This window comes from Mixophyes fleayi, chromosome 5 (assembly GCF_038048845.1).
Source record: "Mixophyes fleayi isolate aMixFle1 chromosome 5, aMixFle1.hap1, whole genome shotgun sequence".
Classification (NCBI taxonomy): Eukaryota; Metazoa; Chordata; class Amphibia; order Anura; family Limnodynastidae; genus Mixophyes; species Mixophyes fleayi.
In genome coordinates, this window is record NC_134406.1 from 161,961,403 (window position 1) to 162,033,491 (window position 72,089).

Here is a 72,089-nt window from a genome sequence, read left to right on the forward strand (position 1 = left end):
GAAAGTGAAGATACAAAATGCCAGGGGCACCGTTCTTTGGACTTCTCCAATATATTTGCTTCAGGTAAAAAGTTGGCTAAATATTATTTTTGTATATCTAAAGATTTGAGAATAAAAATCTGGTAAGACTTGTTCAGAGTTCTATTAAATAAATTAATAACAATCCTTAGGATATTACTGGTTTCAAAATGTCTTTATGATGTCTTCAAAATTCTTTTTAATAAACGTCTTTAATAATTTACACTTGGGAAGAGAAAACAAATTGCCCCTTATTATAAGCAAATGGGTACTGCACATATTCTGGCTTATTTTAATGGAGCACATAATTTTATTTATTCTGCTGACATCCTTTTACGTAGTACTTTCATGTTACATTATGTACATTAGCGCTACAATATGCATGAATTGCCCTACATAATATAAACAAGAAATATACTCTATTGAAGCGTCTTGAAATAAAAAGTTACCTGAAATTGGTAATAGCCTTAGAAAGTAGATAATCTGACAATATTAATGTAATCGAGAAAAATCCCTGAGCAACACTGCTGTGAACCAGTAAAAGAGCTACTATTCTACTTGTACATAGAAATGCAGTATTCTCAGTTGCATACACTTGCAAATGTATGATAAGTCACCCACTCAGTCAAGGCACTTCTGCTAATAGGGTGGTCCTAACTCTAGACAATGAGTCTTTACATTGGGTCATACATTCTTGCTTTTTTTAAATCGAGAGCTAACTTACCAAGAGGTACCACAGGAGCCTCCAAATGACAAGGACCAGCACTCCCCATCATCTACTCATCTCACCCATGCATCTCAAACTGCAGTACAGAAATGGAAGTTGATAAATCAATCTATAGGTTCACAGCAGGGTTTTCCAGAAAGGATAAAATGCAAAGAAAATTCCCTCAACAACAATGCTATGCTTTTTTTTTCTTTTAATTGTTTTCTCCTTTCCGGGTAACCCCACGCTTTCATGTACCTGTTTGAACCTATAAATTGATTTGAAACGTCTATTTCTGTACTGTTAATGTTATATAAACTTGCCTTTACACAGAATAAACTTGGCTTTTATAACATGTTAGAAAATAGTTTCTTTATGTTCTAGAAAACCTTGTAAATGGTTTCATAATTTTCTAACCAGGTATAGAATTGAGAATTTTACAGAAGAAAAATGCAATACCTCTGAAGTGAATGTGGAATGCATGAATAAAATGTATAAACAAAAAGCCAACACATAGGAATTTTGAAGTCCATGTTTCAATAACCTTGACACTTTTGAAACATGTATAATGTACATGCATCTTCAATATGTATAGCTATAAACCTATTTTGAAGTAGGTTTTTATCTTTTAGTATGAAATGAAATAAAATATTAACTCTTTTTCAAAATATTTATTAACAAAACCATGGGTGCTTTTCATTTTCTAATGTCTTTCTCTTAACAGATTTGTTCCCTGCAAGAAACGGGGAAGAATATACTGAAGGCTTTTTACTAGAAGTTTTTGATATTCTCTTTAATTACATAAAGAGAACATTTGATGGAAAAAGTAAAGTCCTAGACTTCCATCACCCTCATCAGCTATTGGAGGGTTTGGAAGGATTTAACTTGGAATTATCTGATCAGCCAGAGCCTTTGGAACAGATCCTTGGAGACTGTAGGGATACTCTAAAATATGGTGTTAAAACAGGTATTTATATTTAATCAATTTGTGAATACAATTACATAGCCACCTACTGTATGTTTGTTGTGAGAAACCTTTTTTTCTATTTAGCGTAATATGCAGTATAGTTTTCAAAATCTGTGTACATATACATGCATTGTGCAGCAGACACCATTTTGATTTATCGGAGTAAGAAAAGCATCCTTGTAAAATCTCTTGGTATTAACCTAACTGTCAATGTGTTATTGCCAACACTGATCACTTGCCAAACTGACATTTGCTGGAATATGAATAATTATATGCTACAGAATTTTCTCTAGTTCTACTGTGTTATAAGTGACTCTAGTTATGACTAGAGATATTTGCTGACCCATGTGTTTTGGTTTTAAAATCCTTTGTTTCTGGTTTTGCCTGAAATACTCATACGTCTGATTTTGGATCTGAATTTAACAAAAAATTCTGAAAAATGGGTAAAATGTGTTTTTGAGCTATTTGGTTCCTACATTACTATTTATATAATTAACATTTATTTACAATCTATTTTCTATTGATCTCTTTATAACTGTCCAAATTTTCAGAAATGTTGTCCAAAGACAAGCTAAAATTAGTGAGAGCAGCGGCCTAAATACATGGCAGTTTTAATAAACATACAATCCCTATGAAACATAGTGGCAGAACACTGGCTGATATGATGGTCATTTTAGACAACTATATAGACGAAGGTGGGTTATACCCAGAAGAAAAATGGTGACAGACCATGCACACTATATTTTTTAACGTTAGATAGCGTGCCTCATGGAAAGTGAAGAGGCAGTAATTAGAACTCATTACACTGATCTGGCAGGCAAAATCAGACTATTACTGTCTACCTTGTTCATGTTGGCCAAAGTCATTATTGCAATGTCATTTTCTTGATCGAATATTAGCATGGCTCATTGCAATGTATAACCTTGCTTGCCCTCTGTATTCTACATTGTTTTCCCTTTTTGACCTCATGCTGTACATGTGCTTTGTTTTTGAACGGACGGATTCTTTGTGAGCAGTGATTTCTTTAAAGTGTTGGATTATGACACATATTAAATGCCTCTGAACCTTAGTTTTGTTTTTTGTTTGTGTTTATGAAAAAAACAAACAATAAAAACCAATAAAAATGTTTGATTTAAAAAAAAAAAAATCCATGCAAATAGTTTAACAAACCAACAGTGACTACCACGTTCGTGGCTGAAGTGTTTGACATTTGGACAAATACAGACAAATGTGTGCTGCACCCAGAATACAAATAGTGAAAGAAAGACCTTGCACACTATATTATTAATAGACAGCATGCATCATAGAAAATAGAGGCAGTAAGAATAAGAGGGCATTAGACTGACAGTGACATCAGTAGACAATTAACAGTTAATAATAGATCAAGGCCATAATGTTAAATACTGCAAAATGGTATTGTCCTTGGGCCAAACCGGGAAACAGTTTAACTCCGATTGCACTGCTGCAACCTAAACCTCCCAACATGAACAGCCATTAATGACCAGCCCATATCCCCAGGCTCTTCTAAATCTTGGCACTATTCATTATACTAATGGTATAAAAAAAATGGCAGTATATACACATCAACATAGTTGCAAAATCTGCCTTCATAATCAACACAGTAGTTTATCCTGTTAGAAATCAAATTACATATATTTAGCACTGGGGGTGCACTCCCCCGTAAAGTATCTCACTGTCCCTAGAAAAAAGAACTTGTATCTATAAAATGTTTCTAATGGAACAAACCCATGAGTAGTGTTCAAATTTTGAATCGGGTTGTATCGTGTAAAGAAAGATCCTTTACCACTTGTAAAACAGTTAGAATGGGGCTTTTATCTCCCGTTCCATCTACTGATGAAATTCACATCAAGGGTATGATTACATGGAACCTTCTTTAATGTAACAGTCTATATTGACAGCCGAGAGCTGGAATTCTCATTCAAAACCTTTTGATCACGCTGTTCCAGAAACTTTCTCACTCAAACCGCCGACACCCCTGTGACAGCTTACCTATGCGACAGGCAGCAGCTGATTCTACTTGCAGCTCCCTGTGGTGCTGAAGTTCTCACAAAAGGTCTTTCAGCTTGTCACCACTTATAGGGTTTGCTACTGTAAGAACTCAGGATCGTAATTACAATTTGGGATTATTCCTTAGCAGTGTATGAGCCTGGTAATTGTCAATCCGTCAGGAGAAGAATTTCATCTTGTTGAAATCAAATATATCACAAACCCGACTGTCAATATAGACTGTTATATTTAAGAAGGTTTAATTTAAGAAGGTTCTGTGTAATCGTGCCCTTGGTGTGAATTTCAGCAGTAGATCGAACAGGAGCTAACTGCCCCATACTAACTATTTTACAAGTGGCAAAGGATCTTTCACGATACAACCTGATTTCACAAAATTTGAAAACTCTACTATGGGTTTGTTCCATTAGAAACTTTTGATAGATACAAGTTCTTTTTTCCAGGAACAGTGTTTGCAATACTTTACTGGGGCGGGGGTGCATCCCCAAGTGCTAAATATATGTAATTTGATTTCTAACTGGATAAACTTCTGTGTTTATTATTAAGGCGGGTCTTGTAACTAGGGTGATGTGTATTTATTTTAAAAAATTGTGATATAGTATGATAATATCAAATAAAAATATGTTTTTAATTGCAAATTGGTTGGTGTTTTGTAAGAAAAGTCAGAGAATAGCTCCTGTCTTTTCTTCTATGTTTATATTTCCACAAGTAGATAGATGAAGTTGGGCTGCACTCAGCAGAAAAATGGCGAGGAAAAGACCATGCACACTATATTTTTAATGTTGGACAGCATGCATTGTGGAAAATGGAGGCAGTAATCAGAGCTCATTAGATGGACAGTTTTGGCATTAGTAGAGGGTTTTACACAAGATGATAGACCAAGGCCATTATGGTAAATGGTGGAAGATTGTCTCTGGAACCTCCTACCCAGGTGTGATACATATGTTTGACAATAACATGAGTGACATTTATATGTTGGGCACCCTAATATAAACTGGGTCGGACAACAATAATGACAGTATTAGGTCAACAATATTGCTTCTAACCCTAACCGTATAATACTATTGACATTTGAATTGTTGTCCTAATTTCGAATTTCTAAATGTCGACCAAATGCATAGCATTTTACACAAGATGATAAATCAAGGTCATAATGTTAAATAGTGCAAGATGTCCTTGGGCCCACCCATATGTTAAAAAGAACATGCACATAATTTAACAAACCAAGCACTGAAGTGCTTTAGTTGTTTGGGCCCTCAAGAGAAAAAAAAAACATTTTGGCTGTTGGATGAACTGGAGAATAGATTTTTAGAATTTTATCAAATTACAAAAGAGCATTTCTTTAACAGTGGTCATCTTACTCAATGTAATCTCCCTCCTCATCATCCTCATCACTGATGTCAAGATCAACATCAGATAATATTAGTTCATCTGCACCGGAATCTAGCGGTACAAATTTTGTTTGTAATTGGCAACAAGAGCACTATTCCTCATACAATTTGTAGTTCATTTTGATGAGCACAAGATCTTCTACATTTTTGGGAAGTAGTTTCCTCTGATAATCACTCACAATGTATCCAACTGTGCTAAATTCTTAACAAGTACACAATGGATGGTAGGCAGCTTGAGTACTGCATAGCTAGTTTGTACAAGGAGCTCCAAATATTTTTTCCTCCCAGAAATCAAAGGTACTGTCTGAGATGATAAGTTCTACTTATCATTAAAGTAATCCTCCACCATTCTACTAATACATGGTGTATCAGACTGAGACATGGTAGAGGTGTCAATATATTGGGGCATTTCTTTTAAGCCTGATATGTCATAACCTTTCACATTGGTGTGCTGTGTTGATTCACCATCAGTGTGACTCTTAGAAAAGGAAAGGTTTTTTTTGGGGGGGTTTTTTCTGGCAGTAGCAATTTTAGGAGAAACTGAAGCAGACGATCTGTCATGAGTGACTTGAGCCAACAGCTTGCTTACAAAGAGCTCTTTGCTTCTGTGAAGATTTGTGTCAGTTAGAAAGAGACATTACATATGACTTGAACCTTGGATCAAACATGGTTGTCAAAATTTAGTTCCAAGATCCAATTTCAAGATGCTGTAAATCCTTGGGTCCTGGTAAACAGAATAAGGAACTTGATCTATAGGCTGACATGCTTTGCTGAATAGCTAAGTTTCATCTCGTCCTTCTGCTTCTCCAGACACTTTTCCAGTAGTTTGGTAAGGGGTATGACTGGAATCAGGCTGGCAATGTTTGAACTTGCATGATTTGTTACAATTTCAAATGGGCTCAGTATCTTGCATAAAACAGTAAGGAGTAAGGTAATCTGTCCCCCCTTTCCCTGTCGCATGGCTTGATGTGTAGATCTTGATGGCTCATTACTATTTATCTAGTTGCTGAAGCATATAAAGTGTGGAATTCCACCTTGTTACTACTTCTTGCTTCAGTTGGTGGCATGGCAGATGATATTTATTTTGCAGTCACTGAAATGTTTTAATTGCAGTCACTAAATGTTGATAATGCCCAGGAATTTTATTGCCCACAAACAGCATCTTCTCCACTGACCTTTTTAAGAAATTCTGCACCATCAAGTTTATTGTGTATGCAAAACATGTTACATGTTGAAATTCACTCAGTCATAATATAATTACAATGTTGGCTCCGACAATGAGGACTCCTGAAGAAAGTTTAAGTCAGGTGCGCCATTTTGCTATGACATTTCTGAATGTTTCCCTACAGATTGACAATTATATGTTTCTTTGTGAAACTATACAATGATACAAAGAGTAGCTTCCCTGTGAATGACTTGGTATTGCTGAAAGGAGAATGATGGTGAAGCTACTGGTGCTGCTACCCAGAGGGGTGTCATGGTCATACAGTCTTTTGTTTGATAAGTATCACTTGTCCACATATATCTAAGTAAGTGGACAGTTGGTACAATTCCATTGTTAAGTAGGGACTTAACTACTTTTTGTTTAACTTCCTGGTACAGCTGAAGAATTGCTGTTTGGGAGAAATGGAATTGAAATGAAAATTCAGTAGCGTGAATCTCAACTAATTGGCTAAAACCCTGCTTGCTATGTAAATTGCCTTTCACCCTGTCTAATCTAACCATTTGTAAGCTATTTTCTGAGCACAGAACAGCAGCCACCCTCCTCCTTACATGCTCTTTCTTCTGAAATGGCAGATGATAGCAGGAGGAAGGGCAATATATAGAAGATATTGATTAAACTTTTAGGAGTTCTGACATTTTGATGGAAATTAGTGTTTTTTTCTTTTTTAGATCCGAGCTTGGTGCAAGAAACAGTCATGTTTTGGTTCAAATGGGAACTCCAAAATTTGGATCTGTTGGATATCACATAATTCGAAACGCTCATCTCTAGCGGTTCGAATTTGGAGAAATTCAACAGATCTGAGATTTGTGGATCAAAGAATAAACCTCATCATTTATTTATATAGCGGCAGCAAATTTGGGGACAAACATAGTAATAGACAATATTGAGTCATACAGACAGTAGTAAGAAGGCCCTGCTCAAAAGCTTAAAATCTATGGCTCATTGGGAGTTGGACATATAAGGTTAAGTCTACATATTGCATACTTAAAGTACACTATATATATATATATATATTTTATTTCTGAACTAGTATTTCTTTCTAATTCTATTTAGGGGAGAAAAACAGGGTGCTGTTGCTGTAAGATTCTAAGCGGCACACCCCAAAAACACTTAGATTTATTTCATTTAAAAATCCAAAGTTTTACAAATGAAAGAAGCAATTTTGTGAGGGTCAGTTTAAGTGACATCTTTATGAAACGGGCAAAAAAACAGGTTTTGACTATGAGCAGAATCCACCACAAGCAAATTTATTTATTTTGACTAAAAAATGAGAATGTTTGTGACGTCTTTATTAAGCATGCAAAAAAATGGGTATTGTGTTATGACCAGCATAACCCCCCAAAAATCAATATATTTCTTTCTTCTAAAATCTAAAGGTCAGTGCCATCTTTATTAAGCAGGCAAAAAACAGGGTTTTATTTTCTTTGACTCTTAACAGCATAACGTCCCCTCACCCACAAAAAAATATATAAAATTAGTTTGTTAAGAAATAATTTAACAATAATAATAACACATTTTCTAAATTAGAAGTATATTGTGGAAAAGGGTCATAAGAATTGTAAGATAACATTTCCTACTTTCCCTATCTCATTGAGCATTCTCCTGGTGTGGAGGCAAGCAACTGCAAGTAGCTTCACTACAAGTAGCTTCAAATTGATCAAGTAGCAGTACTTTTCTTGGCAACCATGGATCACAGATCCAGAGCATCCCAGTACGGGCTGTGGAAGTAATTTTACCATTACATCCTTTACTAGTAAAGAAAGGTCATGTGAGAAGAAAGTGGAAGAAAAAGTCCTCAAAATCCAAACACTATTTGTCAAATTCAATCTCAAAGAACAAACAGCTCTTGATGTAAGGAGGAGGATTAAGAAAGAAGTTTCTGATGAATGTGGTGATTTGTCCAAAAACAGGAAAATAGCTAACATTCTATAGGCCACCTGCAGTGGCAAGACAAGGGTCAAATTATACTTACTTTTTACTAGCAGGGGTACTAGTACTGCTGGTACTGGTATACGTACTAGAATGGCCATTGCAAAAGAGCGTGCCCAAAACGGTCATGCATCTTCCTTAACTTCCCATGCACCACCTTCTCAGTCAGAGTGTAGGTCTGTCACTGTTGCCTCCACAAATTAGTGCCTGGAAATTACACTGAGGCAAAGAACAACTTGGGCACTCACAGAATCCTGAGGAGAGTCTAGGGGTATTCAAGAGTACTATATGTGAGTCTGACATTTTAGATTTTGACACTGTCATTATAGACCAGCTTCCTTCTAGAACTCCTTAACCATTTGGAAATTTGATGATGAGCAGTACTACTAGTAATATTGATGATGATTTACACGTAGACATTGAGGAGGCAACTTTGGAGTTTGCAAATGTGCAAGGCAATGATGGGAATAATTGTGGTTCTGAAAATTAATGTGTTGCATTTGAATGCGATAATGAGGAGGAAGATGATGATTGTATTGGACTAAGGCAGCCACCAGTGCTACCACTACCTCATGTCAATGAATTGCGCATTACTATGCCAAGGCATAAGACGAAATAAAGCACCTCTTCTGATTAGAAATCTTTTTATCCCAACCCAGACAGCATTTTTAAAGCATTTGTAGACTTTTTCAGGCCAAAATAAGTAGAGGTAGGGATGTTTATCATCTAGACACAGCCTCCTGATTATTAGTATGTAGAACAGCATCCAAATTTCCTATTCCGATTGAGATCCTTAATGCAATCCATGATTCCCAAGAGACATCTTTGCAAACTATCGCTCTTGCTGCTGGAGGTAATACATCTATACAGGAAGGGAGGAAGAACCATAAACTTAGTTTTACAGAATTGTCTATGAAGCTAGCATTTGCAAGAGGAAACAAGTATCAGATCACCAAAGCCATGACAGCATTGGATGTGTGTAAAATTTCAATCAATGTATGAGGTTTTAGCTGATTTGTTGAGTTCATGTGTCCACGCTGCCAAATTCCATCTCAATACCATTTCTCCCTAACAGCAATTCCTCAACTGTATCGGTAGGTTAAACAAAAAGTAATTCAGGCTCTAGAAAATATCATTGTACTGACTGTCCACTTAACTACAGATATGTGGACAAGACATACTGGTCAAACCAAAGACTACATGGCCATGACAGCCCATTGTATAGGTGTATTACATTAGCAGAATCAGCGTCACAATCATTCCCCCTCATCCTTTCAGCATAGTCGAGCTAGCACTCAATGTCGAGTCATTCACAGGAAAGCTATTTTTTGTATTGCTAGTTTCACAAAAAAAAAACCAGTGTCAATCTGTCAGAAAAAGTCAGTAATGTTGTAGAAAAATTGCTTACCCCACTAAGACTCTACTCTTCATTACCAATAACTAGGCGAGCATTGTGTGTACACACACAATAATATTAGTGGTTCAGAATTTCTTAAAAAATGAGAGGTCAATGGAGGAGATGCTGTTTGTGGCCCAAAAAATTTCTGGGCATTTTCAACATTCAGCGGCCGCATGTAGAACATTGCAGCGGCTGCAAAAAAAGTCATCTGCCATGTCACCAACTGAAGAAATAGGTAGTAACAAGGTGGAATTACACACTTTATATACTTCAGTGACTACAGGAACATCAATGAGCTATCCATACCTACTCATCAAATAATGAGATGTTAGCTTACTCCAGCACATTGGAGAATAATTACTGTTTTATGCAAGCTACTGAAACCATTTGCATTTGTTACAAATAAAGTGAGTTCCCACACTGCCAGCCTGAGTTAAGTCAGACACCTAATCAAACTATTGGAAAGTAGTTGGATAAGCTGAAGATGGGGATGAAATTTAATGATTCTGCTAAGTATGTCGACCTTTTAGATCAAGTTCTTTATTCACTTCACCGGGACTCAAGGGTTTGCAGCATCTTGAAATTGGATCAATACCTTTGACAACCATGCTTTACCCTATGTTTAAAAAGTCATATGTAATGTCTTTCCTTCCAACTGACACAAATCTTTACACATGTAAACAGCTCCTTCTGATCAAGATTTCGGATCAATTTACAAATAACATGTCCCCTGTTGTTTTTTCCCTTAAAAATGGTAGTGCCAGAAAAAAATCTTCCCTTTTCGAAGAGTCACACTGATGTTGAGTCAACAACACAACAGCACACCAATGTGAAAGTTATGACACCTGGTGACGCTTAAAAGAAAGGCCCAAATATACTGACACCTCTACCACGTCGGATACACCTTGTCTTAGTAGAATGGTGGAGGCATACTTTAATGATAAAGTAGAACTTAGCATTTCAGACAGTCCCTTTGAATTCTAGGAGGGAATAAATGTAATTTTCAGCCCCATATACAAACTAACTATGGTGTACTTAAGCTACCTACCCTCCAGTGTGTACTCGGAAGGAATGTTTAGCACAGACAGGAACATTGTGAGTGATCGTCAGAGGAAAATACTTTACAAAAATGCAATCAATATGAACTACAAATTGTTTGAGAAATATCATTTTTGGTGCCAATTAGAAGCAGAATCTGCAGATTACAGTGCAGATGAATGATCATGACATTAGGGATTAGAATGATGATGGGGGTGATGATAACATTGTCAACATATGGGATGGTGACCACTGTTAGCCAAATACCCATTATCAATTTGTTAAAATCCTTTTCTATTCTGTTCAGGCAATCAAACAACAACCAAATTGTTCTTTTTTGTGGGGGCCCAAACAAATCAAGCACTTCAACCATATAAGTGGCAGTCCCTGTCACTGACATGCTTGGTTTGTTAAATTATGTGCATGTCCTTTTCAAAATATATGTGGGTGGGTTAGCACAAGGACAATTTCATCTTGCACTATTTGACATTTTAGCATTGGTCTATCATCTTCTGTAACTGGAAAATACTATGTGTTCAACAGCTAGACATTCATTTGGTCGACATTCATAAAAAAACATTAGTTCGACAATATTATCAGGTTGCCAATTCACATGGTGCACAGTATAATTAGGTGGACAGTTCAAATGTCGACAGTATTATAGGGTTAGGGACAAGGGATAGTAATAGGGTTTTTTATTAGGGTTTTATTGATTAGGGTTTCACGCTATGATCAAGCGCCGGGTCCATGCACTGCTACTTTACAGACAGAAATGCCACCTACCCCGGCTGGTATGCCTAGTGCTGGTTTTCCTGAAATCGGGGGGACCCCACGCCTTTCCCTCCCCCCCCCCCCCCTGATTTTAAGTAAACCAGCAGTATCCTCGCAGCACTAGGGTTAATGGTGTTTATAGAGGGGATCCAATGCTTTGATTTTTAATTGTTCTTTTTTTAACAGTATACAGCCAATTGCATTGCCCTTTTAATGTCGACAGTGTGATTGTCGGCATTTTACTGCCACAGATTTCTCCCATGAACACACTAAATAACTTGTCAGTTCTAGAATTTGGGATATAAAAATTGAAAGAATAGCCTAACACAAGGATAGACAACTGTTTAATTGAAGTGTCACTAGTGATGCTAATTAATGAGCTGATATCCACTATTCTTTTTATCTCGTATACATTCTAGGACATCCTCTGTATTTCAACCAACTTTCCAGTGGACTTGACATGGTTGGATTAGCTGGTGAATGGTTGACTGCAACAGCAAATACAAATATGTATGTAATACACAGTCTTTTATATTACATTATGTTAACATTTGTATAATACTACGCTTTTTAGTTATGCTTGAATATATTGGCTAGTGTATTGCAAGGGCTCTATAGATAATGTCTAGTGTGTGTGTGTGTGTGTGTGTGTGTGTGTGTATGTATATATATATATGTGTGTGTGTGTGTGTGTGTGTGTATATATATATATATATATATATATATATATATATATATATATATATATATATATATATATATATATATATATATATATATATATAAATAAATTTTCCCCCTAGCCGTGACATCATATAACTATGCATTTGCAAAGCATAAGTATGGCGCTGATTAGTGCTTTTGAAATATTCTGTTTGATTCTTCATTGCATAATTCTAAAACCTTATTTAACCATGGATCAGTCTATACAATATCCTCAAAATAATTGTTGAATGTATTTCTTGAAAATGTGTTAAGTTAAATTTATATATCAAGAAGTCTCCTATTTTTTAAGGTTTACTTATGAAATTGCCCCAGTATTCATTATTATGGAAGGGTTATTGATCAAGAAAATGCATGAGCTGATTGGTTGGAGAGAAAATGAAGCTGATGGAATATTTTCTCCTGGTAAGTATAGGCTTTCTGTAAGGCAGATAGATCTCTAGCAATGATAACAATCTTACAGGGAGCAGCAAGTGAGCTTCCCAAACTTAGTAGATGTATTCCTTTTTACAGGCTAAGACTGTAATGGACTTGTATATGAAGTTGTATGTTTTTTTACTGTTTATGTGCTGAATTTAACAACCAAGATGTGCACTCATGCACAAAGTGTACAGTTATAAAATATTTATTAAAACATAATAAAAACCATAATAGGTGATAACAAATTAAACCACATTTGTGTTTAATATAGGTGCCAAATTCAACCTGTAACGAAGTAGGTGCACCTACACGCTATAAAGATGGTATATTAAACCAGTCCAACAACTGTGCAAAAATCGCTCCTCTTTATAGATGTAAAGAGTAAGATGTATTTCTCAGGGAGATATCATTCCCTTGTAATTATAGATGGTGGTGTGGAGCTTTATAGGTATATTGAGAGAGGTTGAGCTCCGTGAAGACTGATGGAAATCCAATTAAAGATATCAAAGGTAACAGAGGGCTAGATTTACTAAGCTGTGGGTTGGCAAAAGTGGGGATGTTGCCAATAGCAACCAATCAGATTCTAGCTATCATTTTGTAGAAGGTACTTAATAAATTAAGCTAGAATCTGATTGGTTGCTATAGGCAATATCCCCACTTTTTCAAACCCGCAGCTTAGTAAATCTGGCCCAAAGTCTCTTACCAACTCCTGGCGATGTAACATAAGACCAGTACCTTGATGTATGTACTCTATTCAGAGATAAGCCTTCCCTCATGGAAATAAAGATGTTTAAATGGAGCTCTGTGTAGCGCTTCTGTTCTCTCCACACAAACTCCAAACACCAGCGCACATTCCCGCTTGTAGCTGACGTCACAAAGATGCGCCCCCGCCTCATACGGGACTCTTAAGGTGGTATAGAAAAATGAGCGGTCACTAAAGGTGATACACTGGCAATAGCAGCACTCAAATATTAGCACACAAAAGTAATGTGGGGTTCTGCTGCTCACCCGACGCGTTTCATCCCCATATAGGTGATTTCCTCAGAGATAATCAGGTTGAATTTGGCACCTATATTAAACACAAATGTGGTTTAATTTGTTACCACCTATTATGGTTTTTATTATGTTTTAATAAATATTTTATAACTGTACACTTTGTGCATGAGTGTTTTTGTGGCAGACTCGGCTATACCATCGCACATCTTGGTTGTTATATTTATCTATTTTTGGGGTGCAGATCCCCAGCATTGGTACCGTGTCTGAGCAGTCATTTTCAGTGCTGGAACAAGATACATTTTGCTGAATTTAACAGACTGAAATTTAAGTAAAATGGTGACTGCAACCTTTGGGGGAAAACTTGTCAATGAGTAGCTCCCCCCCTTTGGCAGAAATGAAACTTCCAAATATTTTTTGTAAGCAGTTTAATCTTTTCATTGTTGCTTTGAGTTTTCTTTTCCCACTCATCCTTGCAGATCTTCTCAAACTCTTGCATACACTGTATATTTGAGATCTCCCAATATATTTTCAATAATATTCGTGTCTGGGGACACTAAATTTAATTTCAAAACCTTAATACTTGATCTTTAGGTATGTATTGCTTGCTGCCTTGCTGAAATATCTACTCTCTTTTCAGCTTAAATTTCTGTAGAGCACCAGTCATTATCTTTGATTTTTGGATATTTAATTGAATCCATTATTCCTTCCACCTGGACAATATTTTCTGTACCCATGGCTACCACACAACCCCAAGTCATAACAGTTCTCATGCTTATTGGATGACAGTGTGTTCTTTTCTTCAAATGTATCGTCTGTAGTTGTGACCAAAAGAGTTGTTTTGTTTTTCTTTTTTTTGTGTGAACCACTGATCCGGTGTCATGTTATCCATGGAAAGGATCAGCCAAAGGTTTGAACAGTCAGCTGTGTAGCTTATTGAAAGTAGGCACTTCATTCTAAGAAATTAAAAGGGTCAGAGTGTTCAACTCTAATATTGTCTTCAATGAGCTTAATTACAAATGATCAAAGGGTTTCAATATTTGCACCCCCCCCTCCACTCCACCATTTAAGTTCAGCAAATGATCAGTAATTATGCAGAAATGTCATGTTTGTTCTCATTTAGCACTTATGTATTTGTAGATAATAATGTTTTTTTCCCCATAAAATCTATAAAATATACTGTAGTAGTTTTCATATAGTAAATACAATTTCCCCTCCATGGTAGCATAGACTATGGGGTAAATTCCCCCTTGCACATGAGTCAGGACAGGACATAAGGCACACCTATAGAATCACACCTCCCATCTCTCTGTGTCTTCCTTCCTGTTCTTGTAGTAGAGTCAGGCAGTTCAGGTTTTTAATTTTTTGCACTTACCTACTCCTATTTTTGCCATAAGGAGATGGAGAATAGGGGATATCTCCTCCTGAAGGTCTGGAACTTGCACTCCTCTGAATGAGCATAAGTGGTGGGACCGGCCTACTCACAGGGCAAAACACTCCCCCATAGGGGCTTGCATCCTTAGGCAGCTAGGATAGTTCCATAATATAAGACACCTTGTATACTCTGGTGATACCTTTTGCCGTAGGTGCATCCTCCCACAGCAATGGTGGCTGTTTTCCTGCCTATGTGTCTTTAAGATAAGGTGTTGTGGGCATTGACGTTGTAATGTCACGCATGGAGGAAGCAGAAATCCAGCAAATATATTGCCAAAAATGGGTAGTGAAGCTTTTTATGTGACAGGAAATCATCAAACTGTGTACCAAACGGAACTAAGCAAATATGGAGAAAAACAGTCCCAAGGATGCAGGTCAGGGTAAGCACCAGTGATATATTTAGAGTACATAATATTTTAGCTAGTTTAGTGCATACTTGCCAACTCTCCCGTAATGTCCGGGAGACTCCCGCATTTTGCGAGAGTCTCCCGGACTCCCGGGCGAGTGTGGCAATCTCCCGAATTCTGCCCACTTCACTAGGAAGTGCCCACTTCCTAGTGAAGTGGGCAGAATTAGATCCCAAACGCCGCGATTCCCGATGAATCGCGGCGTTTAGCCCCGCCCCCCGCTGTCAAATGACGCAATTTGCGTCATGACGTCACAGGGGGCGGGGCCGAAATGACGCGATTTTGGCCGCCCCGCCCCCTCACGCCCCCCTCCACTGGCTGGCTCCCGGAAGAGAGCTGAAGAAAGTAGGTAAGTATGGTTTAGTGTACAGGCTGATATTCGTCTACACTATTGTCTCTAGGTCAAAAACCCAGACTGGAAGTGAAAAGGTTGTAGAGAACTGCAAACAAAAACTCAGAAAATTCTTTTTTTGTATGATTTGTGACAAAATGTTTCCAGAAGGCTTTTCTGAAAATATGTATAGAGAATGTAACTAGTGAACAGCAACAGTCTCCCCCCTCATATGGTTCAAATGTTAAAATGGATGAAAATTGCATTAGCTAAAACTTTTGTTACTAAGATTATGAGTCTGGGTGCAGCTGGAACCAGACATGTCAGATTCCATCTGCAGACTCAGCTGGGTGTGAAGGGGAAATTAATTTCAGTACAGATGTGCTGGAAAAATCTGTTAAAAGCTACTCTGAAACATACTAAATTTCCATCACTTTCTGAGTGGCAGTCTTTTCAGGAAGCATTGTTTAAGGGGCCTAAAGAGCGGTATTCTTTTTCCATTGAATAAGGTTACAAGCAGTCTTCAATCAGAAGAATGGAAGTTCCCTGATAATCATTTTCCTAACATGAATAGATTTTATAGAATGTACCCTTTTTATTCTGAGGACACTATGGTTTGGAATACACTCCACAGTGTAAAGAGGGGTTAGATTGAAAAACAGAACATTCAACCATATTGTCATCAGACACCTCTATTATTGCAGGAGCTAAAGGAAAGGGGGTTAGAGAGACTGATTCAGGGTCAGTGTTACCTTCTGGCATGCCCCTTCCCTCCCCTCAGGGGTTAATTCTGAAGACTTGGCCTACACTGCTCGCTGGCAAGCGAACACTGACACTTCAGACAGTTTACACATTTCAGCTACAATGGAACCTACATTTTCACAGTCATATCCTTACTTACACATGTTTCACTCAAAAGGTGCAGCAACAGCTGGTTTGGTGGACGGGTAACTCAAGGGTGATCCTCCATTTTGCCTCTCTTTCCACGTAGTTTGCCCTGGCGCTCCCCAACTCTTCTTTATTACAGGAGCCCTGGTAACTGTGTACTTGTCAGCCAGGCTATCAGCTGCTTGCGCTGTCTTAAGGTCATGATCCACAACCCATTCCCTCACCTCAGCTGAGCACAGTATGAGGGACTGCTCCTGGAGAATAGGATCCTTTAGCTTATCATACTCCAGTACCTGCAATCCATTGATGCACCATGGATGATAATTGCACTAACAGTCTGGCATATGTATCAGAGGCTCTCTTAATTGAGACATAATCGCCGTCCAGTTCCTGGATTAGGTCTGCATACGCTTCCAAAGCTAACCCTCTCAGTCCAGGGGTTAAATAGCTGGCCCTTTCTCTGGGGTTCAGCTCAAACTGTCGGCAAAGTGCTTTCAAATCCCCTCAGGAACGTATCAAGATTGCCATCTTGTTCCACCATAGGAAATTGGGTGTGTCTGGGTTTTTTCCTACTGTGTCCGCTGACGGGCTGCTGAGCCTGGCAAGCTCCAGCTGGTGTTCGCGTTCAGCTTGTCGTCCTGCCGCCTCCCAGTCTGCTCGACGTTGTGTAACCTCTTGGAGCTGCTGGATCAGCCACAGTGAAGTTGCAGGATCAGCATCCTTCAGCCATTTGAGAGCAGTGTGAAGGTAACTGTCCAGGATAGTCACCTTACTTTGTTCAACAGAGGTATTTGTGGTAATGTCCAGTGCTCTCCTGAAGCAGAGAGGTTTTCACCGCTGTCTCCACGGCTCTTAGTTTCTGATCAGCCTCCACAAGCTCTCGGTTCCTGCCGGGGTCGACAGCAATTCCTCTTTCGACAAACAAGGCCAAAAGCTCATCCTTTTTCATCTGCTTATAGTCAAGGGCCATCTGGACCTCACACTTCCACCAAATAAAAAATAGAAAGAAAACAAGGAGGTGGGGGCAGAAACTATTTGCGCAGTATGTCTTAAAATTTTGTAAGCCTTGAGCATAATCTCCGGTCAATTAGGATGCTGACTCTACAATCACACCCCACTAATTCACTTAAGTTCTTATGATAAAAAGAAAAATATTATCCATCCCAGCAAGCTGCCAACCAGTTTGTCACTAACGCCCAGCCTGTCCCAGATACAGCAATCTAAACAGCTGGCCATGACTGGCATCACCTTAGTCACTTAGCAATGAATACATCTTTTCTGCCACCGAGAATACACTAGATTAAATTTAAATTCAACAGATATTGACACTTGCATTGGTTTCAGACTCATGTCATTTAGCAAAGTACACGTTGAGATTGCATTACAAGATTACATAAAATATTCACATTGTCATACATGAATTCAACAGAAAATAACAATCAGTTATTAGATAGACTACATAATCATCTCACCTTTCCTACATCATAATAGCAGCATCTTCAGCAGGAAATTCAAAAAGAACCACCAGTCATATGCTGCAAGTCCTGAAATGCCACAACTGGATAATAAATTAAAAAAAGGGTAACTTATATTCAACACAGAAGATAGAATTTCTTGGAATGTGTATAGCACAAGGAAAAGCTTTAACGACATCAAAAAGACAACAAAGATTACAATAGGAGGTGTTGTGTTTCAGAAGAACACCTTAGACCAGTGTTTCCCAAAACCAGTCCTAAGGAACCACTAACAGTGCTTGTTTTCCATATCTCTTTGCTGGAGCACAGGTGTATTCATTGCTGACTGACACATTTTGAAAGATCCACAGGTTGTACTAATTATTTCACTTGTGACCTGGAAAATCTGCACTGTTAGGGGTCCCTAAGGACTGGGTTTGTGAAACACTGTCTTAGACCATGGCAGAAGACTGCCTCAGAGTATTAGGTCTTATGGCATCAGCCATAGAGGTGGTGCCATGGACTAGGCTACATATGAGAAGTTTTCAACTAAATTTTCTATCCAAATGGAACAGAAAAACACAGAATCAAGGTCAGCTGATTTCTCTAACAATGGAGGTGAGATGGGACCTGGAGTGGTGATCCACTAACACTCTGGATGGCGGCAGTTCCTTTACAGAACACGAGCATATAGTCATTTCAATAAATGCAAATCTATTTGACTTGTGCACCACATATATACATTGGTGCATGGCCAATGGCGGGAAAAGATAACCACTATACCCTCAAAGGACCACAGTACAGGACAGCATGTCAGAATAAACTCAGACAACCAGACAATAGTGTCTTATATAACATATTGGCAAACCTGATTGTAGCTCATTTAGCAGGTACTACCAACACCAGAGCAGATTTTCAAAACATCCTTCACACAGGAGCATGGACATTGAACAAGGATATATTTTGCAATCTAGTAAAAAGGTGGGACTGTCTGCAAGTGGATGTCATGGTGACAACATAAAATGTCAAGACAAGAAGGTTTTTTTTCACCAGGCATATGGACAAAGAAGCAGAGGCCAATGATGCCGTCTTGGTAAAATGACAACTCAGCCTGGGCTATGTGTTTCCACCAATTCCCATGATCCCTCAAGTACTAAATAATATAAGGAGGGATATAATGTAAGAGTAATGGCAATTATACCCTTTTGGCCCTGCAGATCTTGGTATCCTCAAGTGTTACAACTAGCGGTGGAGAAAGAGGAAAAGGTCAACATCCAAGACATAATAGAATCTGGGACATTGTTTGTAAATGGTGCTCTGATAAACAGTTTTAACCATAATTAGAGATGCTCAGGCTCGGTTCCTCAGAAAACCAACACACCCAAACTTAGGGGATCCGAGTACTTAGCCAAGTCGGCTCAGTATTTTCGCGCTTTTTCAGATTCTAAAATGAGTCAAAACGTCATTGTGACGTCGTCGAATCTCGGATCTCGTGAGTTTTGGAATCTATAAATACCACCCTCCACGGCGATCTAGTGCCATTTGAGAGAGGGATACAGAAGGGATAGCATAGAGTGTAAAGCAGTTGGGCATGCAAACTTACAGAATTGAAAGAGGAGGGTGGTAGCAGTGTTAAAGAAAGCTCCATTGCTAATTGTCATTGCTGAAATAGAAATATACTAGTCCTTGCAGGCTTTTTTTCTGAATTTGCACCAAAAAGTATAGGGTGTTATCCAAATGGATTCACAGCAGTACACAGAAGAGCAGGATCAGCAAGCAGCTGCTGCCACCAGTCCTGATGATGGTAATCCCTGTATGTTATCTGGTAAAGCCTATGTAAAAGTACATAGTCTTTTTAAGTCAAGGAAAAAAACATTAAAAAAACACCTTTTACTGTGGTGAAGAAAAAATGAGTGGTAACTTTTCATGGATTATCTGCCAGAATTTTTATTTTTTTTGCCATTCTACACGCAGTGGCAAAGAAAGAATGAGGCCTTCGCCTTTTTCTATGAGTGCGAGATCTAAAATTGTTACTGAGGCATCTTCTTGTAAGGTCACTCGTGGCCAAGCAAGACCAAGTAATTTGAACTCCAAAAGTGGTGCACAAAAACTGTTACATGTAAATGCCGAGCTGGAAGAAAACAGTAAGGCATTAGAGGAAAATGTATGCTCAGATTCAGAAATGACACCAATCCCTGAGGAAAGTCCATGCACGAGTGCTATGTGTAATCATGACAATTCTGATAGTATACACATAAAGAAGGTCCCTTTCAACCTTTCTGCAGATGTGTGCCTGAACAGCCCGAGTGTAGCGTTGATACACCAATTGAGGATGCCACTTTGGAATTGGATCAGGATGATGGGGATATTCGTGTAGCAGATGAGGGCGCTAATGAGGATGTTGATGAGGATGATGTTGTTTGTGTAAGTCCTTCACCAGTGGAAGCAGTTCTGGCACGCAATAAGAAGGCCATTATCATGCCTGGACATAAGACCAAAAAAGCCACTTCTTATGTGTGGGATTATTTCTACCCAAATCCTGCCAACAGTTGTCTAGCCATTTGTAGTCTATGTAAAGCCACAGTCAGTCGAGGGAGGGACCTTAACCATCTAGGAGCCTCATCCATGTTAGGCCATTTGACGAGAGTTCATGGGAAGGTGTTGGGAAAATCAGAATGTTATGGTAAAAAATAACAACAAGCAGTCCATCAGCTAGGACCCTTCTCTCACCTACATCCCAACGCCTACAATCTACACCCACAACACTGTCCTCATCAATATCCTCAGTAGCGATCTGAGTTAGTCCTGCATCCAAGTTGCTAAGGCTAGATGACTCCTGCACTATCCTTGATTCCTCTGAAGAATTCTTGAGCATTAGTCCCACTGCTGTTGCTGCTGCTGGGGGTGAATCTTCATCCCAGAAGCAGACCAAGAAGAAGACTACTAGTAGTTTACAACAATTGACTGTTAAATAATCCTTTGCAAGATGAAGCAAGCAAGTGGTTCACAGACGCCATGGCGACTAGGCTCGTATTAGATCTGCGACCAATATCCACTATTAATGCAGCTGGTTTTAGACAATTACTTGAGGTCTTGTGTGCCCGTTACCAAAGTCCATCACGACACCATTTCAGTAGAAAAGCTATTCCCCATCTCTAACAGAAGGTTCATAAAAATGTTGTTATTGGGCTGCAAAATGCTATTCTACCCACTGTACACTTAATCACAGATATCTGGACAAGCAGAACTGGTTAAACTAAAGATTATGACTGTAACAGCCCACTGGGTTGGTGATTCGCCTTCACCAGCAGGAACAGCAGCAACATGTACCCAAGTACATCATATTTGTCAGAAGCAGGCTACTCTGTGTAATAAACAAATAGAGAGAGAATTATCTGCACTAGTGCCCAGTGTAAATAGGAGGTGGCTGCCAAAAACGGGGACACTGTAGGTGGGGGGACCCCTCCCCCTGGTTGGATATCAAAGGACCACAAGAAAAAACTTGGAGTAGTCCCCAGGCGCCTGTTGTGGTGTAATAATTGAGCATGAAAAAGGTATATATTGATACCATCAGTATTTAATAGGCCCATGCAAGGCCGCAGGGGTGAAATGGAGATATATGCTCCATCTTCCAGAACTGCGGTAACAATTAAAATATACGTTGATTGGAACACTAGACACGCAGCAGTCTTGCTGCCATAAAAGGTTCTGTAAACTAACACAATCTGCTCGCTAAATCGTGATAGTGCAAGGTGTCATGAAGTTCAGTCCGATGGTATAAACACCATGTGTATAAGGTCCCAAACAATAGTGAGTAATTTCAGTAGCACAAACTGTTGTTAATCCTTCCCGGACTGGTTGCACAATAGAAAGTCAATATAAATGGATATGAGTCAATAAACACTTCAAGGATTGCGATAGCTCCGGTACACCACAGGAGGGGAAAGAAGGTCAACTTACCCCACTCCTGGAGAGCCCGCTCTACAGATGTCCATTCGGGGAGGCCGCTGTGTGAGTCTCCGTCCGCGCTGCTTCGCATCCAGCTGTCAAGTGAAAGTTCCTGATCCGCGCATGCGATAGTATGTGTCCGGTCTGTGTACACAGGTCTGTGTACACAGACCAGACACATACTTTCGCATGCGCATGCGCATCCTAAACCCCTTCACGGGGGTCAGTGAGCATCTTTAACCAAAATGTCCATCCATAGGTACTGTACTTGAATTTCTGCAAGATGGGCTTGACAAAGGACTAACTAACAACAAAGCAATTATTTGTTTTGATCAGTAGCAATAAAAATTGGGTGAACTAGCCTCAACGGCATCAGAGGCAAGATGGATAAAATCTTGCATTAAAGAGGCATACATAGTAAAGAATGTGGACGTGCCTCAAAGCATAAGTGCACAATCAACAAGAGCCATGGCAACTTTATAGGTACAGTAGGAATCGGCCTCTATGGAAGAATTATGTAAGTCCACAGTCTGGTCTTCCAAACATACTTACAACACTATTGTATTAATGTCCAAGCTTCAGCAGATGCCAAGTTTGTAAGGAATGTGTTAAAAAGTGTCAAGATGACTCTGAAAGAAAAAAAGGAAATATATATATATAAAAAAGATATTATTCTTTCAAGTGGAACACATTAAGCTTCAGTTAAATTAGATGATGGGGCCTGTCCTAGGTGAAATGCAGCTTTGGCATCTCCCCATAGTGTATGCTGCCATGGAGGAGGAGGATGAAATATTATCTGTTAAATTGGTTTCCTCTACTCCACCATGGCGGCATGCTGCCCGCCCTAAGTTTTTGCTGTTGTTTCTAATATGGTATTAAGATTTTTTTCATCTTCTGGAAAACCAGAAGACACACAGAGGAGGGAGGCATAGCTCTGTATACCCTCCAAGTGACTTCTTTCCTGTCCTGACTCATATGCTAGGGGGGATTAACCCCATAGTATATGCTGCCTTGGAGGAGTAAACAAAACCAGTTTAACAGGTAAAATAACCTGCCGTATGTGAACTATTGCCGGGAATGTGAGGATTGTCAGCTGTACCTGTATCTGCAGTTGCACTTGAGCACTTAGAAACATAGAATTTGACGGCAGATAAGAACCGCTTAGCCCATCTAGTCTGCCCATTGTTTTATTAACCTATGGCAGTGTTGGCTAATCTTTGCCACTCCAGGTGTTGTGAAACTACAAGTTCCAGCATACCCTTCCAGCAATAAGCCACAATATATTGGCAAAGCATGCTGGGACTTGTAGTTTCACAACACCTGGAGTGTCACAGGTTAGCCAACACTGACCTATGGTAACCTTAAACCTTATTTGATCCCTTATTCTTTATAACATTATTCTGATTGTCTATCCCAAGCATGTTTAAACTGCTCTACTGTATTAACCTCTACCACCTCTGATGGGAGGCTATTCCACTGATCCACTACCCTTTCTGTGAAGTAGTTTTTCCTCAAATTTCCTCTAAACCTACTTCCCTCCAGTTTCAGTGCATGTCCGTGTGTTCTAGTACTTCTCTTCCTTTGATGAATGTTTCTCTTATGTACCTTGTTCAAACCCTTGATATATTTGAAAGCGTTTGAACAAGAACTTGTTTCTACTTATTTATTCATTTACATTTTCTTACCCACAGGTGGAACAATATCTAACATCTACAGTGTTCTAGCAGCTCGCTACAAGTTTTATCCATTTGTAAAAACAAAGGGAATGGCAGCACTACCTAACATTGTTCTCTTTACATCAGAACATGTATGTAACATGCTTTCTACAATAAGTAAAATATTAACATAGAAATGGGATACATTTTAAATAAGGTGTTACTTTTAATCTAATTTTTGTGCCTAATATGCCAGTCTTTAAAACTATAACATAGGCTTTTATTCCCTGGAAACTAATTAAATGGAGGGATAAAATTGTTCTAAAAACGACAAATCATAAATATATCCATTTTGTCACAGTTGGTGGAAAATGCTTTCCTTTTTGTATTCTACTAACATACTAAATACTGGTTGCATTGGGGAGAAACTTCCAGTACAAGTGGCTGATAACCATTTTAGTTTTAAAAAGTAAAGCTTTTCAGGACCAACCTGTCTGAGTAAAAGGGATACTGCTTTTGAAAGCCCCACAAAAAAACTCAATGCACCTTTCAGATGTATCCAGCCTAAATTTTAAACACTAATAATAGTTTTAAGTAGGGATGAGCGCGCTCGGATTTCTGAAATCCGAGCCCACCCGAACGTTGCGGATCCGAGTCGGATCCGAGACAGATCCGGGTATTGGCGCCAAATTCAAAAGTGAAACTGAGGCTCTGACTCATAATCCCGTTGTCGGATCTCGCGATACTCGGATCCTATAAATTCCCCGCTAGTCGCCGCCATCTTCACTCGGGCATTGATCAGGGTAGAGGGAGGGTGTGTTAGGTGGTCCTCTGTGCTGTTTAGTTCTGTGCTGTTTAGTTCTGTGCTGTTTAGTGCTGTGCTGTTTAGTGCTGTGCTGTGCTGTGCTGTGCTGTGTTCTGCAGTATCAGTCCAGTGGTGCTGTGTGCTGTGCTCTGTCCTTCTGAGGTCAGTGGTGCTGCTGGGTCCTGTGCTGTGTCCTGTTCAGTCCAGTGGTGCTGTGTCCTGTGCTCTGTGCTTCTAAGGGCATAGTTATTTCCCCAATATTCCCCTGTGTTTAAAAAAATAAAAAAAAGTTTTTTTTATAAAATACCAAAAACTACTTTAATATTTTTTAATTACCACAAAATTTTCACAACCAATCCTGCAGTATAAGCCCATTGGTACTGCAATATTACCAAGTTCACACATTCAGCAGTAAAAGTCCAGTGGTACTGCAATATTACAAAGTTTACACATTCTGCAGTATCAGTCCAGTGGTGCTGTGTCCTGTGCTCTGTCCTGCTGAGTTCCGTAGTGCTGCTGGGTCCTGTGCCGTGTCCTGTTCAGTCCAGTGGTGCTGTGTCCTGTGCTCTGTGCTTCTAAGGGCATAGTTATTTCCCCATTATTCCCAAGTTTGTAAAAAATAAAAAAAAAGTAAAAAAAAATAAAAAAATTAAAAAAAAAAAAAAATATATAATAATTATAACCAAATTTGCAAAACCAATCCAGCATTATAAGTCCATTGGTACTGCAATATTACCAAGTTCACACATTCAGCAGTAAAAGTCCAGTGGTACTGCAATATTACAAAGTTTACACATTCTGCAGTATCAGTCCAGTGGTGCTGTGTCCTGTGCTCTGTCCTGCTGAGTTCCGTAGTGCTGCTGGGTCCTGTGCCGTGTCCTGTTCAGTCCAGTGGTGCTGTGTCCTGTGCTCTGTGCTTCTAAGGGCATAGTTATTTCCCCATTATTCCCAAGTTTGTAAAAAATAAAAAAAAAGTAAAAAAAAATAAAAAATTTAAAAAAAAAAAAATATATATAATAATTATAACCAAATTTGTAAAACCAATCCAGCATTATAAGTCCATTGGTACTGCAATATTACCAAGTTCACACATTCTGCAGTATCTTGTGCTACATATAATGGAGAGCAAAAATTTGGAGGATAAAGTAGGGAAAGATCAAGACCCACTTCCTCCTAATGCTGAAGCTGCTGCCACTAGTCATGACATAGACGATGAAATGCCATCAACGTCGTCTGGCAAGCACGATGCCCAATCTCCTAGTACAGGGCATGTAAAATCCTAAAAGCCCAAGTTCTCAAAAAACAGCAAAAAAAGAAACTTAAAATCATCTGAGGAGAAACGTAAAGTTGGCAATATGCCAATTACGACAAGTAGTGGCAAGGAACGGCTTAGGCCCTGTCCCGTGTTCATGACTAGTGGTCCAACTTCACCCAAGGATCAAAGCCCTCCTCCCCCCCCTACAAAAAATTTAAGAGAGTTATGCTGTCAGCAACAACAACAAAACAGCAAAGAACTCTGCCTTCTAAACAGATGACATCACAAATCCCCAAGGCGAGTCCAAGGGTGTTGTTGGTTGTGAACCCTGACCTTCCCATCACTGTACGGGAAGAGGTGACTCCATCCAGCATTTGCAGCACGCCCTCTGCATATGCTGGAAGGATCACCCACAGTCCAGTTACAGATTTGGCTAATGAAGGTGTGAATGTTGTGCACTGGGAGGAGGATATTGATGTAGCTGGCGCTGAGGAGGATGTTGATGATTATGATGCAGACAGATACCAAATTGCATTTCTCAATTTCTATTTATATTCTAGATTATATAACGGCTGAAAAGTTTTCATTATTTAAAACAAGAGGTTTTGACGTGCTAGAATTAGTGTAGTGTTAAGATGTTATAAACACTACACTTGGAAATTGGAGGAGGTAATGTGGCCCCGGTATCAAATTGGGTACCGGGGCCACCCCACTATGCAGTCCAGATACTTGTTTGGTGGAATTCCGACACGTGGAGGGTTTTTAAATTATATTGTGGCCTCGGTACCAAATTGTGTACCGGGGCCACCACACTACGCAGTCAAGATACTTGTTTGGTGGAATTCAGACCAGTTGAGGGTTTTATTATTATATTGTGTGGACCACTCTATCTATACCACACTACAACTCTATACCACTCTATTTCCTACTTTAATTCTATTTAATTCTATTTCCTACTTTAATTCTATTACTAATTAATTAACATAAAGAGGAACAAAAAAAACCAATTTTACCAAAAGTATAATATGACTTAGACTTACAAACACTACACTTGAAAGATCGTGCCTTTAAATGAAAAAGTAAGTCTTCATTGCACGACTATGTGCAACAGGGACAGTTTTTTTCTTTACAAAGTCAACTAATAACACTTGGACCCTGTCTGTCTTTAACATACTTAATGGGATCTCAATGACGAATTGTCTGTAGCATGTTTGGAGGAGGTATTGTGGCCCCGGTATCAAGTTGGGTACCGGGGCCACCCCACTACGCAGTCCAGATACTTGTTTGGTGGAATTCTGACACGTGGAGGGTGTATTTATTTTATTGTGGCCCCGGTATCAAGTTGGGTACCGGGGCCACCCCACTACGCAGTCCAGATACTTGTTTGGTGGAATTCTGACACGTGGAGGGTGTATTTATTTTATTGTGGCCCCGGTATCAAGTTGGGTACCGGGGCCACCCCACTACGCAGTCCAGATACTTGTTTGGTGGAATTCTGACACGTGGAGGGTGTATTTATTTTATTGTGGCCCCGGTATCAAGTTGGGTACCGGGGCCACCCCACTACGCAGTCCAGATACTTGTTTGGTGGAATTCTGACACGTGGAGGGTGTATTTATTTTATTGTGGCCCCGGTATCAAGTTGGGTACCGGGGCCACCCCACTACGCAGTCCAGATACTTGTTTGGTGGAATTCTGACACGTGGAGGGTGTATTTATTTTATTATTGCCCCGGTATCAAGTTGGGTACCGGGGCCACCCCACTACGCAGTCCAGATACTTGTTTGGTGGAATTCTGACACGTGGAGGGTGTATTTATTTTATTGTGGCCCCGGTACCAAATTGTGTACCGGGGCCACCACACTACGCAGTCAAGATAGATAGATGCGTATCATAGATAAAGTACATTCAGTGGTGTGGGGCAAATTGAAAAATATTCAAAATGCACTGACATTATCAAAAACAAGAGGTTGTCACATGCTAAAACTCCAACATGTATATGATGGAGAGGATGGAGGAGCAGCCGTATGTGTAGTGTAATGCAGACCTGTTGAAGGTTTTTTATATATTTTATTGTGGTGCCCAGTGCCCACTCCTCTACGCAGTCCAGGTACATTTATTGGTGCGAATCAAACAAGTTGATGGTTTTCTTATTATATATATTGTGGTGACCCACTCCTCTACGCAGTCCAGGTACATTTATTGGTGCGAATCAAACAAGTTGATGGTTTTCTTATTATATATATTGTGGTGACCCACTCCTCTACGCAGTCCAGGTACATTTATTGGTGCGATTCATAAAAGTTCAGGGTTTTTAAGATATTGTGGTGACCCACTCCTCTACGCAGTCCAGGTACATTTATTGGTGCGAATCAAACAAGTTGATGGTTTTCTTATTATATATATTGTGGTGACCCACTCCTCTACGCAGTCCAGGTACATTTATTGGTGCGATTCATAAAAGTTCAGGGTTTTTAATATATTGTGGTGACCCACTCCTCTACGCAGTCCAGGTACATTTATTGGTGCGAATCAAACCAGTTGATGGTTTTCTTATTATATATATTGTGGTGACCCACTCCTCTACGCAGTCCAGGTACATTTATTGGTGCGATTCATAAAAGTTCAGGGTTTTTAATATATTGTGGTGACCCACTCCTCTACGCAGTCCAGGTACATTTATTGGTGCGAATCAAACAAGTTGATGGTTTTCTTATTATATATATTGTGGTGACCCACTCCTCTACGCAGTCCAGGTACATTTATTGGTGCGATTCATAAAAGTTCAGGGTTTTTAAGATATTGTGGTGACCCACTCCTCTACGCAGTCCAGGTACATTTATTGGTGCGAATCAAACAAGTTGATGGTTTTCTTATTATATATATTGTGGTGACCCACTCCTCTACGCAGTCCAGGTACATTTATTGGTGCGATTCATAAAAGTTCAGGGTTTTTAATATATTGTGGTGACCCACTCCTCTACGCAGTCCAGGTACATTTATTGGTGCGAATCAAACCAGTTGATGGTTTTCTTATTATATATATTGTGGTGACCCACTCCTCTACGCAGTCCAGGTACATTTATTGGTGCGATTCATAAAAGTTCAGGGTTTTTAATATATTGTGGTGACCCACTCCTCTACGCAGTCCAGGTACAATTATTGGTGCGAATCATAAAAGTTCAGGGTTTTTAATATATATTGTGGTGACCCACTCCTCTACGCAGTCCAGAAAGATACCTTGTTGCAACGTTTTGGACTAATAACTATATTGTGAGGTGTTCAGAATACACTGTAAATTAGTGGAAATGCTTGTTATTGAATGTTATTGAGGTTAATAATAGCCTAGGAGTGAAAATAAGCCCAAAAACTTGATTTTTAAACTTTTTATGTTTTTTTCAAAAAAAATCCGAATCCAATACCTTAAATCCGAACCGAGACCTTTCGTCAAGTGTTTTGCGAGACAAATCCGAACCTCAAAAATAACGAAAATCCGGATCCAAAACACAAAACACGAGACCTCAAAAGTCGCCGGTGCACATCCCTAGTTTTAAGTCATGTTGCAGATTCTGAATCTTAAATATATATTGCTGGAACAGTGGGTTAACGACCAGTAGTTGTGATTAAAAAAAAATGCATAAAATGGCTACAACATGAAGTCTATTATCTGATAAAAAAAATACTCTGCTCACTTAATTTACTATTGCAGTTACCTGGGCTGAATTGATGAGAAGCGTGTTTTATTTAACACAAACTAATTCAGCACACAGGTAAGTGTAATAGTAAATAAAGGGATCTGTTCAGGAGCAGAGCATTCAGAACTGAGTGGAAGGAGTTATATTGGAGTGTCTTATTTTAGAGTTCATACCAGAGTAGAAAGACTAGGTTTAGGAATGAGTCCTTTTTAATCTAATAATTGCATTCTCTTCACATCAGCTGCACAAATATATGGGCACCAGGAAAATTATGGAATAATGCAATTGTGCTGTGGCCACCTGTTCCAGAAACTTAAGTTCTACAAATGTTTCCATTGTCTTTGAAGGACCTATTTTAAGTTTCCTTTTGTAACCTCTATAGAGCCACTATTCTTTTGAAAAAGCATCTGCAGTCCTTGGCATTGGAACAGAAAATGTGATAACTGTTAAGTGTGATGAAAGGTATGTTTCAAACAGACTTGCCTGCTTTTTAAAGTCGTTGTGAAATCCGTAATTATTAAGCTTGTTCGCTGAAAAATAATAAAACATGACTGATAAAAATAATCTTAATATATCATAATACGTCTCCCACAGCAAAAATGTACCAAACTTGTATTGCAAACTGCTGGATAATTTTGATAATGCATATATAGGGATACCAAGGGTTTGTCCAAATGAATGCTTTTTAGAAAAAAATTAAAATAAAGACTGCTTGTATTTCACATGGAGCATTACACAGCATATCACTTGTGAAATCCCACAGGCTAGGGGCCTATTGATCCCTCATGGGTGGCAATAAAATGTTACATATATGTGACCACAAGAAACATATCTGTATAGCATTATATTATAAAGCACTGTACAGATAATATTTGATCCTTCACATCTGTCCCCACCCCATTGGCTTTACAGTCTAAATTCTGGTGGACTGTCTGCACTTGTAGTAGGGTAAGATGTTGATTGCTACCTATGGAGATTAGCAGGTGAGTTGGTGGCTCTGTGAGGAAGAGAAAAAAGTGTGTGTGTGTTTTTGGTACAATGGCTTACCCTGTACCCGTTTTATTTATATTCTTATATAGGGGTTGCAGTGCGTAATTCAGTTGTACTGCTGGTTTAGGTGATGGGTTTATCAGCTATCTTTTTAGGTATGTAACTGCTTTCCTTGTAGCATATACCAGTTTTCCTTGAAGTTTTCTTTGTTTCCTATTTCTTGTGTTTGATTCCTTTGCTTTCTTTATTGCTCTTGAGTGGGATTCCCTGCCATCTGTCCTACAGAGGGTGATGGATACAATAAGGGGAAGGATTGTGTGGGCAGTGGCGGAACTACCATTGGTGCGGCAGGTGCCATGCATTGGGGCCCATGGAGATAATGGGGCCCACTGCGTGGCAGATGCTGAGGGTTGAGGACGAAGGTTCCCTCCTCCCTGCACCGGGGCCCACAGCTCGCTAGTTCCACCACTGGGTGCAGGGGTAGGAGAGAGCTGGAGATTGCAGCTGCAGAAGGTCGAGTCTAACTCACAGATGACAGTGATGACCAAACACACCATTCCTCAACTAATGGAAGAATCGACTACTGCACACACTCAACTCATTATACCACACTGTACAAGACTGACATTTCATAAAAATGGCACCATAGTAATCTTGTTTATTATATCATGGTTTGCCGATGATTATAGGAGTGTTATTTACCAACGAGGTACGTGCATTATTTAATATTTTATAAGCACTGCAAACTTGTATTTTAAATTGTCTCTGCTTTTCAAATACTTTTCATACATTTTTAACTTCATAATGTCACAAATTACCAATACTTATACATACATACCAACACTTATACATAGTCTGTTTTAAAATGTTATGTGCATGCTTAGTCTTCCCTATGTTGTCTACTATATATGCCTATTTAGTACCATACATTTGCAATTTGTTTTTTGCATTTTTATTGTCACAATTCTATGCTAAGAACTGGAAATGACAGCTATGGAGCCCGGAATATGATGAAAGCATAAATATTTATTGAGCAGATATAATCCAGAAGGTGCAGAAAGTGGTACAAACTGAGTATTGCAGACACAGAACAGTGGATCTCTGGGTGAGGTTGAAAACAGGTAACAAGATGTGAACTGGCTGAGTGGAAAGAAACCAGGTACAGAGATTGTCGGCATGCATTTTGTAGTAGTCTCAGGGAACAGGAGGAGAACAGAAACATAAATGGCCAGCAACGGTAACTGAGAGAAGCAGGTATAAGTAATGAAAGAACAGGTGCAGATTAGCTAATGCAGCAGATAAACCACTGCTAGTGAAAAAGACAATGATTAGCAGCGGCACCTCTGGTGAACAGTGGTACTGCAAGGAACATAGAATAGTGTAAAGTCCAATATAGTCCCAGAGGCAGGAGCATGCAGATGCAATGCAGCAGTAAAATGAAGGCAGATCCTGACATTTATAATTTAATGAAATAATCATGTTTCATAAATTTCATGTCATGCTTATTTTTTCTGAGTATTTCACAGAAACTTGGTGATGAGCATTAATAGATCCATGCTAGTTGTAATTTTTGTTTTATTTCCATATTTCTCACATATAGCCAGGCATGGGCTTGGTGGAGGTCCTGAATCTGAAGGACAATAGGCGTGATCTGCGCTGAAACTGGAAATTGGTACACCATTGCCGGCCCAGGGACCATGTCTTCAGGTCATGTGTCAGCCTCTTCAGGTCATGTGTCAGCCTCTTTGGGATGTCTAGTTCTCAGATGATCACTAACAGCTTTCATCTCATGTCATCATGGACACTGTGCACATTGTGCTGAGTGATCTATAGCTGACCAAACTCTCGACTGTATTGCAGTTCTGTGCTTTTCTGGATCTTTCCAGACCCCAGTGGGTGTCACGGCAGGAATCTCCCAAGCCACCCTCAGTCGTGTGCTGAAGGTTGTGCTAAGGGTTTTCCTGTTGTGCATCCAGCACTTCATCCATCTGCCACTCAATGAGGAGTCACTTGTGCAAATAAAGCAGCAGTTTGCCACCATAGCTGGCTTTTCACACATTATAGGGACAGTAGATGGTACACATGTAGCCCTGGTCCCATCGGGTGGAAATTATTCTATTTATTCAAATAGAAAGCATTTCTAGTCGATAATTGTCCAGGCTATAGGTGATGTATCTCTCCAGAATCAATGCCTGGTTGCCAGATGGCCGGGGAGCACACATAACACATTTTCCATCAGACATGTGGTGCAGATTGCAACAGAGGCAAAGAGGTGCAAGGCCACATGGTGACATTTAGCTATTGGGTACTATTTTCTATCACATCATTATCATTTTACAAGTAACCCTTTATTGTCCTAAATACATTGGTGTACACTGTAGTCATAAATGGTAGGTCTACCACCTTTGCAAAATATTAACACTGTGCATTATGATTTAATGGTAGCATAAGTTGTCAAATATTGTAGTATTACAAAAAAGCTAATTAATGTTAAAGGATCTTCCTAATTGTTTGTGTGTTTAGTTACCCATTACTAATATTTTTTTTTCTTTTTTGTTACTATTTGCAGGAGACAATGTGTACCCTTCCCGCTCTTGGATCCCACTCCAATTTTTAATACACACACGGAGCAAAAAGACACATAGAATTTGACATATACATCCACCAGATTGGTTATAGGTCAAACTTTTTGCTTTTTAAAGGCCTCATTCCTCTGCCTTGACCAGACTGGTGGAGCTTTTATGTATGCGTCCAATAATGTATGCAAAATAATTGCTCTAAGTGTGGTATTCCGTAGCATGATCAGGAGTGGGGTTCCATGGGTGGAAGAGACCAAGGTTGCTGTCCAGGAGTTGGAAAACGTCAATCCTAGTTCTCCAAATTTCCAAGACTATTCTGGCCATAAAGAATATGTTATTTCATCATACCTTAGATGTAAGTGCCTTTTGGGCTTTGCTTCAATTGTAATGCTAAAACTAAATGGAGAAAAAAAACACGGATTTTTTTTTCAAATTTGTGTAATATGTGAAAAAACAAAACAAAAAAAGTGACAAATCAAAGCACACATGCAAATGTGAAACTATTTGTTTTTGCCCGCGCTTGCCACCTGAGCCAAAATGTTTAGCAGTGGGTCTCTTTCCTTGACTCCATGTTACCAATGATGTGGATTGCAACTGTGGTGGAGTAGCATAGGGGCTACTGGGCAATATTGGGGAGGATAATGGGGAAAAACTTGGGGCATAGGGATCGAAGGAGAGCAATTTGGAATAAGGGCTAGTAGTGTTGTATTGGACAACGAGGTCAGGGAGACTGGTCAGAATACTGTCAGTGTGTTGGAAAGTGTGAAGGATAGGGGCGAGAGTTGTGTTCAGTTAATGTATACTATTAATGTATACTATTTTGCAATATTTGATTTGACTGTAGTCCTCTGGCTACTACTGTGATCAGCATAATATGAACCTTTGCAGAAAGCTTCACTTTATGTATCATCTCTAAATTCTGCTGTGCTTGGAAAATGTGTGAACAAAACACCCATAGAGTGGAGATACATTTTGAAAACGTCAAGATTGCAATTGTAAAATTTACGTTTTTTCTTTTTCAGGCGGTGAAGAAATGCCACCCATCCATATTTACAATGGCACCTGCCCAAGTCTTGTTTAATAAATATATATTTTTAACAACATTTTGGAGAAAGATAATATTTTAAGTCTTAAAGTTGATTTTGATCATTACATTTAATCTATTTTTTTTTTTTATTAAAAAGGCATATGCAAAAGAATTGTGAGTTTGTTTTATTACGGATTACAACAGATACTCCGACATGAATACACTGAAGGTGTAATCCCCGAAAGACTGCTAATACTGACAGCTTGAAACACAGACCTGAAACACTTCCGATAAATGAGATCCCGGCAGGCAGGGATGACGTCACTTTAAAGGTCCACACTATGATTCCTGCTGTTAACTTGGAAGCTGGTCATTTATGGAGGCGCCTCCTGTACAATGTACTAGGCTTTGTAAAGAACATTGTACAGGCGGCGCCTCCTTAAATGACCAGGTTAGCAGTCTCTAGGGTATTACATCTTTGGTGTATTCATGTCGGGATATCCGTTGTCAGGGTTTACCTCATTGTCATAATGACCACCACCGCCATAATGAAGGAATATTTGGAACGTAACTGAATATATGAAATAAATTTGTCTGTACATTTGAAAAATAATAATGCACTGCTACATGCGCTAGCTTTGAATAGGATTTTAGGCCAGATTTCAATAACAAGTTTTATACATATTATATTATGCATAGTGTACCTGCTGTAATAGGGACCTGGTGTCCTGCAAATAATGATACCTTTGATCTTATTAATAACTAATTAAAAAAAATGATTGAGGTATAATGCAATTTGCAACTTTTTCACTGTTTAGTCACGCCGAATACCACACACCCGTAACATCTCAGATGTACTCGAGGTATTATTTTACACAACCTTTTTAAACATTAGACTTGTATTGCACATCTATTGACCTCCACTTCATAGCCGAACATTAGGAGTTAATTGCTAAATAAATACCAATCTATCATTCACTTCTTTATACTGCATTATCAATATAACTAAAGCATTCATTCACCCTTTCAGTTATCTAAACATACAAACAAATGGAAAGGTATACTTTACAAAGATAATTTTAATTATACAGTGCACAAAATGCTTACATACAATCATTGCCAACCTTTGCTAAGTGAATTCTGGGAGACCCCAGCCAGGGTACATGGTTGGCCAAGCCCCGCCTCCTCCCACCCTCCATGGTTGGCCCCACCCCTGCAAAATGATGCGATTCGCAGTGAATCGCATCATTTTGGCTCCGACCCCGCGCTAAAATGACACGATTCACCGTGAATCGCGTAATTTTGACGAGAAAGTTGCAGCATGTGGGATTACTTGCCTGCTCTCCTGGGAGTCCGGGAGACCTACCCGAATTTCGGGAGTCTCCTGGACATTCCGGAAGAGTTGGCAAGCATGCATACAATACAGATAATACATTATAATTTCAACCGATGTTAATCATACTTGCCGACTTTCTTCAGCTCCCTTCCGGGAGCCAGCCAGTGGAGGTGGGCGTGAGGGGGGCAGGACGGCCAAAATCGCGATTCACCAGGAATCGCAGCGTTTGGGATCTAATTCTGCCCACTTCACTAGGAAGTGGGGCACTTCCTAGTGAAGTGGACAGAATTCGGCAGATTGCCACACGCGCCCGGGAGTCCAGGAGACTCTCGCAAAATGCGGGAGTCTCCCGGACATTTTGGGAGAGTTAGCAAGTATGATGTTAATATACATTTTACTAAGCCACTTCAGAAGTAAGTGTATAATTCAAATCTTATGTGTTTTCCTATTCTGTTGATATGTTAACTTAATATTTCAGTATTCCTCCTATGTGTCTTTTAAATTCAGGGATTTGCGTGTGTGTGTGTGTGTGTGCGAATATGTGTGTACGATTGTGTGTATGCTGAATGACAGAAATAATGTATATGAGTGTATTATCAGTCTTTGCTCTTTGTGCAGTGTGTATGTATAAGTACATACTTGCCAACTCTCCCGGAATGTCCGGGAGACTCCCGCATTTTGCGAGAGTCTCCCGGACTCCCGGGCGAGTGTGGCAATCTCCCGAATTCTGCCCACTTCACTAGGAAGTTCCCCACTTCCTAGTGAAGTGGGCAGAATTAGATCCCAAACGCCGCGATTACCGATGAATCGCCTCTGTCAAATAACGCGTTTGCGTCATGATGTCACAGGGGGCGGGGCCAAAATGCAGCGATTTTGGCCGTCCCGCCCTCCTCACGCCCCCCTCCACTGGCTGGCTCCCGGAAGGGAGCTGAAGAAAGTGGGCAGGTATGTATAAGTAATGTGGGTAGAGAGGAATGAACGATAGTATATGTTGGAGGAGAAAGAGAAGCATGTATCATACATATTTCCATGTCTATGTAAGTAAATAATAAGCATGTGTTCATATGTGAGTCATTTGTGCATGTGTGATTAATTAAATAGGAAGCATGTGTTCAGGCCTACAAACCATAGCATGCCTGAGAGAGATATTATCAAGGAGGAGGGGGGAGGGAGCCAGCAGGTGTGAAAGCATGCTTGTGAGAGACAGTCCATTTGTAGTGTAAGAAGGTAAGCAGAATATATTATATTGCAGGGTAGTTAAAACAATATATATAAATATGCAGACAGAATACATATACAGACAGATACGGTAAATAGAGTTAGTTAAGAAAGTTAATAGAAATAGATGGTAGGATTATTACAAATTGCAGGAAATATGGAAAAATTAGTGAGGGAAAAGTTACCTTATTTACAGTGTGTGTGTCCAGTGAATGTCCTAAAGGTTTCAGGTGAGTGCTTATGGACAAAGAGACCTATTTCATCTTGGGTTAGAGCTTATAAACCTTACCCCAGAATGCACTGCTTGAGGTGGGGTGTGGTGACCTTCCCCACACAACTGGACACTTCCTGGGATGAGTCGTTGTTCTGTGCTGAGCTGTACTTCCTGTCAAGCACATGCTGCTTTGTTTGACATTTGCTTCCTGCCAAACACATGTTTGAGTCAACTTCTTTGTTTGAAATCCTTCCTGTCAAATTGGGTTATTCTGTGTTTGTTTGAAATTCGCTGGCTTCCAGCGAGTTCATATCTTAATCTGCACATGCATTAGGGGCGTGCAGACAGCAGTGGATCGCTAGTGGTCATTATGTGTGGCTCGACCTCTGACCTTCCATGATTGCATCATCACAGACGCAGCAGCGGTGATATTGGAGTTCCTTCTGTAAGGGTAAATCTGTATGATTATTGATTTAATATCTATCATGTATTAAGCTTTAGAAACTAATATGTTATAACCTTAAAAGAAATCAGCAGATATTATGTTCAGTTTTGAAGAAGAATTGTTCAAGGTTGTGAAGCCACATAACAGAATGTTCCCTGTGACCAGAAACAGCTCAAGGACGGACAGCTGTATATTCAGATAAGACAGATAAGACCAAGGACTCAAAGCTGGGGGCAGCACAAGAATATTAGCAGAAAGCCTGGAAAGAGAACGCAGAAAGAAGAAAGAATTGTTTGAACTTTGATGGAAAAGTGCAATATATATATAATTGTTGATTGACTTACTTTCATAATCTACTGTCTTTTAATTGGTTGTTAAGCATCTGTACCCTAAACTTTTATGTAAAAATAAAGATGCTGAAGCGGTCTCATATTGGAACTGAATCAGAGCTGCTCAGCATTATATTATAAGGTGTTGAGTGTTTATCTGTTCCCCAGTCGACTGAAAATCAATGAAAATCGGACTGACATTGAAGGTGATTGATAGATGAACCCCGATACCCCAACATTTCTGGGGGCTCGTGTTCAGGATGCCCCAATATCTCCACACCTGACGCCAGACTCCACTGATGTCCAGAGAACTGCTGAACTAAATTCCGTACGGTGAGTAAGAAAAAGTGTAGATTTCTACCATCTTACTCTGTTCAGTATTTCTTTGTATGTCTAAGGAAAATCAGTTGAGGTGATTAGAGACTATCTCATGAAACCAATGTTCAGTCAGAGGAAGGAATAATGAAATTGTGAATGTATGGATACAATGGATTGTGATGGGTGTAGACAATTTGAATTAGAAGATAATAAGAAGGGTGTATGTAAAAATTGTACCTGATGCATTATTCTGAGAAAATAATAAGGGTGTAAAGGACCTTGTTTAGAGGGTTTTACAGCCACAAACGTACATTATGGTTTTATAAACAACAAGAGAAAATTTTATTGTACGTTGGGTTGCCATTTGAACAAAGAATTGTTCCAGAAATATTTGGGTCAAGACTGGTCTAACATACTTACCTTATGGCCACGGATTTATATGTTACCTGATTATAAACCTATATGCCATTATAGTATAAGAAAATTGCCTAAAAGTGAGACCAAAGGAAATAATAGTGAAAGGATATACTGAAGTCCAACAGTTAAGATTGTCCAGATGGTACCGCTGGAAGATATAGTTGCCATAATGGTAGTATTTGTATTTTATGCCATATTCTTCTGTGTGCTTTTCAGATTTGGTGCAAATGGTGGGGAAGGTATTAGAATTTTTTTTAAATGGTGGAACCAATGTCTAGGTTTTCCTGTACACATTAAGTAGGATATATTGTTATTCAGACACGAGGCACAAGGGTTCCAGAAGTAGTGGGAGTGCTGCATTTGGAAGCAACACCTGGGGCATATTGTGGCTCCACAAATAGACCGTTGGAGGATCTCACTATAATAGTGGGAACACATGCCATAGATCCTGACTATTTATTTCATGTATTAGGTTTGACGTGGGGAGGGTTGTTAATAGATACCCCTATTACAGAAGGAGGCAGAGAAAACCTCACAGACCGTTTTATATCTTTATACAGAGACTTAAGGGGAAGAATCGGATCAGTCATAAGTGCCAGTCTTTTAACTTAAAGCCAATAAAACTTCCATCTGGTGTTCCTAGAGCAGACTAGGAGGTAAAGGATTAAAGACACTTGTAGTCTGTACAAAGTGGAAAATGTTATTACCTTATTCCACTTACAGGACATTGTATCCCAGATACTGACAGCACTGTGACCAGCAGCCCAGTAGTGGGGGCACAGAACAGTAAGATGCCTACTATAGGCAAACCTATGGATATAATAAAGGTAGTAAAGCTCTTAAAAGAATTCAGAAAGTACGCAAGAGAGCAGGATTTGCCCCAGAAGGGACATTAGACTTGAAGAAATGGTCCCGTTTTTATAATAATAAGGAATGCATAAAAAAACATGACTGTGAAGATCAGGTCAATATGTGGCTAAGTGCTAGTAAAGAATATGTAAGAACAACCTCTTTAGATGAGGATGATTTCATGTTTTGGCAGTACCACCCCCATATGCAGAACCATTGGTTATGCCTTCACCCCCACCTCCACCAATCAGCAATGAAACCCCCACAGCTCCTCAATTTCCAAAGATACCAACCACTACAGTGAGGAAAGTGAGGAATAAGTGGGAGATAATTACACCAGGTCATACTCCCACCTGACCAATACAGATATACTATCCTGAAAGAAAATGTACAGAATGTGGGAATTGCATACCAAAAGGAGATTTAACATGCCCGTTCTGTGGTAATCAAATTCCCCCCAATGCCCCACCTTGTGAGGACATACAAAGAGAGGATGTACCAGGATTACCTAGCTTCTCACCTGTAGGCCCTCCTCCAGCAGCATTAACAAGAGCAAAAAGAAAACATTTTTTGGTCCAGATCTGTGTACCCAGCTGAAGAGTTAAAATCTTTACAGTTGGGACAGAATACACCATTTCAGATGTTTCCAGTACAAGTTCAAAGAGTAATGAATTAAGCTGGTAATGATCATCAGATATGCATGATATCGTCACCAAAGCACCAGATCCCAGGAAGAAACCCTGCAGCATTCAGCCAGTATATATCCAGAATACATGTCATATGGACCCTTAGTTGGGTAGACTATGACCAGCTGGCCACTGCGCTATTGGTAAATAGGAACAGCTAAAGAAATTAGGAACATGGCAATAGCAGAAGCAGTTGATAATCTACCAGAAATACCTGTGGACAATTTGAAAAAAAAACAGTGGCCTCTGGAGTACTGTTTGATCACTGGTTAATGAGGTGGTGCCATAATCAAAGAAAAAATGTACCAGCAGCACCAGAAGTAAGACATGAGAAAGAAGAGACCATTAGACAATATTATGACAGAGCTACTCAAGCACATGAAGATGAAGGTTTCACTAGAGATAATGCCCAACAACGCAGACTGTTTAAGAACAGATTCCTTAATGGCCTTTCTGAAACATATCGTCAACAATTGTTCCTTATAAGACCAGAAACAGCGACAATGGAAATGCAATCCAAGTCCTGGAGGGTATAGAAGACCGGGAAAAGGAGAATCAGAGGAAAGCCAAAGACAAGTTCCAAACTCAAAGAATTACCGTTCATGTGGTCAAAGAAAATCAAGACTGAAAGGTTCAAACAGACATGAGAGGTACACCTAAGCCAGTGGTTCCCAAACTTTTGCAGTTCTCGGCACCCTTAGTCTCCATAACTTTTTCAAGGCACCCCTCCAAAATAATCATCGAGCAGTCCTGTTTTAGAAGTAGTTGGGTTAAAAAAAAGTAATAAGTATTTAGGTCAGGACAGAAATACTTATTTAGTTGTATGCAAAAATAATACGCATAGATCCAAGAAAAGAATATTATTTTCATATATTTCTTTCAATTATATTTCTGTCAAAGAATAATTGACAACTAAGTCACACTGTGATTTCCTTCATCTCCACACACTCTGCCCCCTCTGCATCCAGTCACGCCGTCCCCTCTGACACTGCCCCCTCTCACGCTGCCCCATCTGCCCTCACTCTGCCCTCTCTCAGCGCTGCCCTCTGCCCTCTCTCATGCTGCCAAGCTGCCCTCTCTTACGCTGCCCTCTCTGACGCTGCCTCCTCTCATTCTGCGCTTGCTCACGCTGCACCTCTGCCCCCTCTCATGCTGCCCCGTCTTCCCTACAACTCTGCCCCTATGCCCTCTCTCATGCTGCCCCCTCTCATGCTGCCCCCTCTCATGCTGCCCCCTCTCACGCTGCCCCCTCTCACGCTGCCCCACTGCCCCCTCTCACGCTGCCCCTCTGCCCTCTCTTGCTGCCTCCTCTCACTCTGCCCTCTCACACTGCCCCCTCTCACTCTGCCCCCCTCTCACTCTGCTGCCACTCTGCCCCTCACACTCTGCCCTTCTGCCACTCTCTCTGACCATCTCTGCCACCCTCTCTCTGCCACCCTCTCATACTCTGCCGCCACTCTGCCCCCTCACACTCTGCCCCCTCACACTCTGCCTCTGCCACTCTCTGCCACCCTCTCTCTGCCACATTCTCTTACTCTGCCGCCACTCTTCCCCACCCCTTCGCCACTCTGCCCCCCCTCCGCCGCGGCCAGCCAGAGGGAAAAAAAAAAAAAAAGGAAAAAAACTTACCAATCCGCGCGGCGCCTGGACCCAGCATCCTCCTCTCTCCTGCAGCTTGTCACTGATTGTCCGGCGCGCTGCAGGAGAGAAGAGAATGCTGGGTCCCAGAATCGCGCGGATTGGTAAGTTTTTTTTTTTTTTTTTTTTTCTTTTTTTTCTTTTTTTTCCTCTGGCTGGTCACTGCACCCCTGTGACAGCGCCGCGGCGCACACTTTGGGAACCACTGACCTAAGCAACAAATAAAGGAAAAATTAAACATGACTCTGAAAGAAATTAAAATACGAGGGGTTTGTGTCTTTTGCAAACAGAGAGGGCACATGAAAATAGATTGCATTAAGCATAAGAAATGGCTTGAAAGAAGAAACCCACAAGCTACAGACCAACAACCCGCATAGAAAATTGGCACTCCAACGTACCTGCTGCTCACAAATTACCAAACTCTGAAAGATGACTTGACTAAAGGCCTAGTGAATGTCATATTACCTAATGGTCAAGAATGTTAGTGTCTAATTGATACTGGAGCAAGCTGCACTGTATTAAGAAAACAGGAGGTACCTCAACAACTATTAACAGAAATTGATTTACCTGCTACAGGCTTAGCAGGAAAATAAGTAAAATTAACAGAAAGTAAACCAGTCACACTTTTAGTAGGTGAAGAGAATTGGTACTTTAATTTTCTCACTTCCTCATCGTGTCCCTATAATTTATTGGGAGCAGATGTACTTTCAAAAATACAAGTCAGTATCAAATACATCCCAAATGGAGTATAACTCACGAGTCAACTCCCATCTCCTGCCCAAGAAGAGCTTACAGCGGCAATCTACATGCTAGAGCAGATTAGCACATGTCAAAAAGGATAACGCTGTTAATCTACCAGATTGGCTGAACATAGTACCAGACACATTATGGTCCAAAGGAAAACAGGATGTGGTAAGTCCTGTAGAACTGACACTAAAACCAGTAACACATCCTTTCTCAATTAAACATTACCTACTTGCTGCAGCTCAAACCAAAACAACCTCAGAACAAATACAAAAATACCTACAAATAAGGGTGTTAAGAAAATGCTGCTCTCCTTATAGCACACCCCTATTCCCAGTAAAGAAACGAGATGTCAGCAAAGGGGTGAAATATCGGTTGGTTCATGACCTAAGAGAGGTCCATAAAAGATAACTGATCAACACTCCGATTATGCTTAACCCCCACACGTTGCTTAATCAGATACCTCCAAATGCAAAATGGTTCTCAGTAATCAACTTGGCAAACGCTTTCTTCTCAGTCCCCATTACAGAAGATAGTCAACTTCTTCTAGCCTTCAGCCATGATGGAAATCAATACTGTTGGACAAGACTCCCTCAAGGAGGAGCCATCAGACTTTGTCTCATGGTGGCTGCGGAACCTGAAGTGCAAAGCAGAAACACTGTCATTATTTTGTTTCCTGGCCGAACAAGACTGAAGAGTATCACCAAGCAAGTTGCAACTAGTACAGGAAAAGTAACATTTTTGGGACATTGTATCTCTGCAGGAGCAAGACATCTTAAACTGAAACAGTTAAAGTTATATGAGACATGAATACAACATAAACAGTCAAAGAAATCCCATCAGCTTCAATTCTTATGCAACCATTGTATGAATGCTTGAGGAAACAACAGGGAACAGAACCTCTCAATATAACTGAAATAGAGAACACAGTACAAGCCTTGAAACATGCCATCTCTACTGCACCAGCACTTGGACTACCTGAAACCATTCACATGTCCATAGTGTCACTCACCGGACCGTGAGTGCCTCTGCGCTGGTGCGTGGGTCCCTATCCCTCCTGCCGGCGTCTGTCCTGAGCCGCGGCGGTCCGCCATCTTGATGGACTGCGCATGCGCAGCATCCAAGAACTTATGACCTTTGCTTTTAACCTAATTGGTGGATAAGGCACCACTCCCTATATAAGGCACCTGTGCTCATTACATCGTTGCCTGATCTTGAGTCTCATTCCCCGTGAGCCTCTGAAGGTGTCTCCTGTGTTCTGCTAGTGTCCTCAGCTTCCTGCTGATTACCTGCTCTACTCATCGGGGGTTCCCATACCCACTACAGCTTCCTGTATCCTGCTCGTGTCCTCAGCTGTCTGCTGGATTACCTGCTCTGCTCAGCAGCGGTATCCATACCCGCTATAGACTATTTGTTGTTACGCTGCATATCTGTTTGGAACAAGCTTCTCTACTCAGCAGTGATATGCATACTTGTGATTGACTATAAGTTATTATCCCGCATATCCGCTTTGTGCAAGCCTCTCTACTCTGCAGCGGTATACATACCGTTATAGACTATTAGCTGTAAACGATGCATATCTGTTTGGAACAAGTTCCTCTGTGCTCTCATTGTCTTCATTCAAGTATTGACTCTTTTCATGCCTCCACTCATTCGCACCTGAACAACTCCTCACTTACTAGCAGTGGTACAACTTGCTATATGCAGACCACTGACTTCCCCGCTACCTACCTGCACCTGGACAAGTCTTTCCTTCACAGCAGTGGTACAACTTGCTATCCACAGACCACTGACTCTCCTGTTACCTTCCTTCACCTGGTCACGTCCACCCTGGTCTCCGTGGTTCAAAACTGCCTTTCCACTATAGCTGCAAGTCGCTGACTCATTTAACAGTATAGCTGCAAGTCACTGACTATCATCAATTCCATTGGCATCCTTTCTCCATCTGCTGTTATATACGTTCCACTATTTACCCTGCTGCCAGAGGACCGCTGTGTAAACTCCGCCTCTCTGGTAAGCATAAGTCAACTGGTGAAATCCTGGGCAAGACTCCTAGTGCCCGTGACACATAGATTGTAAGCTTGCGAGCAGGGCCTTCTCACCTCTGTCTGTTTTACCCAGTTTGCTTATTAGTTTACAATGTTTGTCCCCAATTGTAAAGTGCTACGGATCATGTTGGCGCTATATAAATAAATAAATGATGAATATCGTCCTGCCATGAGCAGTCAGGACATGCTCTAGGGGTCCTCACACAGAAATATGGAACGAAACAAAGGCCACCCGCCTATTATTTGGCACAACTCGACCCAGTTATAAAAGGCTCTCCATCATGTATAAAAACAGTAGCAGCAGCAATACTAAAAGAAAAGGTAGCAGATATGGTATTGGACCATGCACTTGTTATTCAAGTTTCACACGTAGTCACAGAAATTCTCAATCAAGCAAGGACAAGACATTTGTCTGCAGCTAGACTAACTAAATATGAGGTAGCCTTGCTTAGTGCCTCACACATAACAGTTACCAGATGCAAAGTCCTCAATCCAGAAGCCCTGCTCCCCATTGATGATTCAAACGAGGTGAGTAAGGGGAGTCACAAAGGAGCTGAATCATCAGACAGTGGATATGAGGACCTGAGTGAAGCATCTCAAGGAGAAACTGAAGAAGCTGAAGAAATACACACACAAAAATTTTCACATGACTGTTTGGAATTTATGAACTTAGAAACTTCAGCTTTGCATAATGTCACTGACACACCACTTTTAGATGCAACCCTAAATCTTTACGTAGATGGATCTAGATATTATGTGGATGGAGTTCCATATGCAGGCTATGTCGTCACTAATGAGGAAGAGGTGCTTGAATCGGGAACACTGTCTGATGGAGCATCAGCGCAAGGAGCACAATTCATAGCTTTAACCAAAGCTTGTGTATACGCAAAAGGACAAGCAGCTAATATATATACAGACTTGTGATATGTTTGGGGAGGGGCAAATGACTTTGGACCTATTTGGAAGAGCAGAGATTTCCAAGGATCAAATGGAAAACCCATTAAACATACCAACTTAATTAATGAGCTATTTAAAGCACTGGAACTCCCTTAACAAGTAGGAATTATAAAAGTTCAAGCTCACACTAAAGAACAAACTCCAGAAGCAAGAGGAAATAATTTTGCAGATCAGGCAGCAAAAAAAGGCAACCCTCTAACACAAGAATACTACATTTATAGTAGACTCAACGGAAGATGACGCAGAAAAAATTTAATTTACAGACCTACAAAGCCTTAAAGACTTTCAGAAACAAGCATCAAAGGAAGAAAACAAAAAGTGGGAAACAAAAGGTACACAGCTTGATGAGCAACAAATATGATCAAAGGAAAATAAATGGTGCCTACCAAGAGCTTTATACTCAGTAATAACTCAAATTATACATAGACAAGTACATCATTCCAAAGAAGCAATGACTAATAGGTTAATGGAAAAACTGGATTGCCCCTGGATTCAACTCTGCGGCCACAAACTATATGGCAGCTTGCTGGATATGTGGAATACACAATCCAGGGCAAAGAGTAAAAACCTCAGGATGAAGCATTCCATAGACTTTCTATTCATTTCAGAGACTTCAGATCGACTATATACAACTTCCTAAATGTGGTACCTACGAGTATGTGTTAGTAGCCACAGACATTTTAGCCATTGGCCAGTGGCCTGGCCAGTAGGAAAAGCTACTGCCAAAAATACAGAAAAGAAATTGATCTCAGAAGTAATCTGTAGATATGGCATACCTGAAGTTATTGAATCAGATAGAGGTACAACCTTTACAGGAAAGATAATGCAGCATGTAATGAAGGACTTTGGAGTTTAACAAGCTTTTCACACTCCTTATAGGCCACAAGCAAGTGGGCAGGTAGAAAGGCTTAATGGTGACATTAAATTGAAACTACGGAAAATGATGCAAGAAACCAAAAAGACTTGGTTAGAATGTTTACCAGTAGTTCTGATTAACATTAGAACTACAGCTATGAAGGGACACAGGCTGACACCATTTGAGATTGTAAAAAAAGGGATTTGGATAGTGTTCCTCCTGCGCTCCTTAGGGATTAGGGAAGGAATTTGGAATGCTCCTATGAACTCCCTTGGGAATGCCTATTTAATCCCCACAAATATATACAAGCAAAATTTTTGAGGGATAAGGCGCAAATAGAGCGGTAAATTAATTAAACAGGTAACAAGTTCCAATATGCATATATGGCAAAGTACATGATTGAAAGCAGCTAATAACTGAAATAACCAAACACATAATAGCCAAAATAAACGCAAACTTGCAGGCTATATGTCCACTGTAAAAGTCATTTTCACAGAAGCATCTCAATGGTGTTCATTTTGATCAGCATATACTTCTTCCTATGTCTTATCAAGTTTCTCACCGAATTATCCCACATGGAGAAGGAAGACAAAAAAAGACATCGATGTCCCGATAGTGTGATACTTTAAGAAATATTTAATCGACAAAGATAAAATAAACTTACATTTTGGTAAGTATAAACATGCACATCAAGGTTTTTTTCAATTCGAATAAAAATCCTCTGCTCGTGGTCACTATAGCGGTTCAGCTCCGTACAGCGTGTCCCTCACTTCCGGGTTTGGTTGCCCCGGTAACAGATCTCAGCTCTCATTGGGACCAAATCAAATTCTGTTAACCACGCCCACAGCGGTAAAAGTTGCTGGAAGAGACACCTGGATACACGCCTCACACTCCAAGATGTTGACAGTGACCATTGAGAAACCAGAATGAAGATTTATAAAACAACAACTGTTGGGTGGTATTGGAAAAATGCCACAAAACCCTGATCACAAGATAACTTCACGTGCCCTGAAAATCAGCTGTGTAGGGTTAGGAACGTAAGAATGAATGTTCAAGAATGTGAAGCCACATAACAGGATGTTCCCCGTGAGCACAAACAGCTCAAGGCTGCACAGCTGTATATTCCTTACAGATGAGACCAAGGACTCAAAGCTGGGGGCAGCACAAGAATATTGGCAGAAAACCTGGAAAGAGATGGCGAAGAAAGAATTGTTTGAAATTTGATGGAAAGCTGCAATATATATATATACAATTGTTGATTGACTTAATTTCATAAATTACTGTCTTTTAATTGGTTGTTAAGCATCTACACCCCTACACTTTTATGTATAAATAAAGATGCTGAAGCAGTCTCAGATTGGAACTGAATCAAAGCTGCTCAGCATTATATCATACAGGTGCTGAGGGTTTTTTCTGTTCCCCAGTCAACTGCAAATCAATGAAGATCTGACTGACATTGAAGATGATTGATAGAAGTATTGGTGAACCCTGATGCCCCAACACTTCACACCTGCTGTGTCAATATAACATTAAATACATTATGGGTTAAAGTTTAGTTGGTTATTAGCACATAAACAATTGAAAACACTCCATTAAAAGCTGCACTGTACCATTTGTCACAAAGACATAAAGCATTATTTTAAATTTGCTATTGCAGGCAGAGGAGGCTATGACCAATGTCCTGAAAGTTAATAGATATTATGTTTTTCAGGAGTACAGTAAGCATGCTCTTTTACTAGTACATGGGTATGGGCAGGGCCGGTTTAAGGGAATGGAGGCCCCTGGGCTAAGGGGGCCTCCATTCCCCCGTGAGGGCCCCACCCCCGTGATCCGAGCTGCCCCCAAGGCACTTACCTCCTCCTGGCATTGCGGTCCTTCCCCGGCGCAATGTGCACTCTTTACTGCAATGGTAGCCCCCGACAATAATGCTGTTGAGCACTTTCAAGGGCCCCCTGGATGCCCGAGGCCCCTGGGCTGTAGCCCAGTTAGCCCTATGGTTAATCCGGCCCTGGGTATGGGGTGTTCTCACTAACACTCATGACTATTTGAAAAAGTGACTGTATACTTCTCTCTCAGAGCAAACTGCATACTTTTATATGCTGTCAAATATCTTTAGTGCACAGTTAGCTGTACATGAGAGATATGCTTTAAGAAGAGAGGTTTGAGCACATCTGGGTTATTTTGGAAAGTACAAAAACAAACTTGAACTTATGTGTAAGCACTTTTTTGTACTTATTTTAACTTTCTGTGTTCTGTTAGGGGAAAAATGATTCCATCTGATTTGGAAGAAAAAATAGTAAAACAAAAAGAAATGGTGAGTAAATTTTTATAGTATTTAATCTAAAATGTAGCAAAAAAAAAACTAAAGGGCTTTTCATTTTGGAAAAGGCAAATTTTGAAGTAATGGATTGGTATTTCTACGTAGATGTAAATGGTTATACAATCACCTATACATGTGTTATTCTAATTGCAAAAATATTTAATAAAAAATATTTCCCCACCCACCCACATTCTTTATTTAAGGTGCTGTTAGATCCCACACCTTTGTTAACCTTGCCCATGGCGCTTTTTAATTTTCTAACAAAACCCTTGTTACTGTAAATGTTTACTGCTTGTAGTTTATCCAATGTACCTCTAAATTTTGTGAATTTAAATGACCCTCAAAGTGTATATATATTTGCTAAGCAAAACTATGTCAATAGACGATGAGATGTGTTTGTGTATCAGAGGCTGGCTGGTAAAGTTTAGCCCAGGCCATTAAACAGTTTCTGATTTTAAGTGTCAGAAGTCTCCCTTTCATCAGTCTGATGTACCCCAGTGGTGGAATAACTCTGTTATATAGTGTAGCCCATTTGCTTTCAAATTGTTTCCATGAAGCTCAGGGTGGACTTTGAATCTGTGGATCTTTATTGCAGTTATTTGCATTGCCTTTAATATTTGCAGGGACATGTTCCATTTTATGTCAATGCCACGGCTGGGACCACAGTGTATGGAGCATTTGATCCTCTTGCCAAGATTGCTGACATTTGTGAGAAATATGGACTCTGGATGCATGTTGATGTAAGGCCTTTCTGGATTACGTAATAATTAAAGGAATTAAAATTACTGTTATAATACATCTTTAATCGAGGCTGGATAATGAGGACGTGTACTAAAATGTTTTTAATTACTGTAGAACCTTGATTTTTTTGTTTTTGTTGAACGCTAATTTATAAGACAATGCTGATAACGATGTAGCTAGTTGGTGTGTTTGTGTTTTTGTTCATGTGTACTGTAGCTATAAACCAAAATATTCCAACACATGATGATGCACCAAACCTAACTTGTACATTAAAACTGGCTAGAATTCCCCCCATAATACCTATTCCAGGATTGATATGATCCTGCTCAGCCATGACCTCACTCTCAGACTTGCCTCCTCCCACATTTTCCCTATAACTTGGTCGGACCATGCCCCTGTCATGGCTGTACTCACCTCCCTTGCCCAACGCCATCCCAAAGCAACCTGAAGACTTAATGAATCTCTCCTACATGACAAGGAAACCATTACCCATCTACATTCTTTCCTCTCTGAGTATTTTGAGATGAACGATACCCCTGATATTTCCCTTGTGACCTTCTGGGATGCTCACAAGGCTGTAATTCAGGGACATCTTATTGCCCTAGCGTCCTCAGTCTAAACAATTCCGTCTGGCAAAAACTATTCAATTAACGGACTCGCTAAGAGCCTTAGAGCAACGTCCCAAGACCAATCCTGACACTCATGTTCTCCAGGAAATTACTTCTTTTCATGGTGAACTCAATCTTTTACTATCTCACCAGGTTGCCAATAAGCTGAAGTGACTTAACCAGCACTTTTATGAGAAGGGTGCCAAGGCCGATAGACTTCTGGCTACCAAACTTAGAGCCAAGATTGCAGCCCGGAATCTCCTGGCTGACAGGGATTCCGATGAAGTTTTACATTACGACCCCCAGCGGATTCATTCTGCTTTCCAATCCTACTATACTAAACTTTATAACCTCCCTCAACCTTCAGGTCCCATGGTCACTCAACAGCACTCGCAGTTTATTGGTTCTTTTCTCTCTTCTGCTAAGCTCCCTAAACTCTCCCCGCAGGCTAGTGCTCTCCTGGGGGCTGAGATTACCATGGATGAAGTTGTAATCCTGATGGCTTCATGGCTGTCTACTACAAGAAGTTTGCTGGGCTCCTGGTTCCTCATTTGCACACTCTCTTTAATTCAATTCTGGCTGGAGGTTCTTGGTCCAGGGATTCCATGGAGGCTTGGATCTAAGTTATTTATAAAGAGGGTAAAGATGTTTACGACTATGGTAGTTACCACCCTATCCCACTGCTTAATACAGAAGTCAAATTATATGCTACAGTTTTGTCTAATAGATTAAATGCGGTGCTTCCCTTCCTTGTCCATTATGACCAGGTTGGCTTCATTCCGGGCCGCCAAGCCAGAGGTATTACCAGGAAGACCGTTTATCTGATTCATGTCATTAATACCAGGAAGACTTTGGCCATTATTCTCTCTCTTGATGCTGCAAAGGCTTTTGAAAGGATCTCCTGGAGCTTTATGTCCCGAGCCTTGTTGGCATTTGGTATCTCTGGCAACTTCCTTACTGGTATCCAAGCCCTGTATTCTCAACCCTCTGCGAGAGTCATGATCAACGGTTTTCCTTCTGGCCTTACTACCATCTCCAATGGTACCTGTCAAGGTTGTTCCCCCTCCCCTCTTATCTTTGCCGTCATTATAGAGCCTCTTGCTGCTTCCATTCCAGCTTTTCCTGACATGCGGGGTGTGCAGACCGGGGACTTGGAAAGTAAGTTTTCTCTCTTCGTGGATGATGTCCTCTTGACTCTCCAACAGACTGGAACGTCGCTTTCTGGGCTCTTTAATATCCTACACCATTACGGGCACCTTTCTGGGTATAAGATTAACAATGCTAAATCGGAAGCCCTTCTGCTCAATATCCCCAGCCAAGAAGGGTTAGCCCTCACCTCCCACTTTAACTTCTGCTGGCAAAGAAAGAGAATTAAATATCTAGGAGTTTTTATCACCGACTCCTATGACCCCCTGTACGAGGAGAAATTATCCGGGCCTTTTTGCAACAATCAAGATGGAACTCTTCTCCTGGCTCTCATTGCTTATCTCATGGCTGGGCAGGATCATTTCTGTCAATATGAATCTCCTTCCTTAGCTTCTTTACTACTTTTTATTATTATTATTTATTTATAAGGCGCCACAAGGTTTCCGCAGCGCCGAACACAGTACAAACAATGGACAGTACAGGGAATAACAGTACAGAACAATAAATGAGTAATACCGAGAATTCAGATGCTCCAGGAAAATCAAGAATATTGAGGTTGGAGCAGAAGAGAAGGTAGAGAGACAGGAGGGAGAATTAGAGCTTACATCCTAAAGGGAGGGCAACAGACAATCGGCACAGAGGGAGTCAGAGGAGGGGAGCAAGCGCACCCTTTTCAAAGGAGGATCCAGGAGATGAGAGCGAGCATGGAAAGAGGGTTAAGTGGAGGGCTGGTAAGCCTTGAGGAAGAGATGAGTTTTGAGTGCCTGTTTGAAGGAGCACAAATTAGGGGATAGACGGATGGAGCGAGGGAGGTCATTCCAGTGCAAGGGGGCAGCTCGGGAGAAGTCTTGAATTCTGGAGTGGGATGAGGTTATTAGAGTGGAGGAGAGGCGACGGTCATTGCCCGAGCGCAGGGAACAGGCGGGAGTGTGGATAGAGAGGAGATTGGAGATATAAGGGGCAGTAGACTGGGAGAGGGCCTTGTAGGTGAGGGTAAGAAGTTTGAAAAGAATTTGATAGGGGAAGGGGAGCCAGAGAAGGGCAAGGCAGAGAGGGGAGGCAGAAGAGGAGCGGCGAGAAAGGAAGATAAACCTCGCCGCCGCATTAAGTATAGAACGAAGGGGGGCAAGGCGAGAGCAGGGGAGGCCGGTGAGGAGAAGATTGCAATAGTCCAGCCGGGAAATGATGAGCGCGAGGATAATAGTTTTGGTTGCTTCATTAGATAGGAAGGGCCGGATGCGGGCAATGTTAGACCCTTGTTAGACCCTTTCAGACCCTTTCAGACCCTTCCTGTTAGAGTTCCCCTTTCAGAACTTTCTTCTATGCAAAAATGCCTTTATAGGTTTGTCTGAAACGGCCGTCTCCCAAAGTGAAGCTGGCTCTCCTAAAGAGGCCCACTAAGTGTGGTGGTAGTAGCTTCCCGGATTTGAAGATTTACTATTGGGCTGCTCACTTGAGCCAGATTGTATCCTCCTTTGCTCCCCTGGTGGCACTGTTGTTGGTTGAATTTGAATCCACCTACCTCTAACTTCCAATCCTTTCCTGCATATGGGGCCCTCCAAAACAATCTAGATCGCCCCTTTTGGCCCGCTGCCCCACCCTGTCCTTCTCAGCTATGATCTGGGAGACCTGCCGGCTCCACCTCAATATCCTGCCTTCCTCCTCTCCTATCCTGCCTCTCTGGGGAAATCCTGCCTTCCCTCCTGGACTCTCCTCAGCTTTCTTTGGTGCCTGGTCTACTTCTGGTGTCCGGTTTGTTGGAGATCTCCTATATCAAGGTGCTTTTATCTGCTGGGATGATTCGCAATCTACGTATCCAAATCTCTACCCTAAATTCTGTGAGTTTTTCGAACTGCGACACTTTGTGTGCTCTCTCCTCAGGGGTGCTCCACCCCTATTTCCCCCTTTTAAACCTTATGTCTCTCCTCACCCTTGAGTAGAGGTATGATTTCTTATATCTACAGCTTAACCCTTGATGCACTTTTGCCTCCTGGCGGGAGACACGAGAGGGAGTGAGAGAGAGACCTGCCCACCCCCCCAAGAAGGATTATTGAGAGATTGTAAGAGAACAGGTTGCCACCAGCTTCATCTCCACCTTGATCAAGGAGAACGCATATAAAGTATACTGTCAATGGTACTTCACCCCCGACAAGTTTGCTAAAATGTTTCCTTCTAGCTCTCCATTATGATGGTGGGGTTGTGGTCAGATGGCTCTTTTCTACATATATGGTGGACCTGCCATAATATATCCTCCTTTTAGGACCGAGTTAGGGCCCTCCTTCCGTTTCCTGTCCAGAAAGACCTGTGGTCCTTTCTCTTCTGCTATCCCCTGACTGACGATGACAGATCATCTGCAAAATTAGCTTTCCACATCCTTGCTGCAGCGCGATGTTTAGTGGCTAAGTCATGGAAACAAGCTGAGCCCCCACTATGGCGGCCCTATTCTCCTATATCTGGTTTATTGCCCAGATGGAACAGATCACACACCATTTATATGAAAAGGATGATAAATTTCACCAGACTTGTGCTCCCTGGCTTTACTTATAACTCATTCACCAACTCCCTCCCTTTAAGTAAACGCCCTTTGGTCTCCATTGACGAGCAACTCTTATGTTGTCTGATCCTCAGAGTTGTGCTCCTCCCCGAGATTGTGTGAAGTACTTCCCTCTGCACTCTTCTATTTTCCTCCTTCAGCGACGACCAGTGTCCTCCCCCCCCCCCTCTCCCACCTCATATTCTTGAAAAATGTTATACAGGTTGAGCAATTGGTGCAACAATTGTTCTTCATGTGTTTCTCCTGCGACAATGTGTTTTTGTTGTTGTTTTTTTTGTTCGATTGTTTGCCTTTGCATTGTTATCTACCTATTGCTACGGATAACAGTATTATCATGTGCTTGTAAAACCAGTTGTAGAGGTCTTCACCTATAGCAGCCGCCTTTCCCGTACAGCTAGTTACGCTCACAGGTACTCGGATGCCCCAGGACTTAAACTCAATGTAGTACAAGCTTATGAACGTACTGCCGGCCGAGATAGCGGGAGATGTTACAAGCGGGATAAGGGACAGGCCAAAGGTCTAGAGTCTGAAGCAGGAAACATGGTCAGGTACTGGCAAATGATCAGGCATGGCAGTGATCAAAGGAGGTCCGGGTAACAAGGCAAAGGTCAATATAATGAGCAAACAATCAAGGTCCAGGTTTCAGGCAGAAGGTCATACACGGTAATCAATCCAAAGTTCTCACAAACAGCAACAGGAGCAGGCAAGCAGACAGGGTACTGAGAGCTATTACCGGCAGGGAGGCTAAATACACATGCTGCCCAATGAAGATGCAGGATCCCACCTGCACTAATCAGCCCAGGAGGCTGTGATTATTCTTTAACAGACTGCGCACGCACAGCTGTTTAACAGCTGGCCAGGTGCGGCGGCAGTGGGGAGAACTGTTGCCCAGGCAACAGGGACGAAGAATGCAGAAGTGATGGTCTGGTCATCATGGAAACGGCCGGGATGCCGACAAGCTCTGGCAGAGAGTCGCGGCGGTCAGGGGAACTGCTGCCGCTCGTGACACCTATGCTTGTTTTTGCAATGTACTAATTGTTGATTCCTGTTTATATATCCGTGCTATTTTTCAAAATAAATAGTTAAGTAAAACTGGCTAGAATTGTTATCACTCATCCACATGGCTTTGATCAATTCAAATATTTGACGGTTTCTCCCCCCCCTGCTTCTGTTATAGGCAGCGTGGGGTGGAGGATTGCTGCTGTCAAAAAAACACCAGTTTAAAATGAATGGCATTGAAAGGTACAGTCAATTCAATTTTATGTGTGTAAAAAAATGTAAGTTGTGAGTTGTTTTTTTATTTTGCTTTCTTTTCCTGTGAAATGTAAATAAGCACCATTAATCTTCCTGAACTCTCAAACTAAGTAGAAGTATCATGTCTGTTGTATTGTCATAGCACATATTTGAATCTTGTTTTATTATTGGGATGTAACATTTCTGATTTCTTGTTAGAGCTGATTCAGTGACCTGGAATCCTCATAAAATGATGAGCGTTCCTCTACAGTGTTCTGCAATTCTCTTCCGGGAGAAGGTAATTTGTCACATCTTATTTGACTTTCCTCTTAACTTTTTAGTTATGAGCTTTTATATCTTTTATGGGATCATTGGTATTGTATTTTTAAGTGCATAGGTCACCAATACAGATAGGAGGAGTCCGTTTTGTGATCTGGCCATGTATGCAAATTTGTATATTCTATAGAAACCAGTGGATGCTTTCATTTTGTATACATGAGAGGTAATGTTTAACTGTGTTCAACCTACCTATGCTAGGTGGTCACATGTTTACTTTATTTAGGCTTGTAGTGCTTCTTTCTTATAAGGTAGTTTATATTGGATCCAGTGGACAAAGTGGGGGTGTATACAGTGGAATGCCATACTGCCACTTCTCCTACTGCTTTAATTGTAAAACTATCAAATTCCATTCACCTCTATATTTACACTTCAACCACTGATTGGGCCACATAATTCTACTGAACGGTCATAATGTAATCTGTATCTTCCCACACTTGCAGTACTTTACAGGTTTGTGGGGTTTTTTTTCCCTTTTTTTTTTTAATTTAGCTTTATAAAGTCATTTATACATGTATATGAATTCAAATAAATATTGTTTTTAAAGGAGGTCTAAGAACGTTTCTAAATATGGTTGAATTTGGTACAACACACCTTTTCTAATATAACATTTCCAGCATATAAAGTGATGTTATTATAGAATATGATATATTTTAGAGAAGGGTTTTTCTCCAAATATTTTGAGCTTTATTCTTTTATTCTTATCAGGGTCTCTTACAAGCTTGTAATCAGTTCTGTGCTGGTTATCTCTTCCAACCTGACAAATTCTATGATGTAACCTATGATACAGGAGACAAGACAATTCAGTGTGGAAGACATGTTGATATATTTAAACTTTGGCTCATGTGGAAGGCAAAGGTAAAACAAACCTTTTAATTATTAAATATACAACGTTTGCATTTTAAATCATACTTGCCAACTTTATGTTGGCTGGGTCCGGGAGTTCCTGGAGGGCACAAGTGGTGTATGGGTGGAGGGGGCGGGGCTTCATGAAGCACATCATTTTGGCCCTACCCCCAGTAGCGTAATGTCTGTTTTGGGTCTACAGTGCTAAAAAGATCCCAAACAAGCATTACATCACTGGGGACGGGGCCAATAGGACGCAATTCACGAAGCCCCGCACCGTCCGCCCGTACATGCCGGCTCTCATTTAGTGAAGTGGGCAGATGCAGGAGAATCGCCAGATCTCTTGGGATTCCGGTAGGCCTACCCGGAATTCGGTAGTCTCCCGGACATTCCGGGAGAGTTGGCATTTATATTTTAAATGTGCTCTGTTTAGTTCCAATTCTAGGTTTAAAATCTTACTTTAGTGCATGCTAGTTGGATACTGGAGCTAGTGTTGGTTATTATGGTGATAAAGAGTGTCTCATTTCGGTTTGATCACATGGTAGCATAACAATTTTTTTAGAATTGTTCTAATAATTGGACTTTCACTTAAAACTGGGTAAATTAGGGAAGTATATCTAAAACTGGAGGACAAGGACAGAAGCCATTTGCCCTTCACATACATAATTACTATCTATCAATGGATAAGGATTTATTGTAAACTTTCTTTACTAAAATGCTTACTTTTAGGGTACCTGTGGTTTTGAGCTGCAAATTAACAAATGTCTGGAAAATGCAGACTACGTGTACAAAAAGCTAACTTGTAGAGAAAACTTTGAACTAGTCTTTCCTGGGGAGGTAAGTCTTGGTTGACTTAATCTATAATAACACTGCAGCTTCATTGATCTTTGTCCTTGATTTGTCAGAGGAACCATTTTTGTCCCATAGAAACTAATGCATTTTTAAGGAGCTTCCTAGAACTTAATCCTGATGAATGTAACCTGTATCAACTAGTAAATGGCATCTAGTGCCATTTTCATGGTACTGTCATGGTTTTCCTGGTAATTAGAGATTCTAGTAAACTAGAATAATGGGGCTGGCATTCAGATTTTTCACGAACACAGGGAGCTATATTTGCTAAACTGCGGGCTGGAAAAAGTGGAGATGTTGCCTATAGCAACCACCAGGTTCTAACTGTCATTTTGTAGAATGTACTAAATAAATGCTAACTAGATTCTGATTGGTTGCTGTATGCAACATCTCCACTTTCTTTAAACTCGCAGTTTAGTAAATATACCCCTAGGACTTAAAGGTTTCTGCATCATATGCAAAGTAACAGTAACCGTCAACAGGGCCATCTTAACAACATTATGGGCCCCCGGGCAAAGCAGTGCTCCGGGGCCCCTAGATATAGATATAGATATAGATATATAGATGTATACAGATACAGATATAGATATAGATATAGATATATAGAGATAGATAGATGTACTTGCTCAGTGACCCTTGTAGGTTTTTTTTTTTGCAGATTTTTTTCTTATGCAGGATTATTTATTCTCATTAAGAGCCGTGCCTATGGGGCCCCCTTCCCCGTGGGGCCCCTGGGCAGCTGTCCATCGTGCCCAATGGAAAAGATGGCCCTGACCGTCAATAAGTGATTATACGATCATATAACTTACAAGGCTGGCTGTAGGCAAAGTGCCTTTTATAGGCCTCTGAAATTAAACTGAGAACATATAATTGCAATCTAAAACCTAAAAGATAGGTTTTTCCTTTATGTTACTAAAATCATATGCAAAATAAGTATATTACATTTAAGTGAATTTTTGTTTTTGTAAAAGTCACTGAAACCATGTGAATGAGAAAATTTAACAAGCATTTAACTCCTTCAAAAACTGTCAGCCTGAAGTTCTCAATGCTCAATAAAGGGGAGGAACATACATTGGAAACTGAATATGCGAATGAATATCAGTGCTGCTTCAAGCTATGTTAATTCTACTGTGACTGTACAAACTAATGAATCCATACAAGGTATAGAGCACAATGTGTGGAGGATCGGGGACTCAAAGCAAGGAACAAGATGAGTGTTGTTATCTTGCCAGTTATAAAGCTTTACATTACACAAAAATGTGTGTATTTTCTTATACATACTTTAATATGATGATTTCTGTTGTTTCATGTTACAGCCAGAACATACCAATGTCTGTTTCTGGTATATACCACCAAGTCTGAAAGGCATATCAAGGGACAAAGAATGGAATGATAAGTTGCATAAGGTAGAATCAATGTTTTACCATTGTGCTACCATTTCCTATGTGACATTCATAGGAAATGATGAAAAGCATCTTGCTTTTTTACTCCTGCTAATTATCGTTGTTCTTTTCATTCGCCTCTTCAATTAATCTTCAATTTGTTTGTTTTTTTACCTTCTTCCCGTGATGCTAATGGATACTCTGTGCTTGGTGGAAATGAATGCTAAGAAAACTGTTTTTCACTTTTAGGTTCCTGCAAAGATTAAAGCACTGATGATGGAAAAAGGGACCGTAATGGTCAGTTACCAGCCACTTAAAGAAAAACCCAATTTCTTTCGGATTGTGTTGTCAAACCCAGCATCTAAAAAATCTGATATAGATTTTCTCCTGGATGAAATTGAAAGACTGGGACATGAATTAGAATTTTAATTTAAAATGGTACATTGACGTCATTAATGGAGAGGCGCAGATGTCTTTCAGTAACAATCTTAGTGACTCACATTTACACAACTGTGTCCTAATATTGCCTAGTTCTGTATATGGAAGCTTTTTCATTTTCACTTTATTTTTAAGGATCTGCACTTTATTTTTTTTGTAGAACAATTATTTCATTCTATTTTATGTATTTTAAGTCATCTACTTCCATAAAGCCTATAGTGTAAATATTTTAGTTTGGCTTAACAGATGAGTTTATTTTATTGAATTAATTGTTTCATACTGTAGTGTGTATGATGCTGAAAGCTGGCAGATGACAGACACAGCAAGTTCTTGCTTGAATAAATGGTGCTTTTATTGTTCACAACACCGATAAGACAGCACACTTTTGTCGGGGTGACACCAGGAGATGCTAAATCTGGCTAAACACTTCTGTCTGGTCACTGGCAAACTAGATGGTATCGATGGCCCTGAATAATAGCACAATACAGGTTTAACTACAATAAACACCTCCCGTGAGTCTTCCACCTGTGCATGTTCAACCTAGGAGTCGCTAGGGCAAGATTTACTAAAGGGCTGTTTGCTTAAACCACCGCTTTTCGGCTTTTTTTCCGGCGGTTTCAAAACCGCCAGAAAAAATTTAAATGTCAATTGTGCTTTCTCTTATGTTCTGAATGGCAAAACAGTTCAAACAGCTTGTTTGAGCTATTAAGCCATTCTGAAGCAGGTATTAAAACTGTCCTGTGCTGTCTCTTGGATGGCGGTTTGGATGGCGGTTTTAACCAAACCACTGGCAGTTTGGACAAAACCGCCGGTGATTTAGCTTTTTCAATCCGCCATACATTGCCATTCATTTTAAATTTAAGCCTCAACCCGCTCTATAGTAAATGCAGTGGTTTGGACCACTAAACCGCCGGCAATGGATGGCGGTTTCAAACCACCACCCACTCGATTCTTTGTAAATCTAGCCCTTAGTCTGTAATAATTTAACCCTGTCTGCAGCCTGTGCATGCAGACTCCCATGGTACCTCACCTGTCTCTAAGCAGGAGAGGTGTGGCAAATAACTTTTTCACATGTGCTATATGATGTGTCCTCAATTCACTGTATTTTGTAAATGTGCAATTTGGTTTTGATGGTAACAGAGGAGACTTTTTCAGTAAAACATTCTCTGTATCACCATGAATACTTTTTAATGTATTTTAAATATTTTATATTGGAGATTTGTGTTTCAAATTGGCATGTTTCAATAAAAACACTTCCTATGTGACTGGTTTTCCCCTTTCTATTGCTATAACTTGAAGTGTTGGAGTTCCTGCAAGGTGGTAAAATGTTAAATGTTCAGATTTACAGTTGGGAGGGTGGTATATCTTAGTTCAACTCTAAGATGCAGTGTTGAAATAAAGCTGCTCAGTATCATGTGCTGTGTGCAAAAGAAAATCATATTTTCTCTGCATGCAAAAGAATAAAATTACATTTGCATCTCAACAGGTGAGAAATAGAAATTTACACCCATAAACTTATGTATAAAATAGAGCAAGCCATAGCACAACTATAAGCAAATATACAGTAGATCCCTCCCCCCATTTGTTATTTTAGGGTCCACCATGCCATGATCCTATCAAGCCAAACTAAGTATGTGTATTAATCTGATCACAATCCAACAAATCTTGGGAAGAAGGAACAATTGGCACTGTTATTGGTCACTGATTTTGTCTGACCTGCTCATACTGAATTGTATGTGTATTCATGTGGATTTGTTGCCTGCTCCCTCACTGAATATAAACTATTTGATAGGTTTGCAGACAAATTTCCATGTAATGTACCTGCGTCCTCGTTGCCCTCTTGTGCTATTTAATACTAGTACATTAATGTTCAATGTGATTTTATTACGTACCATTATAATGTATCTGGAGGCAGGAGAGCTGCATGGAACCTTCAATAGTCTTAAGTTTTCCTTCATTTTCAGACATGGTTATCAATAATTGGAAAATCTACAAGTTCTTTGTACCAATTTGCATGTAGAGAAACAACACCTAGGTAAGAACATGGTAAGTCCGTGGAGAGAGTGTGTGTGTGTGTGTGTGTGTGTGTGTGTGTGTGTGATATATGTGTGAGCACATTGTATGTGTGTGTGTGCCAGCACATTGTATGTGTGGCAGCATATTTTGTGCGTGTGTGGCAGCATATTGTATGTATGTGTGTATGTGTATAATATATATATATATATATATATATATATATATATATATAATTAGTATGGGGCCAGTATATTGTGTGTTTGAGGGGCCAGTATATCGTGTGTGAGTGAGGGGCCAGTATATTGTGTGTGTGAGTGAGGGGCCAGTATAATGTGTGTGTGAGTGAGGGGCCAGTATATTGTGTGAGTGAGTGAGGGGCCAGTATATTGTGTGAGTGAGGGGACAGTAAATGAATGTAGTGTGTGAGTGAGGGGCCAGTAAATGAATGTAGTGTGGGTGTGAGTAAGGTGCCAGTAAATTAATGTAGTGTGTGTGTGTGTGTGTGTGAGTGAGGAGCCAATAAATGAATGTAGTGTGTGTGTGTGTGTGTGTGTGTGTGTGAAATGAATATAGTGTGGGAGGGAGGGGGTCTTAATATAAAGTGGGAGGTAGGTTATTCATTTAACTGTGGAGTGCAGATGGAGGCTAATTATTGGGTGCTATTTTATTTGTGGGGTGATTGTGGGGCAATTTAATTTAATTGTGGGGCGTATGAATTTATAATGGGGTAATTAGACCTTTAATTTAATACTGGTGAGGTTTGGGAGCTATTTATTGATTGTGGTCTGTTTGTGAAAAATGAGGTCTATTTATTATCTGTGTTTTTAATGCTTGTGATTGTTGTGGGAAATGGTAATATTTGTTAAATGAAAATGCTATTTAAATTATTGCTGGGGCTGTTCGGAATATTATTTTAATTTTGTGGTTAGAGGGAGGACTAATTATAAAACATGGGTGCTATTGATTTAACACTGGGGCTGGTTAGAGTTTTCTAAATTTTATGTACCCATTTTTTTTCCAAATAGGGCCTCCAATATTCCAGGATCCAGACAACCAGCAAATGAGCTAAAGTAACCAGCAGTCACAAGTGTTGACAGTGACAAGAACAAGTAGGAGAGAGCAGTACAGTCTGCCAACTGTCCTGAAACTGGTGGGACAGTCCCAAATTTGGGTGACTGTTTCACATAGGACAGTGGGAGGCATGTCCCACTTCACCGTGTACTGCTCGTAAAGGCAGAACTGTGTGCACCTAACAGTAGTGCACACAGTATTGCCTGTGTATTTGTCTAAAATGATAACCATGCTACATCATAGGGGGGATACGCTGTAAAGTGCTCAGGTCCCCCCAGAGCCTTAATCCAGCTCTGGGCCTGGGCAGAAAAAAATATATATATGGATTAAACAACACTAAAATAGCCTCTTTTTACATAGATAAATATATTTTGTACCAAAAACCACCCTTTAAGGATGGGCCGCTACTTATGGGCCAGTGCTGTGTGATTGCCCCCCAGGCTAAAGTGTGCCAGCCCTCCCCTGGTCTCTGTAGTCTAAAGCACTATGTAAATGTGAAACTAAGCATAATCACCAACATGTGTGTTTCCTTGACTTTGCCATGACAGAAGATACCTAAAGGTTAATGGTACCTTGCACTTGAGTCAGGACAGGAAAATACACTCCTCCTTCCTTTTAAGTGTCTTCTGCCTCTCCCCAAGCTGTGAAAATATATATGAATCACAAGCCATGAATTCAAAGTTGGTGATGGCAATGTGACACCATGGAGGAGTTTAAGGAAAACAATTAACAGTAATTTCTCGGTTCCTTCTCATCCATGGCAGCGACTGCCTATACTGGGACTATACTGCAATAAAATACCTTTATTCCAAGGTACCCAATAAGTTGAAACTTGACCATGAGTTGAATCACTTTCTTAAGTAAGGCATATTCAGGAGGTTCCAGGAAGTGAATCATGATAAGCCTACCATAGGTCCCAAATTTTATGTAAAGAGGTGTTTATTTTGAAAATAAACCGTATGTGGTTTATAACTTGTTGGCAGGAAGGGGGTAATGTTTTTTATTCCATTTCGGAGTGATGTGGTATTTTGCAACGCAAGAGATGTGTAAAAACAGTTTGACAAATGATTTATCAATGTGTGGGATAGTAACACAGAGGAACAGACTGGTGATGGACAAACAAAGGACACATTTGCGATAAGGGTCATTATTTCTTTCCAGAAGGAAGTGAATGATGGACAGGACCACCAAATATGTTTAAAGTCACCCTGCTGGCAGCACTCCCTCTAGCACAAGTCAGAAGAGCCAGGGAAGATTTTATGCTGATGAGTAGGGACCAAAAACAATCAAGTAAGGAATGTGTAGGAATTTTCTTTTATGATAACATTTGGTAAAACATTTGTCAACCCTTGCATGCAGAACATCCCACATCCTATCCCCTCGAAAAGTTCCCAAATCACCGATACATGAGTTTTCTGTGGCCAGTGTTGCAGTGCAAGAACATAATGAGATGGCCCCCTCGTGCGCTCAAATTGAGAGAGTCACCATTAAGGCGTGGCTTTAGTCTGGACAAAGTGATGTATGGAAGTGGTAACATTTTTGGTTGTGAATTTGTGTGTGTCATGTATATCGGAGACTGATCTAGGGCCAAAATTGCCCACAATGTGTTGGAAATGCGTAATCCTTGCAGATCTGTACTCCAAGCTCATGACCGATTTCTGTTTACGGGGAAGGAGAGGGTGGTCCCAGATTGGGGTAAGCAGTAAGTGGTGACATGACAGACGTAGACCCCTATACATAGAGTCCCAGACGGTATGAGGTTCAAAATTGGAGTGGAGCGGGCCAGAGTATAGTCCTATGTGGTTTTGAAAGCCAAGGTATGAATTCCAGGGAGCTAGTGCAAACCAGTTAATGTTCTAAATCAGCACAGTACTTGACATGGGGACAAACATTGTAGATTAACTATTGACTCAGCTGAGTGAGGTGCTAATATCTGTGGAACAAAGGCAGTCCAAGGCCATCAACACTGAAGCCTTAGTTAGCAGGTTTCTCCTTAGTTTGGTATTTCCAAATGAAGTTATTGCAAGTAGCTTAAAGGGAAGAAAGTGTCCGATGCGGTACAGGCAATATCTGAAACAGGTATTTTATGTAGAGCATTAATTTTTATGGTGTTAACTCTGCCAGTGGAGGAGGTTTTGTTCAACTTTGTAGAAGGGTGGAAAAAAATTGGTTTTGTAGAGTTGGACATATGATTTGTGATCTTGACCCTAAGGTATCTGAGGGAGTCAGTCCATGATGTCCAATTTCACTGACATGAATGTCTGTCGATGACATGAGCTAACTGAGATGGTATACAGATTGGAGTGGATTGCAAGGGCAGGGACCCCCCGACACAGAGGGAAAACAAAAAAAAAGGGGTTTAAGGATGTGTAAAGTTTGGAGAAAGAGTAGGTATGCAGTGACCAATGGGATGAAAGAAGTGGCACTTAAAAAGTGGGACTGTGGGGTTTATGGAGGTGCTGAGGATAACAGGGGAGCACCACCAGAAGGGCATGGGAGGGTGTGGTCTCAGCTACTCAACCTGACTTTGTGATTGGTGGGTGTCAAAAGGTTGGAAGGTGGATCCCATGTTCCCAGGTCAAGTGAGAAGATTGAGAGTATTAATCCCTGGGTGGGGGATGTAGACAGCAAAATGGAGTTTGTATTAAGGGGCCATGCACGGTGGTGGTGTAGAGCCAAGTAAGGAGGGTGGGATTAGGAGAGAATGATAGTAGATGTGTATGAATGGGTGGGTGCAAAGTCAAGGAGATGGAAACAAATACATAAAGGGTGATTAATGTTACAAAACCGAACATACATAAAATAACAAACTGCATACAAGCTTGAGTATAAGAGGAGGGTGTCATCCATCCCAGGCAGGATCAGAGTGTCATTAAAATGTGGAAAGAGAAAATGTGAGAGTAAGGGACTACACGACCGGAACAGATGTAATTTACCAGATACTGGACCAGTCCAGGTAGTAATATGGAAAACCTGGATCTCAATGTCCAGGCGGATGCTGCCTTCCTGCTAGGAATAGATAACAACATACACAATGTAAACAATAAAAAAAACACATACTATAAAGGTATGCAACAACTGAGAACAGTGCAACTAGGGCAGTGAGACAGATAATACCTTTAAGAGACATAATAGTGCCTCAGCAGCAGGGACAATTTAGCAGTGGGCCAGGTAGTTACTTCACAATGTAGATAGGCACATGGGTTGCGAGAGGCCATAAATGAGAGGGAGAAAATAGGTATGAGGAGCTTTGTTGGTGTACAACTAAGGCAAAAATGCACATAGCAATCTGAGGCGGTAAACAGTATGAACATAATCAGTATGGCCAGCTGTAGCTGAATTGAAGAAAGAGGAGTAGGTCATGTAGGTCAACAAAAAAAATGGCAACATAAACATCATACAGGTTGGTACCACCAAGAGCTACAAGAACATCAGACGTTCTGAAGGGATTTACTGCTGCATAAAGGAAGACCAGATTCTTGCAGGTAGGTAAGTAGTTCTTTTCCTACCCTGGAATCTTTAATGAAGACGGTCTAATAGCAGATCTCTTTGCCTCAAAGAGCCTTTGTTAGATCCCACAATTCATGACATTTTGCAATGGTTATTATGGCAAGGTCTTAATAGAATTGCAATTTAACATTGTAATAGAGAAAGTGTGGATTACCACAGAATGTGTTGATGATGCTTTCCTTTTGTTTAAAACTAAGTAGGCGGATGATGGCATTGCACCGTGGTTTGTTATAACGTGGTCTTGGACGGAGAGTCCAGTGAGCCCTCTCAATGAGCACTATGCATGGGCTGAGTTCAGGAGACAAAGCTGAAAAAAGACCTTGGAGATTGTCCTGGATGACAAATTCTGGTACATTCCAGATGCGTATCCCGATTCTCCAGGTCTTCATTTTTGTTTTAAGTTCCTCCAGTTAATTTTTAAAGTGGTCCAGGTCTTTGTTCATCACCTATTAGAATCTGAGGAAGTGTTCTTGATGTGATTCAAGTTTAGCACTTCAGGTAGAGTGATCAGATATTCACCTTGATAGAAGAAACTGCCTTCTCAAGTTGAGACTCAAGAGATTGCTTAAGATGTCTTGTCAGAAATTATGAAATGATGCGTGATCTCGGAGGTGGCACATTTCTTGGATTTAGCTATGGAAAGTTGCATTGGAAAATCCTTGTTAATATGATGTAGCACTTACCCTTGTGTATCAAGCCATTGTCCCATAGATTGTAAGCTTGCGAGCAGGGCCCTCTTACTTCTCTGTATGTATGTATTACCCAGTATTGGTTTATTACTGTATGTTCGCAATTGTAAAGCACTATGGAATCTGCTGGCGTTATACAAATAAATATTGAAGATGATGATGATGATGATGATGAAGTGTGAAGACAGAAATAGGAGAATTAAAATCAATAAGCAATGTGGTAGAATATTTTAGGCAGTTATTGCAGAAGCGTGTGAGCAAAAGATGCCAAGTCCAAGGGACAGGTGGGTAATCTGCGGCAAAGTTCAGGCAGAGGCTATGGGTGTGAGAACAACGTCTATGCAGTCAGTATTTGACACACTCAATGAAACAATAGAGTATGCAGCAGGTCAGGTTATATGAACTGTATCTGTATGTTTACAGATACAGTACTTCCTTACAATTAGGACAGTGTAGCTGTAATCTAAATGTACCAATGTTCTTGTTTGTATTATATATAATGTAGAGCATCTCACTATAACTGTAGACTCATATAAAATTGATTATTTTAAAAGCGCACAAAACAGGTATAATTTGGTGGAAAATAGTAATCTGTTCTTCCAGAGTTGCTGATCTAAAACATATTCTCCCACTTTAATACAAGTAGGAGCATCCACTTTAGACATAAAATGCTATAATCACCAATTAAGACTCTTGTGATTATACTTGTGTTTCCTCAAGCCCAGACTTAGTGCTGAGACAATTTGGCTGTTATATAAAGCAGTCTAAAATTTATTACATGAAGATTGAATTTAGTGAGTGTCTATAAGAAACATTATCCATATCTTACAGCACATAAGCACAATCCCATATACAGAGCAAAATATTTTTCCTGTTAAATTCATTCTAGTTTATTAGTTTGCTTTCCAATCTGATTACTAAATTTGTATTTGGAATAAAATATATTTATCAGGAAAAAAAAAATTCAAGAGGACTTTCAATGAAGTAAGAGATTCTATATAGTGCACTACAGTGTTTTTAGCTTATCATCATCATCATCACCACCATTTATTTATATAGCGCCACTAATTCCGCAGCACTGTACAGAGAACTCATTCACATCAGTCCCTGCCCCATTGGGGCTTACAATCTAAATTCCCTAATACACACACACACACACACACACACACGGGTCAATTTTGATATCAGCCAATTAACCTACCAGTATGTTTTTTTGGAGTGTGGGAGGAAACCAGAGCACCCGGAGGAAACCCACGCAAACACGGGGAGAACATACAAACTCCTCACAGATAAGGCCATGGGCGGGAATTGAACTCATGACCCCAGTGCTGTAAGGCAGAAGTGCTAACCAGGTACAATTTGAATCAGCGCTGAGACTCTGGACTACACCCAGTTAAATGAATCCACATGGATGATAATAAATGTTTTATTGAGCTAAAAACAATATGTAACAATAAATTATTTAAATATCAGTGCACTGATAAACCATTCCCACTCCACTAAAAATATGCATGTAATAGCTGTTGCACATATATAGATATCAATTTGTAGCTTGAGTCATTATGAAGGGAGGTATTAAAGTTTTTCTTCCCTTATTAGAAGTGCTAACCACTACGCCACAGGAGACATTACAAAACTTACCGAGAGGATTTTATAAAAGGTAGATAGAAACCCATAAACAAAAAAATAGTGAGCAAAAAATCTATTCTCAACGAACTTTTATTTTTATTATAAGTGTACCAAATTTTATAGAAATAGGATAACATCACACCCTCAGCTCAAGACTTTCGGATGGATTGTATTGAGGTTTATAATCCAGTATGTCTCCCTTCTAGCCACTTTACATAATTGACTCTTATTTAAGATATTCCACAAATGTTTTTCAGTTAGTTGAGAACTTGAAAAGGTAATAAGGGTATAATTAGTGCACTGTTGATCTCACCTTAAAGGGCCAGAAACTATGAAAGCGTTTTAAGTGCAGATGAGTTTATTAGTCTAGAAAAATAGATCATTTATTATAGAATAGACTAAGTTTATCCTGGAACATAATTATTATAATTTTCTTATTCATTTTTTTGGGCAAACCAGAAGTACAGTAAGTGGAACAATTACTCTCTACATTATACATAATATAATTAATTTAAATGGTGCATTTATGTTATACCTACCAGCTCTTGATCGAAAAGAAGCATGTATAAAAAACTTGGCTAAGAGACAGAATGTAATGAGCAATGTAAAAGTTTGAGCCTGTTTTATAACTGTGAAATTTTAGAGATTGAAAATTTTTGTGCAGTTTCCTGAACACAAACATACTAAAATGTACTGTATATTCCATAGAAAAAAAATCTTACAATTTAGTATGTCCGATTTAAGGCTTGTTACACTTAAACACCATCTAAAATTTAAGAGAACTATTGAAAGTCTTCCAATCAAACTCCAAAAGCAATGAAATTACGACGACTAAGCCTTAATGGACGTGTTCCTTACGCAATACAGACATGGTATGCCATCACATCCTGTGGTTAGCTGCAGATTCAGCACTATCATGGAGTTAAAGTGCTGTCACTCACAAAATGGTGAAGCTGCTAATTCACAGATTTGTGTGTTCACCGGAATACACACATGCAGTACTATTACATTTTCTCCGGACTTTATTTCACAATAGTTCACCAGTTGACATCTGTGATGCAATCAATTTCAATGTCTCTTGTTTCTGTAACTGTTTACACATTTGTATCAGTTACTTCACTGTTATATCTTGTGTACATTTTAAAGTCTCTTGTTGACTTACCATGATGTATGGTTGTCTTCCAAAATTTAAACATTACTCCTATAATAGAGTAAGAGACATCTATATTGTTTTTGAGTAAATAATAATTTGTGAAAAAGTAGACTGGTAAGGTGACACTTTTTTCCTTCTCATTTCTTATTGATTTTTTCTGTCTTTTCTCTCTTTGTACCATAAATTCCTACCAGATTTTCTTTCAGTTCCCACCTCATATGCCCATCAGCTTTTCTTTCACATGCCACCCAATATACCCACCAGATTTTCTCTGAAATGTCATCCTATATACCCACCAGATTTTCTTTCACTTTCCAGCCAAGATGCCCATCAGCTTTTCTCTGAAATGCCACCCCATATGTCCACAAGCATTTTTCTCACACGTCACCCCTTCTTACCAGCTTTTCTCTCATGTCACCACATATGAATACAAGCTTTTCCCCCACATTTCACAACATATGTCTCCCATCTTTTCTCTCACATGCCACCCTAAATGCCTACCAGATTTTTTCTCTGGTGCCACCACATATGCCCAACAGCTGACCTCAAATGCCACTCTTAATTCCTAACAGGTTTTCTCTCATTTATCACCATATGTGCGCACCAACTTTATCTCACATGCCATCCGATGTGGTTACCAGCTTTCCTTCTGTATGCCAAGTCATCTTCCCATCAGTTTTCTCTCACATGCCGCTCCAAGTCCCCACAAGCTTTTCTCTCACATCTCACCCTGCAACTAGCATACTGTATGCCCATCACCTTTTCTCTTTATACTACCTCATATATGCAACACCTTTTTTGTTATATGCAAGGGTTAAATCACTTTGAGCCATAAATGTGACATTGAGAATCAGCAGAGGGTGGCTATTTACATACAACACACTTGTATTAGAAGCCATTTTAAATGTCCCACCCCCTTAGTGACATCACTAAATTTATTTGATACACTGCTAGGGGTGGCTCCGTAAGTCTGATAATTCGACGATAATAAAAAAGATCCAGCACTGCCCCCCTGACTTTTGAATCTTAACCAGCCCTAGCGCTGCCAGCCTGGACTGGCACTTGTAAAATTGGGGAGACAAAAAGCGTGGGGTCCAGTGGCAGGGGGGCATGAGGCACCCGGGCCGGTCGTCCATTGTACATTTTGGGCCGCCTAGTTAGTAGGGGGGCTCTCTCTCATTGCAGCGTCCTGACGTGAAAAAAAGAAGTCAGGACACTGCAGTGAGAGAGAGACAATGCGTCTGCTCGCTTTCAATAGTTAGTATAGTAGTTACGGGCGGTCCAGAACACAGGAGCTGCTTTGAGGAGCCAGCACAGACGACACAGGAAGAAGGAGGAGGAAAAAGAGAGCTCAAGTTAGTAAATTACAGTGGGATGGTGAGAAGGGGAAGGGGGAGCTGATGAAAAAGGGGGAGCTGGAGACTAGAGGGGGCTGTTGAGAAGGGGGGGCTGATGAGAAAGGGGTGCTGATGAGAAGAGGTGGCTGGAGATTAGAGGGGGCTGATGAGAAGAGGGGGGCTGATGAGAAGGGGAGCTTATGAGAAGGGGGGCTGGAGACTAGAGGGGGCTGATGAGAAGTGGGGGGCTGGTGAGAAGGGGTGGCTGGAGACTAGAAGGGGCTGATAAGAAGGGGTAGCAGACAAGAGGGGGCTGATGAGAAGAGGAGGGCTGATGAGAAGAGGTGGCTGGAGACTAGAGGAGGATGATGAGAAGAGGGGGGCTGATGAGAAGGGGGGGTTTGGAGACTAGAACGGGCTGATGAGAAGACGGGGCTTTAATTTGCAATAATAATCTCTATTAAATTTGAGGAAAGTTGTAACCTGTAATTTGATTGTGGGGCTGATGAGGAAATAGACATGTGTATTACATGAGAATGTTAATAATTTAATGTCGGGGATAGTGAGGGGTTAAATCAGTCTGTTTGTTAAATGTAGAGGTTATCAGTTTAATGTGTGGGCTGATGGGGGGGTTATGTTTGTTTATTAAATGGGAATGTTATTAAATGTTATTAATTTATTATAGGGGATTGATTGGGGAGAAGGAGGCTTTTAATTTATTGTTGGCTGGTTAGGGGGAAGGAGGCCTAATTATTAAACATGGGTGCTATTAATTTGATGTCGGCGCTATATGGAGGAAAATAGACATTACACTTAAATGCTATTAATTACATTCTGGAGCTGATTGTGTGGAAGTAGGCCTGTTTATTAAACAGAAAAAGCTACTGATTTAATGTCTGTCTGGTTGTGGGGAGGGAGGCCTAGATTTTTCACTCACTGCTCAACTTTTCAAAACGTGAATAATAACTATCTCTTATCCAAACAGGAGCCCAACATTCCAGGATCCAGCCAAGCAGCAACGGAGAATAAGACCAGCAAGCAGAAGACACCGGTGATACGTAACCACTGAAAGGCAGCATCTACTCCCACAAAGGTACGTTGTGGAGGGAGAGAACCTAGTGGTCCAGTGGAAAACTCGGTGCAGGAGCCTATGCAGTCCGTGCATAGTCAGCAGCATCATGTACTACTTTATATGGCCGTGTCATCCATTCACAGATTATTGTACTACAAGCTGTGTATTCTGTCAATGGGTGATGTGGCTGAATCCAGCAGTATGTGATGGCCACTTATGCGCGGACTGCATAGACTGCCTACACCTCGTTTCTGAAATGACAGTGTACAGTGCTCCTCCCGTAGACTACAGGAGCCTTGCAGCAACAAATGACTGTGTGAGTGTGATCGCCACAGTATTGATGTTCCCAGGGTGTCAGAATATAATCCATTATAATCAGACAGGTATGTGAAAAAGGGAGGAACATATACAATAAATAACATACAATATAAAGGGAGGTTTTTTTTTTTGCATTATTTATTTTCATTATTTAAGATTTACATTTATAATAATAAAAGTACCGCTGGATTAAGCAACACTAAAATAACCTCTTTTTTTATATTGATAAATATATTAAAGTTAAAACAACCCTTTTGGGTTAGGCCGCTACTTATGGGCCAGTGCTGTGTACTTGCCCCCGGGCTGAAGTCTGCCAGCCCTCCCCTGGTGGGGTCCCCCCAAATTTACAAATACCAGCACTAGGTTTGCCAGCTGTCTGATGGCACTAGAGCAGAGAAACCTGTAGCATGTGGTCCCCTTGCCATTTTTATGCCACCAGTTTTTATATAAACTCATAGAACAGGTAGAAGAGGTCTTCACCTTTAGCAGCCGCCTTTCCCACACAGACTGGTTATGCTCACAGGTACTCGGATGCTCAGAGTAGTATGAGTTTATGATTACACGGCAGCGCACATGTACAGGAGGTAGCACACAGTGTAGCAGCAGGCCAGAGATCAGCGGACTGGACAGAGCACCAGAGAGGATGTCAGGTACAGGCAAAAAGGTCAAGGTCACAGGCAGTGGTTCAGAATCTGGGTACAGGCAAAAGTTCG

At 40.3% G+C, this 72,089-nt stretch overlaps 1 protein-coding gene across 1 annotated transcript; it reads left to right on the forward strand.

Moving 5' to 3' along the window:
* The first annotated feature begins 1,614 nt into the window (after positions 1 to 1,614).
* Positions 1,615 to 59,095, forward strand: LOC142157758 (glutamate decarboxylase 1-like). The gene is made up of 13 exons (XM_075211310.1): positions 1,615 to 1,691; positions 11,889 to 11,979; positions 12,485 to 12,597; positions 23,759 to 23,874; positions 29,860 to 29,939; positions 48,388 to 48,442; positions 49,072 to 49,188; positions 54,675 to 54,739; positions 54,950 to 55,028; positions 55,775 to 55,924; positions 56,642 to 56,749; positions 58,078 to 58,167; positions 58,393 to 59,095. The coding sequence occupies exons 2-13, from the start codon at positions 11,930 to 11,932 to the stop codon at positions 58,570 to 58,572; spliced, it is 1,203 nt and encodes a 400-aa protein (XP_075067411.1). The 5' UTR covers positions 1,615 to 1,691; positions 11,889 to 11,929; the 3' UTR covers positions 58,573 to 59,095.
* Positions 59,096 to 72,089: the final 12,994 nt, after the last annotated feature.

Excerpts from the sequence above, each read along its gene's own strand:
- LOC142157758 (XM_075211310.1), top strand. The coding sequence starts at position 11,930 with ATGGTTGGATTAGCTGGTGAATGGTTGACTGCAACAGCAAATACAAAT. Across the intron at positions 11,980-12,484 it reads GCAACAGCAAATACAAATAT|GTTTACTTATGAAATTGCCC; the intron begins GTATGTAATACA and ends CTATTTTTTAAG. Across the intron at positions 48,443-49,071 it reads TAGTAAAACAAAAAGAAATG|GGACATGTTCCATTTTATGT; the intron begins GTGAGTAAATTT and ends TAATATTTGCAG.